Below are 65,354 nucleotides of genomic sequence, written 5' to 3'. Positions count from 1 at the left end.
TGACCTTCTGATGGATGGAACGTCATTGATGAATCATCTGATGAGGGTTGTATCTGGGACACTGCCCTAAGGAACTCCTGCAGTGATGTCCTGGGGCAGGGATTTTGAACCACAGCCATCCTACTTTATGTGGGGAATGAATCCAACCATTGACGTATTCTCTCCTTGACGATCCTTGTGTCAGAATGACCAGGTCCCCTCGATGCTGCACTCAGTCAAATGCCACCTTGTTTTCAAGGAGCCTCACTCTGGTCTCACCTCCGGAATGCAGCTCTTTGCTCCGTGATTGGATCAAGGCTGTGATGCGGTTCAGAGCCGAGTGATCTTGGTGAAACCCACACTGAGCGTGGGCAAGTTGATTATTGGAGGGGAAGTGACACTTGCCCACACTGTGGACAACACCTGATGATTGGGAGCAGCCTGGTTGTCTGGTCAATGGCTGGACTGGATTTGTCCAGCTTTATTGTGGGGTCCAATTTATGGGCCAATACATGGTGAAGATTTTGGAGAGGAAAGGAAGTTTGGAAACAGGGTGGTTGGAAGGAAGGTCAAGGAATGGCTGTTGATTGGAGGGGTGAAGATGCCAGTCTGAAGATGAAGGGAATGTGTCCTGTGTTTGTCCTCTGGATGTCACCAGTGGTTTTATCAGCACTAAAGACTAAAGCACTCATAATGCTGACCAGAGGAAGGCTTTAACCATGTCCTGGAGTGCTGACGCAGGCGTGAAACCCAAAACATTCACTCTACCTTTGCCCCCACAGATGCTGCCTGACCTGTTGTGTTTTTCCAGCAGCTTTTTATTTGGTCCCGGAGAGTTTGTTTAGAAAATACATGCAAGATTGTTCCTTCACTGGAAGGAAAATATTGCAGACGCTGGAATTACAGAATTAGAAGTTTGGAAATACACAGCAGGCCACACAACATCACAAGGGGGAGATTGTGCATAATGTTGGTTGGAGGGCAGAAAACAGGGAGAGTGACCCATGGAATTGGCAGTGACTGAAATTAGTTTAATGTAAATTTTCCAAGTGTATTTGTTTTAGTACCTTTACAACACTTTTCCATTGCAGAAGTTTTATGATAACAATAGCACTTTTTAGAGCATGAACTGGTTTAATAAAAACAAGATGGATCTCAGATTGTGGAAGGAGAGGTGATTTGCATATCATGTTCAGTGTAACTCAATTTGAGACCTGACGTGTTGTTTTTTGTCTCTAATATCTGAGCTGTGTTCACTTCCATCTTGTGCTATGACATGGCTGATAAAACTGGGTTTTGCTGCCAAATGATAGTGCAACTTTTGAGATTATATTGTGACTTTGTTGATAATGTATGAGGACAGATGATAAAGGGCCAATCATTTAGGTGAGAATTTAGAGTCAGAGCAGCGATGACCAGGAGGTTCCGTCCAAAGGAGCTTCACTGAAGAGTTGGGTTTTTACAATATTCCGACAACTTCATTTACTGAGACACCCCCTGAATATGATAGTGGGCAGCACAGTCCACACACCGCCAGAGACCTGCATTTTATCCTGACCTCAGCTGCAGTCTGTGTGGAGTTTTGACATTCTCCCTGTGATCATGTGGGTTTCCTCTGCCTGCACTAGTTTCCTCGCACATCCCAAACTAACAGTAACATTCTGTGTATTCTAATAATCCACCCCAGTACCAGGCTCTCCAGACAAACAAAACAGCCTCTCATTATCCACCCATCAGTCCCTCTCCGAATCCTGTAAGTCTCACTGAGACCACCTGCAATCTTTTCTAAACACCAGAGGGTCTAATTTTCCTCAATCTCTCTTCAAAGATATACTATTCTTCAATTTTGTATGTGGTCTCACTCAGGCATAGGTGAGGCCAAGGACAGCGAGGTTGGTATGAGAATAGAATGGGGAATTAAAATGGTCAACAACATAGAAACATAGAAATATAGAAAATACGTGTATGTTTAGGCCATTTGGTCCTTCGAGCCAGCACTGCCATTCAATATGATCATGGCTGATCATCCAAAATCAGTACCCCGTTCCGGCTTTTTCCCCATGTCCCTTGATTCCCTGAGTCCTAAGAGCTAAATCTAACTTCTTCTTCTTCTTCTTGTGTATGGCGTTCACAGCCGAAAGTTGTAAGATGACTGGTTCTGTTTGATCTTCTGTTTGTGCACGCCAGGTTGATTGCATTCGTCGATGCAGTGTAGACCACGTGAAGGTTGCAATCTCCCACCCCATCTAACTCTTGAAAACCTGGAGATTCAGCAGTATGTGGCAGCAGAGTGTGGGTTCACTGAAACGCCTAGTCTTTTCAAACTTTCCTCATATGACAGTCCCGCCATCCCAGGGATCAATCTCGAGAACCTACGCTGCACTGCCTCAATCACAAGTATGTCCTTCCTCAAATTAGGAGACCAAAACTGTACACAATACTCCAGATGTGGTCTTACCAGAGCCCTATACAACTGCAGAAGAACCTCTTTACTCGTATACTGAAATCCTCTTGTTATGAAGGTCAACATTCCATTGGCTTTCTTCACTGACTGCTGTACCTGTACGCCAACTTTCAGTGACTGGTGTACAAGGACACCCAGGTCTCGCTGTACCTCCCACTTACCTAACCTAACCCCATTGAGATAATGATCTGCCCCCTTGTTTTTGCCGCCAACGTGGATAACCTCACATTGATCTATATTAAACTGCATCTGCGTCGCATCTGCCCACTCACACAACCTGTCCAGGTCACCCTGCAACCTCCTAACATCCTCTTCACAGTTCACACTGCCACCCAGCTTTGTGTCATCCGCAAACTTGCTAGTGCTGCTCCTAATCGCTCTTCCAAATCATTAATATAAAGGGTAAACAGTTGGGGCCCCAACACCGAGCGTTGCGGCACTCCACTCGCCACTGCCTGCCGTTCTGAAAAGGACCCGTTTATTCCTACTCTTTGCTTCCTTTCTGCTAAACAATTTTCTATCCACGTCAACACCCTACCCCCAATATCATGTAGTGGAAATGTCAGAAAATGATCTGTTGGATGTGGAGGCTGGTCGGGTGAATGTTGAGGACCCGGGGGACTATCCTTGTTCCACCTCGGGGGAGGGGAAAGGGAGCAGAACTGCAGGAAACAGAAGATTGGGACCCATGTGACTGCTCATGTGACTTGGTACTTGGTACCAATCCAAAACGCTTGAAACTTATAAGATTGTTAAGGGCTTGGACACACTAGAGGCAGGAAACATGTTCCCCGATGTTGGGGGAGTCCAGAACCAGGGTTGAGAATAAGGAGTTTAAGGAGAATAAGGAGTAGGCCATTTAGAACGGAGACGAGGAAACTCATTTTCTCACAGAGAGTGGTGAGTTTGTGCAATTTTCTGCCTGAGGGCGGTGGAGGCAGGTTCTCTGGATGCTTTCAAGAGAGAGCTAGATAGGGCTCTTAAAGATAGCGGAGTCAGGGGATATGGGGAGAAGGCATGAACGGGGTACTGATTGGGGATGATCAGCCATTATCACATTAAACCAGCCGTTGAAATAATCGCTGGTAAGTCCAGGCCAATAGCGCTGCTCCCAAATTCAATCTATAACCAATGGCAGGGGACTGCACCCATTTGGCAATGTTTGTGCCAAAGATAATGCCAAATTTAATTGACCTGCCTGTACATGATCGATATGCATGATCCCGCACAACTATATACTACTAAAAGTGTCGACTTGTTTGTTTGTCTGTGATCTCAGGAGCTACGCCAAAACAGTATAAGGCAGCGCAAATTTTTTTGCATAAGCTTACTCTGCTTTTTCCCGTGGTGGTTCCTATCAAGTTTCTTCTCCCTGCAGTCCGTCCTTTCACCCTTTTTTATTTTTATTTTTAGTCCTGTCAAAAAACAAATGTTAGTTGGAGGTCTTTTATGTGGTGGGTGGGGGGAGGGGAAGGGGGAAACTTTATTTCTTAGTCCCCTACCTGGTCGTAGAGGCAGCTTCCCTACGAGCTGTTTCTTCGCCCCTTCCTCGCGGCCTACCATCAAAACTGGAGCAGCGTTTCCTGTCAGGACAGCGCTGGGATACCAACACGGAGCGGGCGATGCCTTACTGGGTCGCCGAGCGGTAAGCTCCGGAGTGCGGTGACCGCCGACTCCAACATGGAGGAGCTGTGGCTGCGGGTGGCGCTGGATTTAAAACATCCGAGATCGCCAGAGTCGGAGCTCCAGCCAACGCAGCCTGAGGACTACGGGTGCCGCAGTCTCTGGGGAGGGAGCGGCCGCTCCAGACATTTTCCAAGCCGCTGAGGAGTGTTTACCCGACGCCGGAGTTCCAGCTTTCCGGCAAAGAGGGCCTGAAAACATCGGACTGGCTGCGAAGGCCATAAATAGGCCCCGACCTCGGGTGTTTCACAGAGGAAGAGGACTTAACTTTTTGTTGCCTTTCCCCACAGTGCAAAATTTTGATTCTGTTGTGGGGGGACGTTCTTGTTGAATTCTATAATGTGTTATGTCATTTTTCCGATTTTTAATTTTTCTATGGATGTACGGAAACTTTATTATTCCTTTTATGTAAAGCACTTTGGTTTCAACACGAGTTGATTTAAACGTGTTATATAAATACAATTTACTTACTTACTGATGTTATTTTTCACATTATTAATATTTCAAGGATTAAAAAAGGCAACTTTAACAAGATTTTTACTATTAAAATCCTTCCTGCCACCTCCCACCAAACCTTGATACCATGTTGCAATACAGGAACACTGTGCTTCCACCAACTGTTCACCTGAATGGGATATCACAGTCCTCCACCTGACATTTGCAACAATGTTGCCATCACACAACACTTACTCCAGCTCCTGGCAGGACAGGAGGGTGAATTGGTATTGCAATTGGGGAAGTGCAATTGCAAATTTTTTTAAGTCCAGTGCTGGGGGGAGGCAGGGAATGCTGGAATTTTACATTTGGCAACGGGTTGAATTGGGGAACTACGCCTCTCGTGGGGGCTACGGGTTACTGGGGAACGGGTTGCATTGAGGGACCAGGCCTCCTCCCATGTGACAGGGACCCAACGGGTGCCAGTTGGTCTACTCTCCAATAAACTTTCCCTTTTCTCCTTATAGCTATATCCCCTAGTGTTGGACATTTCCACCCTGCGGGGAAAAGGTTCTGAATGTCTACCCTGTCTATGCCTCTCATAATGTTATATATCAAGGTAAAACAAATCCTCTGGTAATATAGGAGAGACAGCAGAATCCTTAGAGCTGTTATCTTGTCTCCACACTGAAGAGAAACCCTTAGTTTTGTTGTGTGGCACCACAAACCCACTTAATTCCTGTTTCTGAATTTGAAATCTGGCCTGGATGGCCTGACAGCAGAGTTCCCTGCACATTCTGGGGGATCCTGGGGAAGGACTACACCATGGTCCTGAGGGAGAGCCTGATGACCCGGGAGACTTCTCCACCCCTGTCTTGGTGGAGGGCTGTCATGGTCCTTCTGCCCAAGAAGGATGATCTCCGCCTTCTATAGAACTGGTGCCCGGTCTCCCTTCTCTGTACATAGAAACATAGAAAATAGGTGCACGAGGAGGCCATTCGGCCCTTCGAGCCAGCACCGCCATTCATTGTGATCATGGCTGATCGTCCCCTATCAATACTCCACTAGCCCCTAGAGCTCTATCTAACTCTCTCTTAAATCCATCCAGTGACTTGGCCTCCACTGCCCTCTGTGGCAGGGAATTCCATAAATTCACAACTCTCTGGGTGAAAAAGTTTTTTCTAGCCTCAGTCTTAAATGACCTCCCCTTTATTCTAAGAGTGTGGCCCCTGGTTCTGGACTCGCCCAACATTGGGAACATTTTTCCTGCATCTAGCTTGTCCAGTCCTTTTATAATTTTATATGTTTCTATAAGATATCCCCTCATCCTTCTAAACTTCCAGTGAATACATGCCTAATCTTTTCAATCTTTCCTCATATGACAGTCCCGCCATCCCAGGGATCAATCTCGTGAACCTACGCTGCACTGCCTCAATCACAAGGATGTCCTTCCTCAAATTAGGAGACCTAAAACTGTACACAATACTCCAGATGTGGTCTCACCAGAGCCCTATACAACTGCAGAAGAACCTCTTTACTCCTATATTGAAATCCTCTTGTTATGAAGGCCAACATTCCATTAGCTTTCTTCACTGCCTTCTTCACTTGTACCGACTACAAGGTCTTTGCAAACGCAATGGCCAACCGTCTAGGTCCAGTGCTGGTCCAAGTGATCCACGCTGACCACTTACACACTCTCGGGCCGGTCCATCCAGGACAATATCCATCTGGGCCGGGGCCTGGTCTACCTTGCTCAGGAGACTGGTGTACCAACTGCCTTTCTCTCCCTCGACCAGGAGAAAGCTTTCTACAGGGTGGATCTTGAGTATCTGCTGAGGACTCTGCGGGCGTTTGGGTTCAGACCGCACTTTTTGGCCCGGATCCGGCTTTTATACGCCGCCGCGGAGTGCCTCGTCAAAGTAAAAGGATCCTTGTCGACCCCCATTGTCTCTTGAAATGCTCCTTACATTAACTCTAATGCTCCTTGCATTAAAGTAAATAAAGCTCAACCTACCGGCTCTCTCAAGGTTCCCTTCCTGTCTCTGCTTACTGTCCTTGCTGCACTAGCCTGTTCCATTTTCTACAAATGAGTCATGTTGCACTGTTTTGATTTCATCCCACTGGTTTCATCACTCGTAACAAGCACTAGCAAACCTCCCTGCAAGGATGGTGGTCCCCTTCTAGTACCAAGAGAACCCTGATTTCCTGGTCACTCTTATCAAATCAGTTCTGGTGTTTCTAGGAGAGAATCTTTGGTGCAGAATACTCAACTACACATTAGGGTGATTCAGATCCTATGGATAGTGGCAGTTGTGTAAAGAGGTATTGTTTAAGAAAATCCTTGAGATCTTCAACATTGTTTTGCTTGCCGCAAAGTTTCTGCTGGTGCCTTTGTTAATAGGCCAGGTTGATAAAGGTGAGCATATTGGTCATGGGAACATGCTTTGATGTGGATATATTTGCGACATACTTTAATAGCTGCAAAGTTTGGTTTGGAGATCGAGTTCTGTCTCAGATACAAAGGGTGTAGATGGGACCATGTTCTAAGCATTTCATCAGGATGGTTCTATTGGAGTTGGTGTTCCTTACTCCCTCCTTGACAATTGCTCTACCAGAGGCTTGTTCCTTTTTATATGCTTGGCATTGATGTCAATTCAATTTACTATGGCCTTCATCTCTGCATGGCAGTTGGAAGTGTGCATCCTTGGTGCATACTGAACCCAGCCATAATTTTGGGTAGTTTATGAAGAAGCTCAAATAATAGTACAATTCATACCAGGGAAAATTAACCTGGCCTAGAATTGTTGTCCATCTTGCAGCTGGATGGCTGGATTTGGCTGTGGACTATCTCTTCAAATTGTGATTATGACTGCTATTAGAGATGAATCTCAGCTGGGTATCTCTTGTCATGCGCTACTTATTATTCGAGGCCATGGCATAATCTGGACCCTTGGTTTCAGATTATTTTTAGAACATCGAAATGATTAACCCTTGCAATGTTGACACTTGTCCACCTTTCCTATTACGAACAAACGCTACACTGGAACAAAATCCTGAATTTGGTTGGCAAATAGTTAATAGTTTTCTTGTCTGCACCCTTTTGTTTCTAGTGGAGGCCTCAGTAACCTCTTGTATCTCTGCACACTGCCAGATCATGTGCTGAGTGTGGGCGATGAACCTCGCCAGGTACTGCTGCGAGTTTATGGCGCCATCTGCAGGTAAGTGGCAAAACCATTTAAACTCTTGGACTATTTGAAAATTGTTTCCCATATCAAATTGGGACCCCTTTAAAGAATTATCGATTCCTTTATCTTCATTTTTGCTCTGCCAACTTTCTCCACTTTTTAACGTGCTTACACTTGTAGCACTTTAATCGACTTGTCAAGTGTCTGCAAAATGTTCACTCGAACTGCATAGCTGAATACTGAAAATTATTTTTCACTCACTAGAGGGCAGAAGAATTTCTTTTAACTGGGATAAGACTCGGGGATTTGATGTATGTTAAGCTTGTTCACACCACAGAAGTGAACATTTGTTTAGCATCAGATAGACACAAAAAGCTGGAGTAGCTCAGCGGGACAGGCAACATCTATGGAGAGAAGGAATTGGTGACATTTCAGGTCGAGACCCTTCTTCAGAAAACGCCTCGATCCGAAACGCCACCCATTCCTTCTCTCCAGAGATGCTGCCTGTCCCTCCTGCATTTTGTGTCTATCTTCGGTTTAAACCAGCATCTGCAGTTCCTTCCTACACATTCGTGTTTAGCCTTGTTTTCTTATTGCTGTCCCAGTTTGTATCTGGATTGTGAAGTGCCCACAGTCTATGTACTTGCGGCAGGATTTTAATTGATAGTACCTAGCTGCAATAAAATTCTCCCTGGTTAGGAACAAGGAGAGTACTGAATTTGGATGAAGGCATATCTTTCCACATGAATTGCACACTACAGCACAGCTTTGTTCATCTAGGAATTGGAGATTGCACAAAATGAGGTCATTTGATCTATCAAGTGTGTGACCTTCTAGTGCTACATCCAGAAGACGCCTGTTTCAAGGTGTTACACCAAAAAAGGAGGTAACTTCTTAAATTGGGATTTGTGCTGTTAAATCGAAAACCATGTTTCTGTTTCCATGTTGCTATGACATACAGTGGCTTGCAAAAGTATTCATACCCCTTGAACTTTTCCACATTTTGTCACGTTACAACCACAAACGTAAATGTATTAAATGGGTATTTATGTGATAGACCGACACAAAGTGGCGCATAATTGTGACGTGGAAGGAAAATGACACATGGTTTTCAAATTTTTTTACAAATAAAAAACTGAAAAGTGTGGCGTGCAAAAGTATTCAGCCCCCTTTACTCTGATACCCCTAAATAAAATCCAGTGCAACCAATTGCCTTCAGAAGTCACCTAATTAGTAAATAGAGTCCACTTGTGTGTAATCTAATCTCAGTATAAATACAGCTGTTCTGTGAAGGCCTCAGAAGTTTGTTAGAGAACATTCGTGAACAAACAGCATCATGAACCCCAAGGAACACACCAGACAGGTCAGGGATAAAGTTGTGGAGAAGTTTAAAGCAGGGTTAGGTTATAAAAAATATCCCAAGCTTTGAACATCTCACGGAGCACTGTTCAATCCATCATCCGAAAATGGAAAATGTATGGCACAACTGCAAACCTACCAAGACATGGCCGTCCACCTAAACTGACAGGCCGGGCAAGGAGAGCATTGATCAGAGAAGCAGCATAGCAGGCCGATGGTAACTCTGGAGGAGCTGCAGAGATCCACAGCTCAGGTGGGAGAATCTGTCCACAGGACAACTATTAGTCGTGCACTCCACAAATCGGGCCTTTATGGAAGAGTGGCAAGAAGAAAGCCATTGTTGAAAAAAAGCCATAAGAAGTCCCGTTTGCAGTTTGTCACAAGCCATGTGGGGGACACAGCAAACATGTGGAGGAAGGTGCTCTGGTCAGATGAGACCAAAATTGAAGTTTTTGGCATAAATGCAAAATGCTATGTGTGGCGGAAAACTAACACTGCATATCACCCTGAACACATGGTGGTGGCAGCATCATGCTGTGGGGATCCTTTTCTTCAGCAGGGACAGGGAAGCTGGTCAGGGAGGAGGAGCCATCTTGGTGAACAGCTGCTAGCCAGCAGCCGTCCGTTTTAATTCGTTTTTTTTAATAGTTTTTAGTGAGTCCTGTTTTTTGTTTGTAGGGGATATGGACTTTTTAATGTGGGGGGTAGGTGTAAACTTTATTTCTAGGTCCCTACCTGGTCGGTGTGGCAGCCTTTTCTCCTGGCTGCCCGTCGACCCGTCCTCGTGACCTACCAGCGGGCTTGGAGCGCCGTTTCCTGGCGGGGACCGCCCAGCACCTCGGCCTCGGTGGCGGCACAGCGCTGGAGCGCTATCGCGGAGCGGAGTGGAGCGGGCGATGCCTTGCCTGGGTCGCCGCGCTGGAGCGACGCGCTGGAGCTCTGGTGAGCTGGACCGCCGAGAGCAACATCTCCGGGCTGCGGGTCTACGGAGCGGAGAGGCGGCAGTGCGGAGAGGCGGCGTGCGGAGAGGCGGCAGTGCGGAGAGGCGGCAGTGCGCAGAGGCGGCGCCAACTTTATCATCGGGAGCCTGGGAGCTTCAAACCGGCGCGGCCTTGTCGGCTTCGGCAGCCGCGGTCTCCAACCAGGAAGCGGCCGTTCCAGGTGGCCCAGCCGCCGAGAGGACTCCCCCGACGCCGGGGCAAGACCACCCGGTGAGAACGGCCAGGGACATCGGGCCTCCGTAGAGGCAATTGCGGTGGCCTCACTAGGCCTGACTTTGGGGTGAACTTGGGGTGGGGACAGGACATTGTGCCTTCCCCCACAGTGCTATCCACTGTGGGGGGATGATTTTTTTGTCTAATTGTAATCCTGTAAGTCTGTGTCCTAGATGGCTGCCGTGAAGAGAGAGTGGACGCTGGCGCGCTTTGGCTGCCGCTGCTCTCTCTTCACATTGTGTTTTTGATTTTCTGTTTTTGGATTGAACTATGTTTTTAATTTGTGTCTCTGTGATGTCTTTATTACTTATTTTATTCCGATTATATGTTTTTATTCCGATTATCTATGTAAGGTGTCCTTGAGATGTCTGAAAGGCGCCCATTAAATAAAATTTATTATTATTATTATTATGGAGTTGATGGGAAGATGGATGGAGCCAAATACAGGGCTATCTTGGAAGAAAACCTGTTAGAGTCTGCAAAAGACTTGAGACTGGGGCGGAGGTTCACCTACCAGCAGGACAACGACCCTAAACATACAGCCAGAGCTACAATGGAATGGTTTAGATCAAAGCATATTAATGTGTTAGAATTGCCCAGTCAAAGTCCAGACCTAAATCCAATTGAGAATCTCTGGCAAGACTTGAAAATTGTTGTTCACAGACGCTCTCCATCCAATCTGACTGAGCTTGAGCTATTTTGCAAAGAAGAATGGGCAAATATTTCAGTCTCTAGATGTGCAAAGCTGATAGAGACATACCCCAAAAGACTTGCAGCTGTAATTGCAGCGAAAGGTGGTTCTACAAAGTATTGACTCAGGGGGGCTGAATACTTTTGCACGCCACACTTTTCAGTTTTTTATTTGTAAAAAAATTTGAAAACCATGTATCATTTTCCTTCCACTTCACAATTATGCACCACTTTGTGTTGGTCTATCACATAAAATCCCATTAAAATACATTTACATTTGTGGTTGTAACGTGACAAAATGTGGAAAAGTTCAAGGGGTATGAAAACTTTGCAAGCCACAGTATGCTGAAGTATTTTTATGGTCCTGAGTTATCAGCTTTCATTTTACTACTTGGTTTCTCATTAAGCAATATTAGAGTTTGGGAATTGCAACATAATTTTGTGTGCTTGTGATTTCAAGTCATGTGAAAACACTCTTGTGAATAGCACCAAACAATGGACCCACTTAATACCTTTTAGTCATGTATATTTTATTCTACTTTTAGTTCTAAGATGGACAATTCTTTGCTCTGCCTATATTCCTGGCCTAAAACTCCCATCTCTTTCTTGCTTCTCTAGTGTGAAAAGCCTGTGGATATGTTTATCACACCAGAGGCCCAATACACACCTGGTCCTACTTCCCTCATTTTACTTTCAAGCCATATCCCATGTTACCCAGTCCCCAACTAAAAATAATGGCTCCTCTTGATGCATGTTCTAATGGTCCTGCAGCTAACTGATCCTGCTTTATCAATGCAGGCATCCTGCATTAATTGCTCACTACTGTGATAAGAATATGATTGGAGTTTTGTTTACTAGCTAATGATATCTCTAGTTTCCAAATTAAACTTGGGTCATTTTCTGATGTACATTTCCCATTTTTAAATTTGGCCATTCATGTAGCCACATACATTAAGCAAAATGTGCAGAAAGGGAATATATTTAGATTTGTATCTAACCTATGACATCCTGGCCATGTTTGATGTCTGGAGAGTTTTACTTTGTATCTAATTAGGGATCTTGGCAAGAGTAGTGCCCATTAGAGATGTTATACATGTCCTGGGAATGTACACTAGGATGGTGAAGTAAAACACTTTTATTGCCCATCTTGAGCTACATATTGTTCAAATGAAGAAATCTATAGACAAGGGGCAAAGGACATTTATTGTCACATGCACCAATTGGTGCAGTGAAATGTGAGTTACCAAAGTACCACTGGTGCAAATCAAAAAGGAAAATCCAAAAGCATTTGAGATGTATGAAGGGTTGGGGGTAACAAGTAAGTGCCATTTGGATCCAAAAATGCAATATGTGCTCACAGATGATGAAAGTGTAGTTTTAAAATAATATTTATTTCTATTCCCTAAAGAGAAGGATATTGTATTTGGAGAGATTTTGGGAGGATAATATTGGAATTCTGGAGCATTTTATGCATGAAGATGCTATTTGCATGCCTTTTGCAAGCTTAAAATGGGCAAAGTTACTATGAAAGGGAGGAGATGGCTGGGACCCTGATGTGTTTAATTTTGCTGCCCATGGGTGAAATAACATGATTAGAAGAAAGTTGACGTGGTGCCCTTATTCAAGCAAAGGAATGGGGATAAACCAAATAATTCATGGACTATTTATTGAGTCCGAATGAAATGACTGAAAAACATTGTAATTACTGTATTTGGAAAGGCAGGAATGCAGTGTCATTTTAGTGCGACATCCCGTTTAACCACTTGTTTTCTTTTGTTTGAAGAGGCAACAATGTATTGATGAGAGCAGTGCAGTTTATATACTTCAGTTAGGTCTTTGACAAAGGTCCATGTAGGAAACTCATCCAATGTTTGCAGCACATGGGATTCAGGGGAAGTTGGCAAATTGGATCCAAAGCCAGCTTGATGATAGAGGGTGAAATGGAAGCCTGTGGGAAGTAATGTACCACAGGCCCTAGTATTGGGACCTTTATTTATTGTCTATATCATTTCAATTATTATGAAAGTAGAATCGTGAAAATTGATTTGACATGACACAGGTGTTGGTGAGGATTGTAATTGTGGGCTTTAGGATGATATTGATCAGCTGGTAATGTGTAGGAAAGAACTGCAGATGCTGGTTTAAGTCAAAGGTAGAGTAATGGCAGATGGAATTTAATCTTGCAGTGTGGTGTCGTTTGGGAGGACTAAAGGGTCGGGCAAACATCTTGACTGATGGACAGTTCTGAGGAACAGAGGGTCCTTGGTGTATAAGGGCAGCATGGTGGTGCAGAAAGTTGCTGCCTTTCTGTGTCACAGACTTGGGTTCAATCCTGACTTTGGGTGCTCTCTGTATGGAGTTTGTTTGTTCTCCCTGTGACCATGTGGGTTTTCTCCAGGTGCTCTGGTTTCTTCTCTCATTCCAGAGACGTGCAGGTTTGTAGGTTAATTGGCTTCTGTAAATGTTTAGGATAGAACTAGTCAGAGATCACCCTAGTTTAGGATAGAACTAGGGTGATCTCTGGTCGATGTGGACTCGGTGAGCTGAAGGGCCTATTTCCAAGCTGTATCTCTAAACTAAATCTGATTCCTGAAGGTGGCAGCCTGGATTCATAATATGGTAGAAGATGCCATATGGATACATGACTGGATTAGCCAGTGAGGTTGCATAAATTAGGTTCCCATGAATTAGGCCACATCTGGAATATGGCACAGTTTTAGTCACTACAATGTAGGAGCAAGGAGAAACTGGAAATACTAGGTTTGTTTTCTATGTAGAAGAAGCTGAAGGGGTTGGGGGAGGGGGGGGGGGGGGGGGGGGGGGGGAGGCGCAGGCTTGAGGGAGGTATACAAAATTATGAAGGTCCCAAGTCGGAAAACATTAGAAATTTCAACCGACATCAGAGGTATCTAATACCAGATGACATAACTTTTGGATAAGGAGGATCTGAGAAAAATGTCTACCCCCCCCCCCCCACTCCCCATCATCCCAAGAGCATGAATGCAATCTGGAATTTATTATCTGAGAAGGTTGTGGAGGCAGGTATATCCATATTTGTTTCTAGGCGAGCACTAGAATCAGTGCATAAACCTTAGACCAAGTAAATGGGATTAATGTATAGGTAAGCACTTGATGGCATGTACATCCAAAGGACCTATTTCTATGCTGCATAATTTCTAACCTGATGCTGTTTAAATTGCTAATCTATTATCTAATGTAAACTGCCTGTTTTCAAAAGCCATTTCCAGAAAGTAGTGGTCATCCTAATGGATGTGAATTTTGCTGTTTTGACAGTAGGCATTTTTGTTGTCCCTCGCAGGGTGTGGATTCTCTGGTACTGGAGAGCGTGATGTTTGCTGTATTGGCAGAACGTGCCTTGGGACCAAGATTATATGGAGTGTTTCCGCGGGGACGTTTGGAGCAATACATTCCAGTATGAAGTTATTTCTCTCCTGTGTTACTTTTAAAATTTGAAAATTGTTCCTGCACCATTTGCAGCATCCATGTACAGTCATTCATCCTCTATGGGGATACCCTACTCATCAGAGGCCTTGCTGAACTGGTTGCAAATGGTTTACTGCATTGGGCTTGTTGACTAGAATTGGCAGTTGGAGGTGGTATTGAACCTGCTGGCATAGTAAGTGGCCAAAAATGAAATTAACTTGTGCATTCTCTTTGTAGCATGTCCTCTTATTTCTCATCTCCTTCACACAATTATTTTAAGATCTTGTTATTGTCAGTCCAGACCATGCTTCAGTATGGGTGGACCTGGTTTGTTTCCTTTGCTAACCTCTATGTTGTGCAGCTGGTGGGAGATTAGATCTGTGCAGCATTTATAGACCAGATGTGATAAAGAACTCCATGGTATATTTAAGCAATAGTGAAGCAATGTCTAAAATATTCTTTAGCATGTGGACAAGTGTCATTCCTGTATCATCTCATTGTGCATTCTTGCAAAAAGACATATTTGTTCATATTCTTCCCAATTTAATGTAAATGTTTACAACACTATGAATGGAAGCAAAACCAATTAATTTTAGTGTTCTTACTCCATTGATTGGAAGTTCTTCAGATTCTTTATGCAGACAGAACCTTTATCCTTAAAATGGCACGACATGCTGGAGTAACTCAGCCGGTCAGACAGCATTGCTGGAGAACATGGATAGGTGACGGTTTGGGTCGAGACCCTTCTTCAGACATAAAACGTCACTGTTGCACGTTCTCCAGAGATACTGTCTGACATGTACCAGATCAAAACCACCTTAAATTTGCTCATCTGAATGCTTGGAGTATATAGTATATAGCTGCTGTTTTAAAGTGTCGTTGCTATAAGATTGTCACTTTAGTGATGTCCTTGTACAACTGGGTTACACAGCATTCTATAGCATTTAGGAGTGTGCTGAATATAGCATAATGCCCAAAAGGCTGAGCAGCAGACCTTAATTCTATTATAGATATTTTAGATGGGATGGTACTGAATAATTCCTGATCCTTCACCTGTTTCAGTCACAGTGCCCTCCATAATATTTGGGACAAAGACTCATCATTTATTTATTTGCCTCTGAACTCCACAATTTGAGATTTGTACTAGAAAAAAATCAAGTGGTTAAAGTACACGTTGTCAGATTTTAACAAAGGCCATTTTTATCCATTTTGGTTTCACCACGTATAAATTACAGCAGTGTTTATACATAGTCCCCCTCCCCCATTGCAGGGCACCATAATGTTTGGGACACAGGTGTCATGTAAATGAAAGTAGCGATGTTTAGTATTTTATTGCATATCCTTTGCATGCAATGACTGCTTGAAGTCTGCGATGCATGGACATCACAAGTTGCTGGGTGTCTTCACTGGTGATGCTCTGCCAGGACAGTATTGCAGCCATCTTTAGCTTATGCTTGTTTTGGGGGATAGTCCCCTTCAGTTTTCTCTTCAGCATATAAAAGGCATGCTCAATTAGGTTCAGATCTGGTGATTGACGGCCACTCAAAAATTGACCATTTTTTAGCTTTGAAAAACTCCTCTGTTGCTTTAGCAATATGGTTGGGATGATTGTCTTGATGTAGAATGAACTGCCGGCCAATGAGTTTTGAGGCAATTGTTTGAACTTGAGCAGATAGGATGTGTCTACACACTTCAGAATTCATTTGGCTACTGCTGATGGTAGTTGGTGCCAAACTAGGAACATGTGAAACCAAAATTTTCCTGCACCTTTTAGCCCCCCATTTCTCAAGTTTCTTCTTGTAGTTGAGTGATGCCTATATTAGTGAGGTTGTGCACTTATTATGAAGGATGGGCTGGAAAGTTGCATATATTTAATGTGGCATCCTCAATCTGTCTGACTAGAGCCGTCGACTGCTGACTGAAGAGTTGGGACTTCCAGATATTTCAGCAGAGATAGCAGTAAAAATGTCTCGATTCCACGGAATGGTCATGCCCTTCAACAAAGAACCAAAGTGGCTGTTTGAGACTATGGACAGGTATGACTGACCAGAATCTGCATCAGTTTGAGTGGAGTGAATAACAGGGAAAGAGTACAGTGACCAATGCAACAGCAATTACAAAATGGGCATTCTCTTAGCTGCCTCTTTTCTAATTTACCTCTTCACAATTCTGTTGTGCTTCTAAACCTTGGATTGTCCTTTTCCAACTAATCTGGGTGGATTAGACCAGGGTTCTATTTGTAAATATACTCCTACAAATGTTGTCTTTGAATAGTCTTGCTTTGTCTTGTTGCTACTAAACATGGATATGAGCTGGTCTCTTACCACCATCACCATCCAAACCTTTTGTTCAAATAAACATACCCTCCAAACCTTTTGTTCAAATAAAAATGAGCCGATCTGAAACCAGAAAGATTGAACTGCCAATGTAAGTACCCCAACAGGGCTACTGTTGCCGTGAAGCCAAATGGATTTGATAAATTGTTAAGCGCAATGCAAGGAAAAATAGTAGAACTCGTTTGCTGTGCATTTTATATGACCGGATCTAGACCTGGAAATGTGTAAATTCCTTATCCTTTACAGAACCCAAATTGGAGCATTGATTGAAAGATGCTTGTATGTGGCAGGTCATGTCTTATTAACTTGATAGAGTGTTTTATTGAGGAGGTGATGAAGGAGATTGAAAGTGATGAAGGAGATTGTTGGCAGTGGATTTTAGTTAGGATTTGATAAGGCCCCTCCGGGTAGGCTGATCCAGCAGTTAAGATGTAGGGGTTTCATGATGACTTGGTCATATACATTCAGAGCTGGTGTACTGATAGGAGGGTTGTGATGGATGGTAGATATGCTGGCTCTAGCTCTGTGACCAATGGAGTTATGCAGGGATCTATGCTGAGACCCTTGCTGTTTGTGATATGGAGATGCAGGTGGTGAGGAATGCTGTCGGAAGATACAGCGGGATATAGACCAACTGCAGAAATGGATGGGGAAATATCAGATCGAGTTTAACCGGAGCACTTGTGATGTGTTGCAATGTGGGAGGATGAATGTAAGGAGAGAGTATACAGTTAATGGCAAGATCCTTAACAGCATAGATATGCAATGGGATCCTGGAGTTCAAGTTCATAGCTCTTAGAGGTTGGCAGCATAAGAAGATAGTGTGGTTAAGAAGGCGCATGGTATGCTTGCCTTCATTGCTAGGGGCATTGAATATAAGAGTCAGGAAGTCATGATGTAGCTCTATAGAACTTTGGTTAGACTGCATTTGGAGTATTACATACAGCTCTGGTCATTCCATTACAGGAAAGATGTGGAGGCTTTGTTGAGGGTTTACCAGAATGCTGCCTGGATTAGAGGGTTTCGGCTGCCGAAAGAGGTTAGATATACTTGGATTGTTTTCTCTGGAACAACAACGATTGAGGGGAGACTTGATAGAGGAATATAAAATTGAGATGCATAGGTAGGGTAGACAGTCAGAACCTTTTTCTCCCAGAGTGGTAATAGAGGGAATAGGTATAAGATGATAGGAGGAAAGTTTAATGGAGACGTGAGGGTCTTTTTTTTGAGTGGTGGGGTCCTGAAACACACTATGAGGAGTGATAGTGGAAGCAGATGTGATAGTGGCATTTAGGAGGCTTTTGGATAGGCGCATGGAAGTGCAGAATATAGAGAGATATGGATCATGCACAGGCAGATGAGATCAGTTTAACTTGGTATCATGTTCAGCACAAACACTAAGAATGCCTTGCTGCTATCATGCAGAACCCAGGTGAGACTGCATCTGGAGTATTGAAGTGAAAATGTGTCACTTGGATCCATAGAGGAGTGAAATCAAGAGTCACCAAAATGATTAAGAAGGAACTGCAGATGCTGGAAAATCGAAGGTAGACAAAAGTGCTGGAGAAACTCAGCGGGGGGGGGGGGGTCTGGGAAGAAGAAAGGAAGAGGAGGAGCCAGAGGACTGAGGGAGAGCTGAGAAGGGGAGTTCATCCACTCTAAACCCACTGACTCCCATGGCTATCTAGACTACACTTCTTCCCACCCTGCTTCCTGTAAGGACTCCATCCCCTACTCCCAATTCCTCCGTCTACGCCGCATCTGCCCCCAGGATGAGGTGTTCCACACCAGGGCATCGGAGATGTCCTCATTCTTCAGGGAACGGGGGTTCTCCTCCCCTACTATAGATGAGGCTCTCACCATGGTTTCTTCCATACCCCGTGACACTGCTCTCTCTCCCCATCCCCCCCCCCCACTCATAACAAGGCCTCACCTTCCACCCTACTAGCCGTCACATACAACAAATAATCCTCCATCATTTTCGCCACCTCCAACATGACCCCACCACTCGCCACATCTTCCCATCTCCTGCTTTCTGCAAAGACCGTTCCCTCCGTAACCTTGACTTCTCCAATTTCTGGTAGCCCTTACTGTCTCCTCCCCTTCTCAGCTCTCCCTCAGCCCTCTGGCTCCTCCTCTTCCTTTTTTCTTCCCCCCCCCCATGTCGGTCATGAAGTTGTATTTGAGGCGGGGGCTGTGGGGTGAACGGGCCGAGCGGCCTGGAGCCGGGGGAGGGAGAGGCCTAGTCCTTGCACCGGGTCCTGCATGGTGAATAGAAAATAAGGTAATGAAATGAAGGGTGAGCCTTTCGAATGATCATTTTGAATGGCGGAGGTTTGAAGGGATAAATGTCCATCTTTATTTTTGCTTCAAAAGATTGTCTGATGCAGGCTTAATCGGGGGCGAGCCAGTGGTCTTGTGTTCATCATTTAAGTAGTTTTATTAAAGACCATCTCTCTCCTCTTGTTAAGGTATCTCAAGCAGATAATGGGATTGACATTCGTCAGAGAGGCACATGTGAAAAAGTTTAATAAACTGAAGACTTTCAACCTGCCAGGAGAGTTGGCGAGTTTAAAGTAAGAATTTAACTTTACTTTAATCATTGCTTTATTATTTGACCAGACAATAATCGGAGGATGTTGGTCATTGTAGGTGTAAATGGTAGGGAATTGAAGAATGTAGGTGTACAGAGGGATCTGGGAATAACTGTGCACAGTTCCCTGAAAGTGGAATCTCATGTAGATAGGGTGGTAAAGAAAGCTTTTGGTGTGCTGGCCTTTATAAATCAGAGCATTGAGTATAGAAGTTGGGATGTAATGTTAAAATTGTACAAGGCATTGGTGAGGCCAATTCTGGAGTATGGTGTACAATTTTGGTCGCCTAATTATAGGAAGGATGTCAACAAAATAGAGAGAGTACAGAGGAGATTTACTAGAATGTTGCCTGGGTTTCAGCAACTAAGTTACAGAGAAAGGTTGAACAAGTTAGGGCTTTATTCTTTGGAGCGCAGAAGGTTAAGGGGGGACTTGATAGAGGTTTTTAAAATGATGAGAGGGATAGACAGAGTTGACGTGGAAAAGCTTTTCCCACTGAGAGTAGGGAAGATTCAAACAAGGGGACATGACTTGAGAATTAAGGGACTGAAGTTAAGGGGTAACATGAGGGGGAACTTCTTTACTCAGAGAGTGGTAGCTGTGTGGAATGAGCTTCCAGTGAAGGTGGTGGAGGCAGGTTCGTTTTTATCATTTAAAAATAAATTGGATAGTTATATGGATGGGAAAGGAATGGAGGGTTATGGTCTGAGCGCAGGTATATGGGACTAGGGGAGATTATGTGTTCGGCACGGACTAGAAGGGTCGAGATGGCCTGTTTCCGTGCTGTAAATTGTTATATGATTATATGGTTATTGGCAGAAACTTGAGGTTAATACTTTTTCATCTTTTCCTGTTCTTTCTCACTCTCAGAAATCAATGTCATATGCTAATTTAGTGATTTTTTTAAAATCCCTCTCTTTCAGGTCGCTTCTTGAAGCCACATGGTCACCTGTGGTTTTTTGTCATAATGATGTACAGGAAGGTAAAGGTGTAGAATAAATAAGTATTCTATCGGGGGGGCTTTTAATTGACAGAATGAGCAGCTGAGCTGTGACAGGCTGCAGTATCAACCAAATGTTTTGCAATTAGTTCTGGTCAATTATTGTTCAGAGCTATATTGTTCCCTTAGTAGTGTGTCTGAACACATTACTGTTCTGTAGTAATGCAAGGCAAATGACTGAGGTCTTTTGGGACCAACGACCATGGTTCTGTTGGCTTTATAATAGTTAAAGTCAGGGGAGGTCCAGAAGTTAACATTTTGAATTGGGACAGTGCCAACCTTGATGGTATTAGACAGGAACTTGGAGTAGGATGTTTGCAAGTAAAGGGATGTCCTGAAAGTGGGTTGCTTTTAAAAGTGTGGTGAGGCTTCTGGACACACCCTAAGGCTAACATGAAATTTTGAGCTGTTTGAATTTGGAAGAATCCAGACAAAGAATCGAAGCGCAGATCTAAGGCTGCTTGATAGCCCTCTCAATTCCTCCTTCCATTTGTCATAGTTATACAGCACAGAACTAGGCCCTTCAGCCAAACCAACCAAGATGTTCATCCCACCTGTCTGTGTTTGGCCTATAGCCCTCAACCTTTCCTATCCATGTACCTGTTCAAATGTCTTTTAAATATTGTACTAGTACTGGTCTCAACTACCTCCCCTGGCAGTTCGTTCCAGATACCCACCACCCTCTGTGTGGAAAAAGCTGATCCTCGGGGTCCTATTAAATCTTTCCTCTCTCACCTTGAATCTATATTCTCTGGTCTTGATTTCCCCTCTGCCAGGTAAAAGACTGTGCATTCACCCTATTTATTCCCCTCATGGTATTATATTTTTAAAAGATCACCCTTTAGTCTCCAGCCCTCCATGGAATAAAGTCTTAGCCTGCTCGACCTTCAGCTCGGGCCCCCAGTCCTGGTAACCTTCTCATAAATCTGCTCCTCACTCTTTCCAGCTATGACGTCCTTCCTGTAGTAGGGTGACCAAAACTGAACCCAAAGGTAACATAATGTTCCAACTTCTATACTCAATACCCTGACTAACCTGGATGGATCCCTGGTTGCACCTCCTGCGGTTCCAAGGAAAAATACCTGGAAAGAGGTGGTTTGGGTTGGGTTGGAAGGGATGAGTGAACCAAGGAATTAAGGGAGTGGTCCCTATGGAAAGGGGTAGAGACATGGTACATTGATGAGAAAAAAATGAAACCCCTCAAAATCCATGTACCTATTCTAAATCAGTATGGAGAAGATTCTTGAAATGTTGCTGAATGCTTTCTCTGATTTACCTTGTTTCCCCTTTTCAAGGTAATATTCTCTATTTGGCGGACAAAGACGCAACATCCACAGATAAATTGATGCTGATTGATTTTGAGTACAGCAGCTACAACTACAGGTAATGACCTCTGAGCTATTAGGCTAAGATCCGAAGTCTCCAACACGAGCATGGGTACCAAAGATTTACACAAAGGGCTGGAGTAACTCAGCGAGTCAGGCAGCATCCCTGGAGAATATGGATAGGTGTCAGGCTGGATACTTCAGACAAGTGACCAAGAAACACTCCTCCCTCCTTCCCCAATTTCCTCCACCCCCTCCCCAAAAACCACAGATAAGTACGAACTGGAAACCACCAGTACATTCTGGTTTTGGCGATATTAGCTAGAGCCAAGCCATATTTGCAGGTGACATAATCTTGTTCTGGACAGGCTATTTATCGTTTTGGTCATGCAACTAGGTTGGATCTGACCACTGCCCTCAATGGCAATCACTCTTTGGGGGCTTAACTATTAGCTTTCCCTGGTTGGGGAGGAGTGATGGGGCTATGGGTTGCAATGGGAATCTGGGTTCCTGTTGGAGGGCGAGCGCGGGGGAAAGGGAGGACTGCTGCTTAACGTGTACCTTCTGCCTTGTCTTTGTTCGCAGGGGCTTTGACATTGGAATCACTTCTGTGAATGGATGTATGACTACACTTATGATCAGTGGCCTTTCTTCAAAGCTAATATGGAGAATTATCCCAACCGACAGCAGCAGGTATTGACAACAGCAAGCTGGTCTTTGGGTATCTACACAAGGTGAAAAAGGAAGGGAAATTCTTCCTCTTACCACAACATCTGGCATTGGTCACACAAGTCAATGTTAGGCCTCTAAAGAAACGCTTTCAGAAGCTGTTTCTTGATTCTGAGAATCTTGCCATCAGGAATTCTTCATGTCTCAAAAACATTCATGGCCAACTTCCATTAACAGCAAATGTGATTTGTCTACTTCATTAAATAACTTTAAACTCTTATTTCTCCTCAGCTTCACTTCATCAGACATTACCTTTCTGAATATTCAGGGAATAAAGGGGACTCGGTGCATGATGATCAGTTGAAAATTGAAGAAGAGATGATCATTGAGATCAACACGTTGGGCACTTGTATGGAATAATCAGGGGGTTAAGTTAGTGAGAGGTTTTATAACAGTGGGGATATAAGGATGGTGAGGCTGGCAGCTAAACTGTGCTTTTCTGCACAAGTAACTGCTAGAATCTAAAGATTGGTGGACTTGGCAGATGCTGTTTAATCTACTCTCCATGTGAAACCTGAAGACCTCTTACTCTTCTTATGAGGTAGATGTTCATGCTAAATGGAGTCATGAGCCATGGTAGCAAGATTGAAAGCCCCAGAGGGCACTGACCTTTTAATACAGAAAATGCTAAAGCACATCTTGGGTAGTAAGAGTTATAGCCTCTGTTTTGTATTTCATGTTGAACAAAGTAGAGTGAGGCCTTTCCTGGAATATATTTCTTATCTGCCTCGGTGATTTTTGCCTCCCATGAATACTTACAGTGCAGCTCCAACCTCTTGCCACACTCTCACCTTTACGTTTACAGTCTCACTGCCTCACTGCTTCCCCTCCCTCCCAACCACTTTCAGCTCCAAAGTACCTCTCCAACCCGTTTAAGGAGACTGGAGAACACTGACCTAAAGCTGTGTATTACTCGTAGTAAAACTCCTCTAGTGCTGTTTTACAGTGACCTGTGCATGATGTTTGGGATGGATTGTTGACAATATTGCTGGAGAAACTGAGCGAGTGAGGCAGCATCTATGGAGTGAAGGAAATAGGCAATGTTTTGGGTCGAGACCCTTCTTCAGACAGGATTGATTAGTTGTTTGTCAGTAATAACGCCAGATTTAGAATGAAATTGTGGGAAGTTGGGCCAATGAAGGTTTTTTTTTCTGTTTTAACTAACTGATGCTATGTATTACTTTCTTAAGGTATGCCCTAGCCTCTCACTACCTGTGGGCACTCTGGGCTATTATACAAGCAAAGCTTTCCACAATTGAGTTCGGTTACATGGTGAGTTATGTGTGTCTGTGTGTCTTTCTGCCTCTCATTACACACTACCTCATCTTTTTTGTCTTCCCATTCTTGTGCATAAGTTAAGAGAGGACAGGAATGGGGTTATACATTGGCAAGGGATGTGAAATGGCTAACCGACATGAGTAAATGGTTCTTTTCTGGATTGGCAATCGGTAGCTAGTGCAACTATATATAATCTACAGTTTTGATCGGGATGAAATGACGGGCATTTGCTGATGAGACAAAGTGGGTTAGCAAGTTGAAGAGTGCACAGCTCACAAAGGATGTAGTGAGTGGGAGATGAAGTGGGAGATGAAGACTGCTGTGGGAAAATGGGGTTATCTATTTTGGATGAAAGTTTGGAAAAAACACAATATAACAACGTGAAAACTGTTGTAAATGGTTTGGGGAGTGGAATACGTGAAAAAGTTAATATGCAAGCAGTTGGGAAGGTTGGTGGGATCCTGGTCCCTTATGTGAGAGGTATGGGGTGTGGAGATGGTACAGAGAAAGTTCATTCAGAATATCCCCAGATGAAATAGTTGACAAATGTTGAAAGAGGCCATCTTCCCTTGTGGGGGTATCTGTAACATGAGCATATTTTGAATAACGGCCGCTCATTTTGGACAGAAAATAGATTTCCTTCTCTCATAGGGTGGAGACGATGTCTATGTCACCTAAAATATATTCCGACATTTGCACTGAAGATGAGGTGGAATGGGGGAAAATTGATGTTGATGCCAAGAGTTTGTCAGCCATGATAGTACTGAATCGTGGAGGATGAACAATTGACCAATTTAGCCTGCTCCTGCACCTTGTTTTCCCATCCTTGCCTGCCCTCCTGCCTTGCACTGTCCCTCCCCTCCACCACAGCATCCTCCCTTGACTGGCTCACCCACTCACTTGCTTCCCACTTTATAAATTGGAGATGATTCTGCTTTGTGCTCTCTGAAGAACTAAGGTGATGTCTCTTTTGTTTCAGGATTATGCCCTGTATAGACTGGAAGCCTACTTTGATCAGAAGAGAATACTTGGTTGACTTGCTGTACAGTGCTAGCACTGCTTGGAATTTAGCACGTTTCTGTTATTAATTATTTTTTAAAATTGCATTTTGCTTCAAATTAGTCCAGGACCATTTTAAACCTGATCAGTGACTGCACTTTGAAATCACACAAATGTAGTTCGATGAACTCGAATCACAGACTAAAAATGGTGATCATGGACTTCTTGGAAGGGCTGTGGTTGAGAAAGTTAATCTCCAGTCCTGTGAAACCCTGGGTCACAGATGATCGTGCAGGAGCTTGTAGCAATATGTTTCTTGTGTGTGTTCTTGTACTGTGTATCTCCGTCCTCATGCTCCAGCTGTCTCCCAACACATGAACTACAAGGCTGGTTTTCCTTGTCACGACATGTGCTTTTAAGTAGCCGTTTGTGCTGGATATTTTGATTAAGATGGTCTGATTGGACTGATTAAGACCTTGGGGTTTACTTTGATGATTTAAGTTAATGGTGTCTCTGGCAAAGCCAGCACTTGTCATCCCTAAGTGCTATCAAACAGGTGACAAAAGATTATCTTGAATGCTGCAAGGTATTTCAAAGTTGTTGGGTAGGGTGTTCTAAGATTTAAACATGATGGTAAAGAAGAAATGACTCCACATTAGCCATTTATTAGAAACATAACCTGTGGGTGGTGTTCCAGTGCACCTGTTACCCTCTTTGTTTTTGATGGAAGAGTTCACATAACCACAGAAGTAATTGGGTGTCGGTTTGAATATGCTTCCACACCATTTGATGAAAATAAAATGAGTACAGTTAAACAATGCAAACTAGTTTGATATGTGGCATAATATGTGGTATAGAATACTGTGCTGAGGTTGGTACAGTTGCAAGGAAGATCTGCCCAGGTTCCTACTCAGGAAAGATAAACAAATAGTGGAAACTTGATGAGAAAAAATTCTCAACATTATAATTTCTCGGTAATATCAATGGATGGAGAAAGAATTGTGTGTCAGTTCAATGACTTACATTTCTAATTTTTATCTCTCGGTTGCATGACCTGCTTCCATTCTTTTGTCCCTGCTTCTGATCATGGTTTAGAAATGAAGAACAGTTGTTCACCTCAATAATTAAAGCTTGTATTAGCTCATTCTAAGGACATATTTTGGTGTCACTCATGCTACTAACCGTGTGTGTGTGTGTGTGTATGTATATGTGTATAGACAGACTCGTGTTAAGCACTGAATTCTCGCTCATTAACTCAAATAAACAAGTACGAGTTGTTCTTTCACTCTTAATATCAGGTTAAGGAATTATGCATACGAGGCATTGTGCAAGTCTACAATCATTCCAGACCCTGTTCAATATGTTGGGAGTTTCACTCTTGTGAAACTTGTGTTTACAGATTGAGTCTCTTCCTCTGGCTGTTCACCCTTCAATCAATGGAAGCAATAGTAACACACCATAATCTGCTGCCCCAATCGTTTGGCACCTGGTTCACACCGGCCTCAGTCCATGCACTCTTCTTAAAGGGACCTGAGCCCACTGGAAAGCTTGTTATACCACTGTATTGTGTAATGTTTTTGTAAGTGAGTTGAGAGTTAACTGGAATAACATCCAATTGTATGAAAAAATCTGCCACCCAGCTCTACCAAAGTCCCAAGTGTTCCAGAACCATTTTACTGTTTTATCAGTTACTATGATTTTTTTTTCATACCACCAGATATGAGGTGGGGGTGGGAGATGGGAAGCAGCACATTAAAACTGCAATGAACATCAGCTTGACTCTTGCAGTCTACTCCTTAACCCCCCCCCCCCACCCCCCCCACCCCCATGCCCCAGCCTTTGTCATTCCCAAGGTGTGGCAACTGAACAAAGGTTTTGCCAGAGTTTTTATCATAGCTTGTAGGGAAGAAAACAACAAGATTTGGTGTCACCAAGCAAATCATTCCACCTGTCTTGGGAAGCAAAGATCTGTTAGTTAATCTAATTTGATCATCCTTTCTATGTCTGGGCCCATTCATTTTACATCATTATTGACATTAAATAAAGTGGTGTGGTGTACAATCATTCAGTGTATGTGTCATAACTGTGACCTTCAGTGAAGCTTTAGTGGATTATTGATTCATATTCATCTTTGAGCTGGTATTCCATTCAGGTAACCAGCATATGTAAACCATCTGAGCTAAACTTATCCCATCTCAATTTCATGGACTTGACAGAATTGAAGCAAATTCTGCGAGGAAGAATTTTGTGACCACATATTTTAAAGTTGGAATTGTACCATTATGTTTATTCAATCATTAGTATAGATTTTCTCTGCTCCACATTCTCTGGAACACTGGCCATTCAGCCCAAGAGATGTGTACAATGTTTTTCCTTCACATCCACTGCTTCCATCTTCTAATTCCAACAAATCCTGCAATTTCTTTAACTTTTCTCAATTCTCTACTATCTGTTGCAGTTATTTGTAGGGGTGAGTTACGCATAGACAGGTTGAGTGAAGAAGTGTCCCCCATGTTGTTCAATGGGTTTGTGTTTGATCATATTTGTGGTACTGGTTCTGATTTCACTACATTAATTGGTACATGTGACAATAAACTGACCTTTGAACCTTTGATTTCACCCCATTGGAAAACAATGTCTCCATTTATACTGTCAAACCCTTGCGTGGTAAAGTTCAAATGATCTCTGTTATAGAGAACAAAGCATTGGCCAGTTGCATCTTTGCTGATTGCAAATCTGAGAAGTATTTTGCTAATCTTTGAAAATTAACAATTGTACACGACATTTGTAGTTTAATTTGATCTTAACATTTTCTATACCTTCAGAAACTAATCTTAATACACTGAACACAGTAAAAGTTAAGTTGTAATTACTGTTCCCCTAACTCTAATATCACATCTATTTTATTTTTCATCTGTTATGTTATGTCTGGTATCTTCACTTTTTTATTCTTCCTTCATGTTTACCTACTTCTACAATGCACAGGACTGACAGTTGGCTCGGGTCTGAGAAAAACTCCTGTTTGATTTGTTTAAAAATGATTTGCAAGAAAATAAATTATCTACCACTTAACATCACATGCTCTTCTTTGGTTTGATCATTGAGTTGATTCTGGGATCTTTGTGAATTGGTGAACATCAATCCACTAAAGTCGTTACCAATATGCCATAATTCCAAATAAATGGTGTATTTAATGGAATCCTGAGCAGCTTAACCACAAGGAAGTATTTCACAAGAATGTGATGGGAATACTAAACAGCAAGAATGGACAGCTGTATATTCATGTACCTATCAAGCCTGTTAATTGGCGATATTATATGTGGTTCCACTGTCATTTCTGACAGCACGTTCTGGGTAACCACTGTTATCTGTGTCAAGTAAAACTTGCCCTACACATCTCCTTTAAACTTTACCCTTCCCATCTTAAAGTTATGCCCTCTAGTATTTGACATTTCCACCATGTCTACCCCCATCTAGGATTCACATAATTTAAAATACTTCTATCTTCCCTCAACCTCTGACATTCAAGAGAAAACAATCCAAAGTTGTCCAATTTCTCCTTATAGTGAATATCCTCCAACCCACACAGCATTCTGGTAAACCTCTTCTGCACTCCCACATAAATCTTCACATCCTTCATGTAATGGGTCGACCAGAACTGCGCACCATACTCCAAATGTGGCCTAAACAAAATCCTATTGTGTTGCAACATGACTTCCTGATTCTTATATTAATGCCCCAATCTTTGAAGGAAAGCATGCCATATGCTTCCTTTACCACTCTATCTACTTATGTTGTCATTTTCAGAGATCTATATACTTGGATCCCAAGATCCCTTTCTACATCAATGCGGTTAAAGGCTCCATGAACTAGATACATTCCCCTGGCATTTGATCTCCCAGAGTGCAACACCTTAAACTTGCTCATCTGCCATTTCTCCACCTATTTCTGTAGCTGATCTATATCCCAATGTACACTTTGAAAGCCTTCCTCTCTTTCTGCAACTTCACCAATTTTAGTGTCACCCACAATCTGACTTTCCAACCAATCGGCATTTACACACATCATTTATATATATCTCAAATAAGAATTCTCAGCGCAGATCCCCGCAGAATGCCATTGGTCGCAGATCTGCATCAAAGCTCTGTTTTCTATGATGAAGCTACTTCTGAATCAAAATGACCAAGTCACCATAATTAGCCCATTCTCGTACAAATGCGAGTAAATTCTATCCAGAATAATCCTAATGTTCACTGACACCTACACTTGCTCTGGACGGCTTCCTCTACATTTTCCATCAAAGTGGAAGGTCCTATCTCTCAATGATTCTGAAATGTTTGTAATCCATTTGTAAGGAACTGGTTCAATTTAGCCTCAAGGCCAATAAGGAGCTGGAGTGAAGTCTGGTCAGAAGGAGCGTGGAATATTTGGGTGATAGTCATACAACGTAGAAACAAACCTATCCTATCCATGTACCTGTCTAGATGTTTCTTAAAAGTAGTACCTGTCTCAACTACCTCCAGCAACTTGTTCCATTGGCCTCCCACCCTTTGTGTAAAAAAAAAAGTTGCCCCTCCAGTTTCCTATTAAATCTTTCCCATCAAATTTTAAACCTACATCCTCTGGTCCTTGATTCCCCTACCCTGGCTAAAAGACTCTGTGCCTTTACCCTATCCATTCTACTCATGATCTTTCTCACCTCTATAAAATCACCTGTCATCCTCCTGCGCTATAAAGAATAAATGCTCAAATTTTCCCTTCGAGTCCTAGTGACATCCTCGTAAATCTCAGCTTTTCCAGCTTAACGATGTTCGTTCTTTATAACAGGATTACCAAAGCTGAACACAATACTCCAAATGTGGCCTCACCCATGTCTTGCACCACAGTAACATGGCCTTCTATCTCCTATACTCAATAGTCTGACTGATGAAAGCCAATGTGCCAAAAGCCTTCTTGACCACCTTATCTACCTGAGATGCCCCTTACAAGGAACTATATACCTGCCCTCCTGGATCACTTTGCATGACAACATTCCGCAGAACCCTGCCATTCACTGTGTAGGTCCTGCCTTGGTTAGACTTCCCAAAATGCACCATCTCACACTTCTCTGTATTAAGTTCTATCTACCATTCCTCAGCCCAACTGCCCAACTGATCTAGATATTGGAGCAATGTTTGACAGCCATCTTCACTATCTACAATTCCACACACTTTAGTGTCATCTGTCACACACTTTAGTGTCATTTACTAATGCCGATTATGTTCTCATTCAAATTATTGAAATAGAAGACAAATGGGCCCAGCACCAAACACTAAGGCAAACCACTAGTCACAGGCCTCCAGTCCGAAAAGGAGCCTTCAACCATCGCCCTCTGCTTCCTTCCATGAAGCCAATTTTCTATCCAGCCTGCCAGCTGTCCTTGTATCCTATGAAATCTAACTTTCCAGAGCAGCATACCATGTGGAACATTGTCAAATGCCTTGCTGGAATCCAATTTTACAACATCTACAGCTCTACCCTCATTAACCTTTTTTGTCCTATCTTCAAAAAACTTAGAATTGTGAGACACGATCTCCCACATATCCTGAGGGATGCTGTGTATCCCTAATCAGCCCCTGTCCATCTAAATGCATGTATATCCTGTGTTCGGCTGGCGACCGGAAGGTAGCCGGTTCGAATCCCGCTTGGAGTGCATACTGTCGTTGTGTCCTTGGGCAAGACACTTCACCCACCTTTGCCTGTGTGTGAATGTGTGTGAGTGATTGGTGGTGGTCGGAGGGGCCGTAGGCGCAGATTGGCAGCCACGCTTCCGTCAGTCTGCCCCAGGGCAGCTGTGGCTACAGAAGTAGCTTACCACCACCGAGTGTGACTGAGGAGTGAATGAATAATGCGATGTAAAGCGCCTTGAGTATTAGAAAGGCGCTATATAAATCCCATCCATTATTATTATTATTATCCTATAATCTTTAGTAACTTTCCAATCACATGTTACACTCATTGGCCGATAGTTCCAGATGTTTCCCTATAGCCCTTCTTAAATAGAAGCACAACATTTGACACCCTCCAGTCTTCCGGCACCTCACCCGTACCTAATGATGACTCATAAATCTCACCTGGGGCACCTGTAATTTCCTCACTATCCTCCCACAATGTCCTCAGTTATATCTGACCAGGCCCTGAAGATTTATCTACCTTCAAGGGCATTAGGACCTTCAGCACCTCCTCAATCGTAATACTGCCCTCAAGACACTTCTATTTACTGCTGCAAATTCCCCAGTCTTCATGTCTCTCAATGGTAAAAACTGAGGATAAAAACCTCATTAAGGACCTTGGTCATCTCCTGTGGCTCCACACATTTACAAGGTCATTAGGAATAGCAGTAGTATTAGGCCATTTGGCCCATCAAGTCAATTCCACCACTCAATCATGGCTGATCTATCTCCTAACCCCATTCTCCTGCCTTTTCCTCATAACCTCTGACGCATGTACTAATCAAGAATCTATCTCTGCCTTAAAAATATCTACTGACTTGGCCTCCGCAGCCTTCAGTGGCAAAGAATTCCACAGATTCACCACCCTCAGATTAAAGAAATTTATCCTCATCTTTCACTATTTGTATGTTTCTATTAGATCCCTGCACATTCTCCTAAACTCCAGCGAGTACAGGCCCAGTGCCGACAAGCGCTTATCGTAGGTTAACCTACTCATTTGTGGGATAATTCTTGTAAACCTCCTCTGGATCCGCTCCAGAGCCAGCACATCCATCCTCAGATATGGCGCCCAAAATTGCTCACAATATTCCAAATGCGGCCTTACCGGCAGAGAGACTCAACATTACATCCCTGGTTTTGTATACAAGCCCTCTTGAAATAAATGCTAGCATTGAGTTTGCTTTCTTTACTTCTGATTCGACTTGCAGATTAACTTATTGGGAATCCTGCACCAGCACTCCCAAGTCCCTTTGCTCCTCTGATTTCTGGATTCTCACCCCATTTAGAAAATAGTCTACGCCTTTATTCCAACAAAATGCATAACTCCACACTTTGCTACACTATATTCCGTCTGCCACTTCTCTGCCCACTCTTCCAACCTGTCCAAATCTTTCTGCAGAGTCCCTGCTTTCTCTGCACTTTCCGCCCCTCCACCTATTTTCGTATCATCCGCAAAACTTGCCACAAAGCCCTCAATCCACTCATCCAAAGCATTAACAAACAAAGTTGACCGCTTTGTTTCCTGAGGGGCCCCATTCTTTCACTGGTTACACTTTTAAACTCCTCCAGGGATACACTTGATCCCAGCTGCCTATTCCTGCCCCATGCCTCCTTCCCATTCTTGACCAGAGCTTCAATTTATCTTGTCATCCAAGCTCACTTACACCCACCTGCTCTGCTCTTCACTCTAACAGGAACATGCAGGTGCTGGACTCTTGTCAGCACACTCTTTAAAACATCCCACTTTCCCAACATTCCTATTCCTTCAAACAACCTGCTCCAATCAACTTGAGTGAGTTCCTGTATAATATCTTAAGTTACCCCTGTTCCATTTAGAATTTTAACTCGTGGGACCAACAGTTTTTGGTATTAAATCTTTATTTTATTTTTTAAATGTTTGCAATTCGCTGCAGATCAGTCCAGTCCCATTTCATAACTAATCAACGGGCTGCATGTGACTGACAGATTGGTGTGCAAATCATAATTAAATCATGTGCTAGAAATGATGATCATTGATTTTTAGGGGGAACAATTGAGGAAGGCAACGTCCAGGACCAAACCCGTGAATCTTTGGGCCCACAGGAGCTTGTAGCAGTGTTTGTTCAGTGTGTGTTCATGTACTTTGTATCTCTGACCTTCCTCTACCCAGTAGTCTCCCAATCCGTGAGGTACAGTTCCACAAAGCTAGTTTTCCTTGAAAAGCAGTTGAGAATTGGGCCTGTTACAGTGGTTTAAAGTGGTGGATTGTGTTGGGTGGTCCAAGGGTGAGCATGACTGTTCCAATTCAGACTTTGTAGTGGTTTACTTTTCATTCTTGTGTCTCCAGCAAAGACAGCAATTGTCCATCCCTTGTTTCCCTGAACCAGGTGGTGGGAAGAGATTGCCTTGAACGCTACATTCATCTTGTGAAGATATTTCCATGTTGTTGGGAAGGGTGTTCCAGGATTTAAACCTGGTGATGTTGAAGAAATGTGTCCACATCAGTCTGACTTGGAAACATAACCATATAACCATATAACCATATAACAATTACAGCACGGAAACAGGCCATCTCGGCCCTACAAGTCCGTGCCGAACAACTTTTTACCCTTAGTCCCACCTGCCTGCACTCATACCATAACCCTCCATTCCCTTCTCATCCATATGCCTATCCAATTTATTTTTAAATGATACCAACGAACCTGCCTCCACCACTTCCACTGGAAGCTCATTCCACACCGCTACCACTCTCTGAGTAAAGAAGTTCCCCCTCATGTTACCCCCAAACTTCTGTCCCTTAATTCTGAAGTCATGTCCTCTTGTTTGAATCTTCCCTATTCCCAAAGGGAAAAGCTTGTCCACATCAACTCTGTCTATCCCTCTCATCATTTTAAAGACCTCTATCAAGTCCCCCCTTAACCTTCTGCGCTCCAGAGAATAAAGACCTAACTTATTCAACCTTTCTCTGTAACTTAGTTGTTGAAACCCAGGCAACATTCTAGTAAATCTCCTCTGTACTCTCTCTATTTTGTTGACATCCTTCCTATAATTGGGCGACCAAAATTGTACACCATACTCCAGATTTGGTCTCTTGGAGAACCGGTGACTGGTGTTGCCGTGCACCTGCTCCATTCCTTCTTGATGGAAGAGTCACTTTGCTTAGATATGCGGAGACATGGGTGACTGCAGATGTGGTCATCTACAGCAAAATAACATTTCTTGATGATCACAGTGATCAGGGAGCATCTGTGGAACATTTTGTATTCCACTGGGGTAATCTATAACCCAATGGTATTAACACTAAATTTTTCAATTTCACGTATCCCGCCCTCCCCGTGTACCTGTCTCTCTCATTCTGATTCACCCAGATTTTCTCACTGTCGTTTTGTCAACCCTCTCCCCTTCAGTCCACCATCACCCAGTGTAGTTTCCTTCCCCCACTGGGTTCCATCTATCACACCCACCCACTTAGCCTACTGTATCTCCTATTCCCTCCCCCAACTAGTTCCACCTGTCCATCTTACATCACTTAACTGGTTCCCCTTTTCATCTTCTTTACTTCTCAGATTCAAGCGCCTGCAGTCTCTTGTGCCTCCACATGACCATCCAGTCTCTCTCCCCCACCTGGCTTAATCCGCTCATTTCATCTCACTGCTTATCTGTCTCCACCGAAAATCCATCGGCCCCTGTCTCCCAACTCCATCTCTCAGCTCCATTTGGCCATCACCCCACCTCATCTCATTCACCTATCACCTCAACCGTCCACACCTCATCACACTGCCTATCTCCCCTCTCTACTTTTAGTCTAAATGAGAGTCTCGCCCCCCCCCAAGTGCCTATCATCACAGCTACCCTCCTGAGTTTTCCCAGTACTAAGATACAATTTTGAATGCAATTTTACCCATTTCAGGCGAGTAGCCAGTTAGTGTGCTGCTGAGCAATGCACACTAGGTTGGTCTATTACATAAACCAAATTGCTGTGCTGAGGTCTGCGCAGAGATGCTTCCTAACCCTTTGGGTTCCTCCCGCACTTTGTGTCTATCTTTAGTTCATTTTGCAAATTCTGTGCCGCCTTCTCCTCAGCGCAGCACTGAGTGCAGAGATGGGGAGGAAGCAACAGTGGGACAGGAAGGCTGCGAGAACCTGGACTCACACAACACCAAACACACAGCTCATGATGCAGTTCTCTTTATTATTGGCTAAGAAGTTAAGTGAATACAGTCACCACAGACAGTGAGAGCGGCTACAAAGAAATCAAAGCACTGGATCCACTGCTGGAAAGGATGAGTGGATGATTCTGGAGTCCTCTAATCGCAGAACAGTTTGTAGGAACAAACAAAAGGAAGACTTGTGTCGCATTTGACATCATTCCAAGTACCGTCACCTAGAAGCAGGGAATGCACTTACATGTTAGTTCATAATCAAAATGCTGCAATAGAGATAATCTGGAGAAAAAAAACTGGAAATACTCAGTATGTCAGGTAGCATTTTTGCAGAGGAAACGGGAAGGTTACTGATGGAAATATTATCTCTGTTCCTCTCTCCACAGATGCTGCCTGACCTGCTGAGTGTTCCCAGCATTTTCTGTTGCCATTTGGTCTAAATGTTTCATCTGTTTGAGCCAGAGCCTATGAGCTTGACTTGGTCAGTGAGTTTGACTTGTAAATATAGGGAGTCACTTCTTGTGGAGGTGTCAGGTGCAGTCAGAGTGTGTGTTGATGAAACCTTCTTCTAACTCCAGTGTTACCCCCTTGTACATTCCACCTGCACAGTTACACTCTGTCTTTGTCCCCTGGCTCCTGTATTACATCCCATACATCCTCCTCTCACTGCTTGTAAGTAACTCCAGTTCTGTGTAACACCAGGTCTGTTGAAGTAACCTGTTCAATACTGTTTCTGAGATTAACGTCGATCAAAAAACATTTATTTTACTGTTAAACTTACCAAAATGATAAACGGTCACACAGTCTTCGTCACCTTCATGATTATTAGGTTCCCCACTTGACCAGTTTTTGTAAATGTATGAAGATCCATCGGCCCATCTGAAATGACCTTCCTGTGGGTATAAATCACTGGTCATTGCTGTTGGAATGCTGAGTAAGCTGCCACATAACAGTACAGGGAGGAGCTGTACCTGAGCTGGAGTGAGAACAGAATACCAGCAGCTGGGACAAGTAGAGCAGTGGATGGGAGTTTAACCTATGGACTGGCAGGGTGGGGGAATATCATATAAGTACAGGCACAAGTAACCAGTAACTGTTCCTTCATTCTGTGGCTCTTTGGTGAAGTTTACATTTCCTTGCCCTTCAGGGACCAGCCCAGATCAGTATATCTGGAATATTCACTTCCCAATCCAAGGACTCGAGGCGCTTTGAATGTGTCTGAACATTTAGCATATCCTTTCCTCGGGGAATACCAAGTTCTAGACATGTTTTGCAGAATTTAAATATAAGATAAACGGTAAAATGGTCAACTATTTTCTTGGGTTTAGTTTGGCCAATGTTATATCTATCGGCATGAGCACTTTGCTCAAGTGAATCTGTTTCATGTTATCTGGGCTAAGTCAACAACAGGGCCAAGGGAAATAAAATGATTCAATGTCAGGAAAGGATTAACTGGAACCCGACTGCAGAAGCGATCGGGCAGAATGAAGGGAGAAATGGGAGATGCTGATGGAGACAAGACCACAGCAGTAAAGAACAGGACGCAAATAGCAGAGCAGACACATCAGTGAGATCAGGTTCTCGCCTGGTTCCCAACACAGCGGCAGGAATTGTGGCCAGCACTGATCAGCATGATCATAGTGAAGGGTGGGACAAGCTCGAGGGGCTGAGTGGCCTACTAAAGGTATTTTATTAGTCACATTCACATACACCCAGGTGTAGTGAAGTGAAATGCTTTTTGCCATTTTGCAGCACACAAAAAAAGAATGCAGACATAACACCAATGAGAGTCTTAAACACATAGAACATCCCCTCACAATGGCTCCCACCATGAGTGAAGGCACAAAGTACAGTCCCCAACCCCAGTTCACCCTACTCCTGCTCCCATTTTGTTGTGTATGTGTATTTTATATTGATATTGTTTTTACCCCTTTATAATGCTGATTCCATCAGTACTCTGATCCCGAGGAACACATCCTGACTGTAAAGCCAGTTACTCATGTACAAATCTGTGGAGATCACTTCTCGAGATAAAGAATTGAAAAACAGAGAAGTTGTGTGAAAATGGTATAGAACCTTGGTGAGACTGCACTCGGATACTGAACACAGTTCTTGTCACCATGACATGGGAGGGGCACAGATATACCAGTGAAGGTGAAAACATATTTCCAGGGAAGGCTGCAGAACAGAGAGATGGTATTTACCAACAAAAGTTGAACCAACCAGAGCCCTTTCATCCACCAGTGCTGAGGGTGACCTATATCTTCGTTACTAAATTACCTTGTGTTTTAGTTTTTTAGAGATACAGTGTGAAAATGGGCTCTTTGGCCCACTGAGCATGCACGGACCAGGAATCAGCCATACATGTCCTATCCAATGCACCAGGGACAATTTACAGAAGCCAATTAACCTACAAATCTGCATGTCTTAGGCATATGGGAGGTAACCAGGTAACTGCAGAAAGCCCATGCAGTCACAAGGAGAACGTACAAACTCCGTACAGACAACACCCACAGGCAGGATCGAATAAGGGTATCTCGCGCTGTAAGGCAGCAACTCTATTGTTGTGCCACAGTACCGCCACTGGCCAGAATTTTAATATAATTTCTTAGAATAATGCATCCAATTATAATTGGCTGGAAATTGTCTACGTTCTTGAGTAAAGACTGGTTATCTGATCTAAATATTAAAACTACATTTTGAAATTCAAACTACTTAACAACAATGTGACTTCAGAGTTCCATCAATGTGTTGACTGTAATCTGCTCTCTGCAAAGATCAATGCATGATCTGGGAAGGACAACAACTGCAGATCTGGCCATTAACCTGCAGGCCAATGTGCCATTTTTAACAGTACCTGACATCTTTCATTGAGACCAATCCAAGTTTCTGGTTTATTTATGTTCACTGCTGCAATCAGGTCAGCAATTAATGTGTTGTGTTCGATTGAGGCCACAGTAGCCAGATGTCCAGAACATGGTTGGCGTTTGCAAAACTCCTTTAAAGAAAAGAATAGTTTATTGCTGTGAAGCAGGGTCTCTCATCCTCCTGCTAATCCCTCAGTAATTGGTCTAAATTGATGTTGGAAATTCAGCACGTTGATTTCTTTAAATCAAAGTTCTTGTTCTTTAATCTCTTTGGTGTCAATCCCAGGTCTGTGTTAACTCCTGGATGTGGAGTTTCCCCCAAATCCCCAATATTTCACCCACTGGTCCGATCGTTAGAAACCGGAGCCCACGGCCGCAGTGAAGCGCACCCTGGAACACAGGGACTCATCACAGGCAATTCAACGAGAGGCTGTGCTGTGAGTTCATGGGAATGAACCAGCAGAGAGCAATGTTCCCCAGGCCTCCCAGAGCAACCACTGGTTTCAGGGACTTACCTCAGCATCTGACCATGTCTTTAAGTCTGAGAAAAAACGGTAACAGGAATTTAAGGTGGAAAAATGAAACCAGTTTTCAGCACACGGTCCTTGGTCTACAACACGTTTTTCCAGGTCTAGTTGGGTCTTCTCTGGTCCCAAGGAATCAGTCGTCTCTGTAAGTTAAAGAGAACTTGGATTTCAACCAACTTGCTGACCAGAGGGCCTTCCTGAGTAAGTCCCATTTGTTGGCATTAAGCCCATATCCTCTCAACCTTTCCTATCTGTGTCCCTGTCCAAGTGTCTTTGAAGCATTGTAATTGTTCCCCCATGCACCACTTCCTCTGGCACTTTCATTGTGAATAACATGCCCTCCAGTTTTTTGACTCCTCCAACACAGTGACCTTCTATCGATGCCCCTCATGAATTTATAAACCTATTTTTTATAACACAAGCCCACCAGACCTGGTAACATCATTGTGAATCGTTACTGCATCATCTCTAGATTAACTTTCCTGAAGTCTGGCGACCAGAACTGCGCACAGTTTCATGGTGAGGTTTCACTACCATCTTGTACAGCTGTTGCATGAATACCAACTCCTTAATCTTCACTGAGGGCTAGAATGCCAAACATCTTCTTCACCACCTTGTCCACCTGTATTACCACTTTCAGGGAGCGATGTCATCTTACCCTAGGGTCACTGGTCTACACTGACCCTACGGCTCTATTTCTCAATAAAATTATTTTCTCTCCTCGAGACCACACCGCTGTTCACAGGCCACATGCACACACCTGCACGTCACATAGCATTAAAATTACTTTGACCATCCACTGACACACTCACTGCGATCACGGACATAATTTCTTGAACACTCTTCTTTCCTCATCTCCCCTCCCCCACCTCTCCTCCCCATGATGCCCTCCCGCAGTCCACCTTCATTGGACAAATTTGTGACACAAATGCAAGTAAATAGTTGTCATTTTCTTGTTGTTGCAACATGACCAAGTTTAGGAATTAAATATTAGTATTAGATAGATTTGGGGATAGGCAAAATGTAAAAAGAGGGGCCCTGACAACAAATGATGGGATCAAGGCAGTGAAGAGAAAGGATCTTAGTTCAGAAAATGAAGACACAACATCAGTTTGGGTGGAGCTGAGAAAAGGCAATGGGCTAAAGAAATGTATAGGAAGGAACTGCAGATGCTGGTTTAAACCGAAGATAGGACACAAAAAGCTGGAGTAACTCAGCAGGTCAGACAGCATCTCTGAAGAAATGTAATTGTTGACTTATCGGGATAAGACCCTTATTCAGACTGACCTGTCTGAAGATGTTTCTTGACCCGAAAATCAGCTATTGCTTTTCTCCAGAGATGCTGTCGAAACCCGCTGATTTACTCCAGCTTTTTGTGTCTCTCAGTGGGCGGAAGACATTGGTTGGATTTGTCCATAGTTACCCACCAGTGGAGTAGGGTACATATCAGGAACACATCAGACCGAATATAGATTACACCTGGAATATTGTTCACAGACATAATGTGTAGGAAGAAATTGCAGATTGACACAAAATGCTGGAGTAACTCAGCTGGCCAGGCAGCATCTCTGGAGAGAAGGAATGGGTGACATTTCAGTTTGAAGAAGGGTCTCAACCTGAAACGACACTTTCTCTCCAGAGATGCTGCCGGTTGAGTTACTCCAGCATTTTGTGTCGACCTTCGATTTAAACCGGCATCTGCAGTTCTTTCCTACACAAGGAATTGCAGATTGGAGGGCTAGGGTTTACATCGAAGATAGACACAAAAAGCTGGAGTATTTCAGCACTTCTGAGGAAGGGTCTCAACCTGAAATGTCACCTATTCCTTTTCTCCTGAGATACTCCCTGACCCGCTGAGTTAGTCCTGCTTTTTGTGGCTATATCGTTTACAGATAGGGATTCCTAACCTCAAGAAGAATATCCGTGCTATTGAGGGAGTGCAATGAAGGTTTACAGATTTATTCCTGAAATTGGGTATTGTCATTTGAGGACAGATTAAGTAGATGGCAGTTATTACTTCATCAGAATGAGGAGGCTACCTCATTGAAACAAACAAAATTATATCTTGTAATCAGATTGCCAGCATCTGCAGTTAATTGCATTGGAACTGGTGTTTTGTATGTCAGTTAAACGATCAAATCACTCGTAACTCCAACCTTTCTCTGTCTCTTTCACTCCCCACCCCCAGGACTCACTCCCCCTGTATAATTGCCAGCTCTCTGACCATCCTCCCTCAAGCCTCCATCCTCACCCTCACAGTGGGCAAGTACACTGCACCCATTGCATTGGACCAGTGCCTGCAGAACCTTCTCCTCTCCATCCCCTGGGTTCCTGACAGAGTCACATATCCCTCTTCCTGCAACTCTGTTTTCCTGTGAAGCATCACTGTGGAGAAATCTCTATCTCCTGATGCGGTGGAGAGTCTCCAACTCACCTTCCAACTCAGCAGCTCTGAGATGAATATTCCAGACAATAGACATTTCCTACCACATCCAGTCCCAATGTCCACAAATTCCCATGTTCCACAATCCCAACACAATGCCAGTGCATTCATTCCACACACCAATATATTTCTAAAGCTCCTGGAATCAATGGACCTTACCTGCCACATCACTGGCAAGCAGTGCGGTCAGCATCAAAACCCACACCAGCATCATGTTTCCTTCCTCGAACCTGAAACACAAGAAAACAATTCATCATTAGTGTCAAGTTTCACAGTGAAGGTGGGCATATCCTGCTGCCATTCCCACCTCTCTCTCTCCCAGCTCTCTGTGTCGATGAGGTTTCCAATGCTGTTGCATCCTTATATACGTGTAGTTCTGGCATCTTGGAGGCTTTTGGAACCATTGGAATCAAACTCAATTGGCTGCAGCAATCTATGTAAAACTCCTGCTAATCACTGACTGACAGATTAGAACAAGATGAACAGGAAGTCACAGAAATGTCTTGTGAGCTCCAAGTGTGACTGTAGAATGTGGCACTGTATCTGAACACTGAGGAATGGAAACTGTAGATAGTATTTATGGCCCCATTATGTGTTTATGGTATTAGGATCTAATGAATATTATCAACAGGAACAATTAAGATGTAACGTTTAGACAAATTCTTCAAAAACTACATTATTGACCCAGAACACCTCACTAATTCCTTTACTCACTCTGGTCTGTTTCCTCTCCTTTTCCCATCACGGTGGAAGGTCCCCCTCCGTCACTGACTCAGGAAAGTTTGTAATCCATTTGTAAGGAACTGGTTCAATTTTGCATCTTGGCCACTTTTTAACAAGGTGCTGGAGTGAAGTCTGATCAGAAGGAACATGGAAGGATGGGGAGATAATGGACTGCTTGATGCGTGTTGTATTTCCAGGCACAGCTGAGGGAGATGCCTGCAGGAACATGATGTGGGAAGGAATCCACAGGATCTCCAGTGGGGTGGGATTGATGGGCCAAATGGTCCTTTCTTTCTCTGGATTTTCTCTTGTTCCCAAAACATTTTGTGACCACTTCCTGAACAAAACTGATTCCTCCTGTCCCGTCTGCCCCATTTGCCAATGATCTCAGATCTCCATCCTCTAGTCTGTGCTGCTGCTGCCTGGCAGAGAGCTCAGTAACTGGAATTCACGGAGCGATGCGCAGCAGCATTTGTTACCTCATCACCTCAGCCAGCTGGGAGACACTCGCTGAGGGATAGCAGTTCATCACTTCACCTCTGATTCATTAGATGATTATTTCCGCACATTAAGAAGTTTGTGAAGGTCCCAAATTTCCACAACTTCGTTCTCCTGTATGCTCCTGCCCGGTGCCTCAGGTCAGCTGATCAGCTGCTCCTGGAGGTACCGAGGTCTGATGCGGAAGCTCAGAGGGGATAGAGCCTTCTCTGTTGCTGCTCCGGCACTATGGAACACTCTGCCGTTGCACATCAGACAGGCCCCCTCACTGTCCATCTTCAAAACCAGTATTAAAACACATTTATATTCCTTGGCGTTTGACCATGCATGAGACTTTGCTCCTGTTTTAGTGTTTTTAATGTTTTTATTTTTATTGTTTTAACTCTCTCTTTTAATGTTTTTATTGTCGTGTAATAATTTTTTGTCCATGATTAGTCATGTACAGCACTTTGTTGCAACAGTGGTTGTTTTTAAAGTGCTCTATAAATAAAGTTATTATTATTATTATTATTTCAGAAGGAACTGCAGATGCTGGAAAATCGAAGGTAAACAACAATGCTGGAGGAACTCAGCAGTGGTCTGGCTTGTTTTCACTGAGAGTGAACCAGATTCAGGTGAAACCCAAAACATTGTTGTTACAACTGAGGAAACAACTCAGATGCTGGTTTTAATCGAAAGTAGACACAAAATGCTGGAGTAACTCAGTGGGACAGGCAGCATCTCTGGAGAGAAGGAATGGGAGATGTTTCGGGTCGGGAACCTTCTTCAGACATTTTCTATACCTTTCCCCCCACAGAGGCTGTCTGACCTCCTGGGTTCTCCAGCAGCTTGTCTTTGCTCCTGGAGAGGTTGTTCAGAAAATCAAGCAATGTTGGTGCTGTGCTGGAAGGAAAATATTGCAGATGCTGGAAATACAGAATTAATATTTTGGAAATACAGAGCAGGGCACACAGCATCACCAGGGGGGAAGACAGAGTTCACACTGGAGTAAATATTAATTAGAACTGGAAAGCTGTAGTGACTTAACAAGTTTTTGATTATAGAGAATGTTGGGTGGAGGGCAGGAGAGAGGGAGAGAGACCCATGGAAGTGACTGATATTAGTTAACAGTATTTTTTTCCAAGCTGTATTTGCTTTAGCTATCTTTACAACACTGTTCAATTTTAGAAATTACATGAGAATTGTAGCACTCTTCAGAAGCTGAATTGGTTTAACAAAACCAAGATAGATCTCAGATTGTTGAAGTCCAGGGAATTTGCATATCCTGTTTCAGTGTAACTCATATCTGAGCAAATGTGATGTTTTTCTCTCTATCACCTGAGCTGTGGTCATTTCCATATAGTGATATGAGTATGGATGATAAAACTGGGATTTGTTGCCAAAACCTGTTGCTGGGAGATGTGCAGGTGCAAAGTTTTGAGATATTCCTGTACGTTTCCTGGTGACTTCTGAGGACATTTGATAAAGGGAGATATTAGTGAAAGTTTAGAGTCACACAGTTGTCAGAGCAGCGATGACCAGCAAGTTCCATCCAAAGGAACATAATAATAATAATAATAATAATAATAATATATCTTTTATTGTCATTGCACGTCAGTGCAACGAGATTTAGTGTGCAGCTCCACTGATGTACAAGAAAGGTAAATAAATACAATACATAAATAAGCAAGCTGAATTGATTGACGTGACCATCTGAGGGAGACTGTCCAAAGGGAGTGGGTGGGGGGGCACTCATTAGGGCCGGTTCAGAGCCGCTATAGCTCTTGGGATAAAACTGTTCCGAGTCTAGAGGTTCGGGCGTAGAAGGCCTTGTAACGTCTGCTGGAGGGAAGTAGTTGAAACAGACCGTGGCAGGGGGGTGATGAGTCCTTATGGATGCTGAGGGCCTTCTTGAGTTTTTACAACATTCCGACAGCTTCATTTACTTGTTTCAAGGGCATCCTTCATTAGTGGTTGCTGATCGATTTAATACAGTTGTTCTGACCCAGGCTGTCCGTCAACTTCCAACACAACACCACTGTCTCAGTTAGTGCTCTGCCTTTCACACCTTGCCAGAGGTAAACACAACTCTGTTCCAGCACATTCTTCACCATCAGCATTGCTTTTGACTTCACAGACCGGTACTTTGCTGCTTGAGCCGACAATATTTAAATATAAAATGTACCCACGGTGTGTTTTTACCAGTTTGCATAAAGTGTTTGAAAACAATAACAGTCCAGAAATATTTGAACTTTGACATGTACATTAACAACATTTCACCACAAGAATAACATTACCTTTAACAACACCTGCCACCATCTTGCCCACTTGCTTCACCTTTCTCTACCACTTGCATTCTCTTTGCATCTCTTCACATCTCACCCTCTCTCCCACCCTTGCACCATAAGTAAACAATATACACTCTGTCTTTAAATCCAAGGCTTCAATATATTTTGTAAAAAGCTGAAGGCCACTGCTGATTCTTATGGCTTCCCACGTAACGTTCTGCCATCCTAGGACAGTTTATTCTTAACTTTGGTTTCTGTCCTTTAGCCAACTCTCTGTCAATGTCACCTCCACCAGCCCCATGAGCCCATGTGCCACAGTAAACATTGATGTGGCATCGTCAACTCCTGCTTCCTCTCTCCACAGATACTGTCTGACATGCTCGGTATTTAACACGAGCAGCAAACGCAGTGAATTGTATTCCACAGCTATGATGATGTTTCGTTCTCTGTCTCCCCTATCACAAGTCACCCCCTTCTACTTACACACCTTCCAGACAGAACCTGTTGTGATTAACCCTCACCGCTTCCTCTCAGCTTCACCAGCGTCATTCAGATTCACCCGCTCATCTCTAATTTGAAAACCTATTCCTCCAGATTCAGGGAGTGTCTTCCCAGCTGTTTTCAGGCAACTGAACCATCCTCACACCAGCTGGAGAGCAGTCCTGCCCCATCCAATCTGTGCCATCTCTTTGATCGTGTGATCCATTTAGCACTATTCTCCTGCTCTTTCCCCCAAACTACTGGAAATTGTTCCTTCACACATTCGGCCAAATCCGTTGAAAGTTATTTTTTACTCTGCTTCCACCAGCCTTTCAGTCCGTGATTTTCAGATCATGTCAACTTCCTGAACAAAACTGATTCCTCCTGTCCCCTCTGCCCCATTTGCCAATGATCTCAGATGTCCATCCTCTAGTCCGTGCTCCTGCTCCCTGGCAGAGAGCTCAGTATCTGGAATTCACGAAGCGATGTGCTGCAGCATTTGCTACCTCATCACCTCAGCCAGCTGGGAGACACCCGCTGAGGGAAATCACTTCATCACCGCACCTCTGATTCATTAAACAATAATTTCCACGCATTGAGAAGTTCGTGAAGGTCCCAGATTTCCACATTGTTCTCCTGTAGTCTCTGTGATCAGTCTCTGTGAACAGCTTCTCATCATTTACTCCATTGAATCCATTTTGCGGATGGCACACACAATAGCTATGGGTTGCCTGTGGTGGAGAGAGGGATTCTTCAGGGTGGGGAGTGGGCTGCAACTGAACTGGGCTGCAATATCCTGAATGCATTTCAGAGTGTTGGACCTGCACTCATCCAGGAAAGCAGAGGGATTCTACAATGCTCCTGGTCTCACAACTTGTAGATGATCGGAAGAGTTTACCATGTGATAGGTTAATCACTTGCTGAGTTATAACCAGCCTCGGATCTGACCTCACAACTGCAGGATTAATTAACATAAAACAGAGACCAGTTGAGCACCAGAAAAGTCCTTTCAACCCACAACATCCATGGACAACATGATGCCAAGATATACAAAACTCCTCCATCTCCACAAGGTATATATCCTTCCTTTCACTGTATATCGATCTGCCTATCTAATAGCCTCTGATATCCCACTATTGTATCTGCCTCCACCACCCCTGGTAGAGCATTTCAGGCACCCACCACTCTACATAAATGACTGCCTCACAAATCTGATTGAAATTATGCCTTGCTCACTTTAATGCTATGCCCTCCAGTCTTTGACATTCCACCCTGGGAAAATAGTCTGGATGAACTGCTTCATTTGTGAAGAGTTGTGAATGGAACTGAACATTGTGCAATCATCAGGGAACATCCCCACTTCTGCCCTTCTGATGGATGGAACGTCATTGATGAATCATCTGATGAGGGTTGTATCTGGGACACTGCCCTAAGGAACTCCTGCAACTTCTTCTGGGGCGAGAGGAACCACTGGGTCTCTGCTGGGGTTCTGAGTCTCCCATTGGAGGAGGGTGGTCAGGCGCTGGTCTGTATTCGTACCCAGGTGGCGGCTCTCCGACTCAGGACCCTGCGGAGGTACATCTACTCGGACTACCCTCCTAAATGGCACGTGCTGGTGACGTATTTTTTACGCCGGGGCGCTGCCTTCAGGAGGGCTCACGGCTCCCATTAGCGGGCATGAGTCGACGCGCTAGGCGGGATAGGCGGGAGTTGCCTGGCTTTTACCGTGACCTCTTGAAGGCCAGGAATTTGGTCACCTTCACCCAGGGCCCTACTCCTCAGGGGGAGGGGGGTGTCGTGGCTGTGATGGTGGGTGTTGAGGAGAGACTTGTGCATGGAACGATTCCGGACGAGCTTGCCCCGCTCAGTCGGAATTGTTCATAGGGCCCAAGGCCCGGGTCCCTCCCCGAGAGCCGGCCCCATGTAACATGAGCCGCCTTTCCGAGATGCCCAGCGTACCATTCTGTGACGCGGAGAGGCGCGTACTGTACAGGCTGCTCCAGACACACCCTGGCGGTCTGTGTTACCACCTGACGAGGGGTGCGGTCCCCAGTGGAGGTCTCTCTACAAGGGAGTCCTCCCCCTTTACATCGGGGACCTGGGGTGGAGAGTGTTGCACAAAGCCGTGGCCTGTAATAGGTATTTGAGCTGGTTCACGGACTCTTCCCCTGCTTGTCATTTCTGCGGTGAGGAAGAGACCGTGTTCCATGTGTACATAGAGTGTGAGAGGTTGCAGCCACTGTTCGAATATCTGAAAGGACTGCTCCTCAAGTTTTGGCTACATTTTAGTCCAACACTATTAATTTATGGGCACCCAGTGCAGAGGGGGGAAGGATGGGAGGGAGGAGGGGGTCTCCCTGTCGGTCTGCTACTGGGCCTGGCCAAGATGGCCATTCGCGGGTCCAGGCAGCGGGCAGTCGATGGCCGCACACCGGTTGCCTGCCTGCCCCTTTTCCGGGGTTACGTCCGAGCTCGCGTGTCCCTAGAAAAGGAACACGCGGTGTCCATGGGGACTGTGGAGGCCTTCTGTGCACGCTGGTCACCACAGGAGGTTGAATACATTATCGATAAGAATGTTAATATTTTAATTTGATAATTTTGTTTAAGTGTTAAGAGGGAACACGTGGTGTCCATGGGGACTTTGGAGGCTTTCCATGAATACTGGTCGCCGTTGAAGGTCGAGTGTTTTGTTGATAAACGGAACACTCGACTTTCAACGGCCATTTCGTAGATCCAGTTGACGTTGACGTTATTAATTTGACGATCATTTGTTTGTAAACTGTCAGCATAGGCAGTCTTTGATTGTGTTAATACTCTGTGTTTATTTTTATTTTTTGAATAAAAGTAGTTTCATAATTAAAAAAAAAAAAAAAGTAAAAAAAAAAAATAAAAAAAAGGAACGCCTGCAGTGATGTCCTGGGGCTGGGATGTTGAACCACAGCCATGCTACTTTATGTGGGAAATGAATCCAACCATTGACGTATTCTCTCCTTGATGATCCTTGTGTCAGAATGACCAGGTCCCCTCGATGCTGCACTCAGTCAAATGCTGCCTTGTTTTCAAGGAGCCTCACTCTGGCCTCACCTCCAGAATGCAGCTCTTTGCTCCGTGATTGGATCAAGGCTGTGATGTGGTTCAGAGCCGAGTGATCTTGGTGAAACCCACACTGAGCGTGGGCAAGTCGAGTATTGGAGGGGAAGTGACACTTGCCCACACTGTGGACAACTCCTGATGATTGGGAGCAGCCTGGTTGTCTGGTCAATGGCTGGACTGGATTTGTCCAGCTTTAATGTGGGGTCCAATTTATGGGTCAACACATGGTGAAGACTTTGGAGCAGAAGGGACATTTGGAAACAAAATGGTTGGAAGGAAGGTCAAGGAATGGCTGTTGATTGGCGGGGTGACGATGCCAGTCTGAAGATGAAGGGAATGTGTCCTGTGTTTGTCCTCTGGATGTCACCAGTGGTTTTATCAGCACTAAAGACTAAAGCACTCATAATGTTGACCAGAGGAAGGCTTTAACCATGTCCTGGAGTGCTGATGCAGGCGTGAAACCCAAAACATTCACTCTACCTTTGCCCCCACAGATGCTGCCTGACCTGTTGCGTTTTTCCAGCAGCTTTTTATTTGATCCCGGAGGGTTTGTTTAGAAAAAACGTGCAAGATTGTTCCTTCACTGGAAGGAAAATATTGCAGACGCTGGAATTACAGAATTAGAAGTTTGGAAATACACAGCAGGCCACACAACATCACAAGGGGGAGATTGTGCATAATGTTGGTTGGAGGGCAGAAAAGAGGGAGAGTGACCCATGGAATTGGCAGTGACTGAAATTAGTTTAATGTAAATTTTCCAAATGTATTTGTTTTAGTACCTTTCCAACACTTTTCCATTGCAGAAGTTTTATGATAACAATAGCACTTTTTAGAGCATGAACTGGTTTAATAAAAACAAGATGGATCTCAGATTGTGGAAGGAGAGGTGATTTGCATATCATGTTCAGTGTAACTCAATTTGAGACCTGACGTGTTGTTTTTTGTCTCTAATATCTGAGCTGTGTTCACTTCCATCTTGTGCTATGACATGGCTGATAAAACTGGGTTTTGCTGCCAAATGATAGTGCAACTTTTGAGATTATATTGTGACTTTGTTGATAATGTATGAGGACAGATGATAAAGCGCCAATCAGTATCAGTATCAGTATCAGTATATCTTTATTGTCATTTTCCTGAGTTCTCACATACCCAGAGGAAACAAAAAAACGTTGCTCAACCAGTGTCCATTCAGTGTGCAGTACAAATAACAACAAATAACTAGAAATAAAAAACATATATCATGAACAAATTAAATTAAACACTCTACTCTCTACTAAACATCAACAGGCGTTCCGATCGACAGCTGCTGCAGTGTGTCCAGGTTGATGGTTGGTGCGCGATACTTTGGCAGGGGGCTAAGTCCGTTTATCAGTCTTATAGCCTGCGGGAAGAAGCTGAGGAGCATCCTGCTGGTTTTGCAGCTAATGATCCTGTACCTCTTCCCAGATGGCAGGATGGAGAATATGTGATGCGATGGGTGGTAGGGGTCATTTAGGTGAGAGTTTAGAGTCAGAGCAGCGATGACCAGGAGGTTCCGTCCAAAGGAGCTTCACTGAAGAGTTGGGTTTTTACAATATTCCGACAACTTCATTTACTGAGACACCCCCTGAATATGATAGTGGGCAGCACAGTCCACACACCGCCAGAGACCTGCATTGTATCCTGACCTCAGCTGCAGTCTGTGTGGAGTTTTGACATTCTCCCTGTGATCATGTGGGTTTCCTCTGCCTGCACTAGTTTCCTCGCACATCCCAAACTAACAGTGACATTCTGTGTATTCTAATAATCCACCCCAGTACCAGGCTCTCCAGACAAACAAAACAGCCTCTCATTATCCACCCATCAGACCCTCTCCGAATCCTGTAAGTCACACTGAGACCACCTGCAATCTTTTCTAAACACCAGAGAGTCTAATTTTCCTCAATCTCTCTTCAAAGATATACTATTCTTCAATTTTGTATGTGGTCTCACTCAGGCATAGGTGAGGCCAAGGACAGCGAGGTTGGTATGAGAATAGAATGGGGAATTAAAATGGTCAACAACATAGAAATATAGAAAATACATGTAGGTATAGGCTATTTGGTCCTTCGAGCCAGCACTGCCATTCCATATGATGATGGCTGATCATCCAAAATCAGTACCCCGTTCCGGCTTTTTCCCCATGCCCCTTGATTCCCTGAGTCCTAAGAGCTAAATCTAACTTCTTCTTCTTCTTGTGTATGGCGTTCACAGCCGAAAGTTGTAAGATGACTGGTTCTGTTTGATCTTCTGTTTGTGCACGCCAGGTTGATTGCATTCGTCGATGCTGTGTAGACCACGTGAAGGTTGCAATCTCCCACCCCATCTAACTCTTGAAAACCTGGAGATTCAGCAGTATGTGGCAGCAGAGTGTGGGTTCACTGAAACGCCTAGTCTTTTCAAACTTTCCTCATATGACAGTCCCACCATCCCAGGGTTCAATCTCGAGAACCTACGCTGCACTGCCTCAATCACAAGTATGTCCTTCCTCAAATTAGGAGACCAAAACTGTACACAATACTCCAGATGTGGTCTTACCAGAGCCCTATACAACTGCAGAAGAACCTCTTTACTCGTATACTGAAATCCTCTTGTTATGAAGGCCAACATTCCATTGGCTTTCTTCACTGACTGCTGTAACTGCACGCCAACTTTCAGTGACTGGTGTACAAGGACACCCAGGTCTCGCTGTACCTCCCACTTACCTAACCTAACCCCATTGAGATTATTATCTCAATGGGGTTAGGTTAGGTAAGCCCCCTTGAATCTGCCCCCTTGTTTTTGCCACCAAAGTGTATAACCTCACATTGATCTATATTAAACTGCATCTGCCTCTCATCTGCCCACTCACACAACCTGCCCAGGTCACCCTGCAACCTCCTAACATCCTCTTCACAGTTCACACTGCCACCCAGCTTTGTGTCATCCGCAAACTTGCTAGTGCTGCTCCTAATTCGCTCTTCCAAATCATTAATATAAAAGGGTAAACAGTTGCGGCCACAACACCGAGCGTTGCGGCACTCCACTCGCCACTGCCTGCCATTCTGATAAGGACCCGTTTATTCCTACTCTTTGCTTCCTTTCTGCCAAACAATTTTCTATCCACGTCAACACCCTACCAATATCATGTAGCGGAAATGTCAGAAAATGATCTGTTGGATGTGGAGGCTGGTCGGGTGAATGTTGAGGACCCGGGGGACTATCCTTGTTCCACCTCGGGGGAGGGGAAAGGGAGCAGAACTGCAGGAAACAGAAGAATTGGGACCCATGTGACTGCTCATGTGACTTGGTACTTGGTACCAATCCAAAACGCTTGAAACTTATAAGATTGTTAAGGGCTTGGACACACTAGAGGCAGGAAACATGTTCCCCGATGTTGGGGGAGTCCAGAACCAGGGTTGAGAATAAGGAGTATAAGGAGAATAAGGAGTAGGCCATTTAACGAGTCACAGCAGGGGGAACGATGTTCCCTTAGCGGCAACATTTGAAAGCCAGGAACAGCAGGTAAGGAGACTCTGCGTTCCAGAATTTGAAAGTCGGGAACAGCAGGTAAGGAGACACTGCGTTCCTTCCACTTACCTTTTAGGTGGAGACATGGACCGGATCCACGAGGGCTGCGGGAAAGCTGGCGGGGGAGAACCGCGGAGTTGCGGGCAGCCGGCAGCTGCAGCCAAAGGCACGCTAATCTCCCGTAATGGGAACAGCTGTGCCTGACTTCGCTCCTACGCCGGCCCCGGCCGGTCGGGAGAGGTAAGCGACTAACAGAGTCGTTGACTCCGAGGAGTCCGACTCTGAATAGCCGCGAGCGACCAGTGCCCGTGTGCATGGGGGTCGGTTTGAGCGGCTTTAGGGGCAGCCGCGAGCGGCCGGTGCCCGTGTGCATGGGGGTCGGTTTGAGCAGCTGCAGGAGAAACAAAGCAGCCGTGAGCGGTCAGTGCCCGTTAGCACGGGAGCCGGTTGGAACGGCTGCAGGATGGGTCAACAGCAGCCGGGAGTGGCCTATGCCCGAGAGCATAAGAGCCAGTTGGAACGGCTGCTGGAGGAAATACCCCAAAGTGGCAGGAGATGGAGGCTAGCCACAGTGGGCAGGTAGTAAGCCCCACAGCAGTACCTCTTGTAGGGCTGCACAGTGTTTCTCCCTCATTAAAGGGGAACACAAAGATCCTGGGCTGACTGCAGGAGCTGGAGCAGGAGAGGCTTCAGGAGCAGCCGTGACGGCAAGTGCCCGTGCGCATTGGAGCCGGATGGAGTGGCTGCAGGAACTGGAGCAGAAGCAGCCTCAGGAGTAGCGGCTTCAGGAGCAGCCGCGATGGCCAGCAACCATGTGCATTGGAGCCGGTTGGGTGCCCGAGAGCATCGGAGCCAGCTGGAGCGGCTGTTGGAGCAGGTAAGTGGCAGGCTCCATGACATGGAGACTAGTTACAGAGGGACAGCTAGTAAGCCCTACAGCAGTACCTCTTGTAGGGCTGCACAGTGTTCTCCCTCATCAGAGGGGAGTATAGGGGGTCAATTCTGCGCTGCACTTGAACAGGGGAACAGAAACATAGAAACATAGACATAGAAAGTAGGTGCGAGAGTAGACCACCAGGTCCGTCGAGCCCGCACCGCCATTCGCTCATGGCTGAACACTAAACAGACACACTTACCCACAAACAGTAGACACAGAACACAAGACACTACCCTCCCCTTTATACCGCTATCACCCCTCTCCACCCCAAGAACCTCGTGATCTCCTGGGGGAGGCAAAAAACCGGATAAAAACCCAGGTCCAATTCGGGAAAAAAATCCGGGAAATTCCTCTCCGACCCCAATCCAGGCGATCGACACTTGTCCAGGAGATCACTCAGGTCTTACTATACTAACCATACCTAGGTCCATATCCCTGCCCTCTCCCCGTAGCCCCTTATCCCCTTGGCAGCTAAAAAACCATCTATTTTAGTCTTAAATATATTTAAAGTTTCTGCTTCCACTGCTCCCTGGGGCAGTGAATTCCATAAATTAACCACCCTCTGGGTGAAGAAGTTCTTCCTCATCTCAGTTTTAAAAGAGCCCCCCCTTATTCTGCAACTATGCCCCCTAGTTCTAGTTTCCCCGATCATTGGGAACATCCTCGGTGCATCCACCCGATCAAGGCCCCTCACGATCTTATATGTTTCAATGAGATCGCCTCTCATTCTTCTAAACTCCAAAGAGTAGAGTTCCAGCCTACTTAACCTTTCCTCATATGTCAATCCCCTCATTGCAGGAATTAATCTTGTAAACCTTCGCTGCACTGCCTCCAGGGCTAGTACATCCTTTCTTAAGTATGGACCCCAGAACTGTACACAGTATTCCAAATGTGGTCTCACTAATACTGTGTACAGCTGCAGCAAGACCTCCGTGTTTTTATACTCAATCCCCCTAGCAATAAAGGCCAAAACTCCATTGGCCTTCCTGATTGCTTGCTGCACCTGCATACTAACTTTTAGTGATTCATGTACTAATACCCCTAGATCCCTTTGCGTTGCATTACAACGCAGCTCCTCCTCATTTAGAAAATAACTTGCCCTATCATTTTTTTTCCCAAAGTGAATGACTTCACATTTATTAGTATTAAATTTCATCTGCCAAGTTGTTGCCCACTCACCTAGCTTATCTATATCCTTTTGCAGACTCTTCCTATCCTCCTCATCCCCTACTTTTCCTCCCATTTTTGTATCGTCCGCAAATTTTGATATATTACACTTGGTTCCCTCCTCCAAATCATTTATATAAATTGTGAACAACTGGGGTCCCAGCACCGACCCTTGCGGAACCCCGCTAGTTACCGGTTGCCATCCCGAGTATGAACCATTTATCCCCACTCTCTGCTTCCTATTTGTTAGCCAATCCTCTACCCATGCTAATATATTACCCCCAATCCCATAATTTTTTATTTTTAGCAATAGTCTCTTATGTGGCACCTTGTCAAAAGCCTTTTGGAAGTCCAAGTATACCACATCCACCGGTTCCCCTTTATCCACCCGGGTTGTTACTTCCTCAAAGAATTCGAGCAGATTCGTTAAACAGGACTTCCCCTTCACAAAACCATGCTGGTTCTGTCCGATGAAGTCATGTTTATCCAAGTGCCCCGTTAGTGTTTCTTTAATAATTGTCTCTAACATTTTACCCACCACCGATGTTAGACTAACCGGTCTATAGTTACCCGCCTTCTGTTTACTTCCTTTTTTAAATATAGGTGTTACATTGGCCATTTTCCAATCCACTGGGACCGTTCCTGCCTCCAGGGAGTTTTGGAAAATTATCACCAATGCATCCACAATCCCCACCGCTATCTCCCTCAAGACCCTTGGATGTAATCCATCAGGCCCAGGGGATTTATCCTCCTTCAGTCTCATTAATTTCCCTAATACCACCTCCTTGGTGATCTTAATAGTATTTAGCGCCTCCATTCCTACCGCCCCCTGTTTATCCAGTGTTGGAATATTTTTTGTGTCTTCTATGGTGAAGACTGATACAAAATACTCATTTAATGCCTTTGCCATTTCCATGTTCCCCACCAACAACTCTCCAGTCTCACCCTCCAATGGACCAACGTTCACCTTAGCCACCCTTTTTCTTTTTATATAGCTATAAAAACTCTTACTATCAGTTTTTATGTTGTTCGCTAAATTCCTTTCATAGTCTATTTTCCCCGTCTTAATTAATCTCTTAGTTATTTTTTGCTGACCTTTAAATGCTTCCCAATCCTCTACCCTCCCACTATCTCTGGCTACCTTATATGCCCTTGCCTTCAGCCGAATACTATCCTTTATAGTTTTACTGAGCCATGGCTGACTGTTCTTACCCTTACCCCTTTTTTTCTTCATAGGAATAAATTTATCTTGAAGGTTATACAGTATACCCTTAAACGTACACCACTGCTCATGTACCGTCTTATTCTTGAGTCTGCTATCCCAGTCAACTTTGATCAGCTCAGTCCTCATACCTTCATAATCCCCCTTATTTAGACTAAGCACCCTAGCCTGAGTTTCAACCTGCTCCCCTTCTATTTGAATATGGTATTCGACCATATTGTGGTCACTTGTTCCCAACGAGTCCCTAACTATGACATTTTTAATTAATCCTGCTTCATTACACAGGACCAGATCCAAGATTGCCTCCCCCCTTGTCGGTTCGGTGACATACTGTTCTAGGAACCCGTCTCTAATACATTCTATAAACTCTTCCTCTAGTCTACCCTGCCCAGTTTGGTTTGCCCAATTAATATGAAAATTGAAGTCCCCCATGATTACAGCAGTTCCCTTTTTACATGCGTCAACTATTTGCAGATTTATGTTCTGACTAACAGCGTCACAGCTATTTGGAGGTCTATAAATTACACCCACTAGTGTTTTTTTCCCCTTATTATTCTCTATCTGTACCCAAGCTGTTTCACTATCCTGATCCTTCAACGCAATATCCTTCCTCTCTATTGCCGTTATTCCCTCCCTTATTAAAAGGGCCACCCCTCCTCCCTTTCTTTCCTGTCTATCTTTCCTAATTGTCGAGTACCCCTCTATATTTAACTCCCAGTCCTGATCTCCTTGCAGCCATGTCTCCGTAATGGCCACGATATCATAACTATATATATTTAATTGCACCGTTAATTCATTTATCTTATTACGAATACTCCGTGCATTTAGATAAAGCACTTTCAGATGATTTTTACTACCCTTCCTTTCCGTTTTTGCCCCTTTTACATCTAGAGCTTTATCTTCACACATTCTGTCTCCTGTCACATTTTGACTTTCCGCTTCCCCACTGATACCCTGCTCTATTTCCTCTACCCCTGCCGTTATTACCCCCCTTGATACCTCCCCCCCGCTACTTAGTTTAAAGACCTCTCTACTGCCCTAGTTATATGATTTGCCAGGACCCCAGTCCCAGCACCGTTCAGGTGAAGTCCGTCCTTACAGAACAGATCCCCCCTGTCCCAGTACTGGTGCCAGTGGCCCAAGAAACCAAACCCATTATTCCCACACCAGTCTTTGAGCCACGCATTTAGCTTTTTAATTTTACGTACCCTCGCCGATTTGGCCCGTGGCTCAGGTAGCAATCCGGAGATCAGTACCCTCGAGGTTCTGCTTTTTAATTTATTCCCTAACTGCTCAAACTCCTTCAGCAGATCCTCCTTCCTCGTCCTTCCTATGTCATTGGTCCCCACATGGACCACGACCACTGGATCCTCCCCCTCCCTCTGCAAATTTCTCTCCAGCATCGCAGAGATATCCTTAACCCTAGCACCGGGTAGGCAACACAGCCTTCAGGACATGTTCTGCTGGCCGCAGAGAACCTTATCTACCCCCCGAATAATACTATCCCCTATCACTACGGCATTTCTTCTAACTCCCCCCTCTTGAATGGCCTCCTGATCCACGGTGCTGCAGCCAGGTTGCTCATCCCTCCCACAGCCCCTGATCCCGTCCTTACATTGAGTAAGAGCCTCGGTCATGCTCGTCAGGGACAAGGGCTGTGGCTCCTGCCGCATCTCCTCCTGGTTCCCCCTACCTGCCTCGCTTATGGCCACACCTTCCTTTCCTTGCTCACTGCCTACTGAATTAGTTAAACTGGTCGGTGTGACCATCCCCTGGCACAAAACATCCAGGTAATACTCCCCCTCCCTGATGTACCGCAGCGTATGAAGTTGGGTCTCCAGCTCATCAATGCGGAGCTGGAGTTCCTCTAGCCTCAAACACTTACTGCAGCTGTAGGGATCTTCTACATCAATGGTGTCGACAAATTCCCACATCTCGCAGTATTGGCACATCTCCTGACCGCCCATCTTATATAGGTAATTAACTGGTCCTGTTTAAGAATCCCCTACTGTATTGATACACCCCTTATTTATATAATCCTACCTCCTATAAATGGGAAAGTACTCACCCCAGCCGTAAATTACCTACTGGTTTGGCTGTCTAGTGGTAATTCCGTCCGCTCTTCCTGTCTGGTCCACTGCTCCCTTGCAGTGCGTGGCAAACCTCTTTGCCTCTGTTAGTCTCTGTTAGTCTCTCGAGCCGCGGCTCCGTCCGTCCTCCCTCGGCGACAGCACCTGTGGCACCGCGGTCGTGACGTCCCTTCCGTTCCTGCAGAGCCTTCCTGTCCTGGGCGGAGTCTGCAGCTAACTGTGTGCTCACGTCCGTTAAATCAAACGAACCTTGCTACTGCACACCCCAGGCGAATGGTGAGAAAGGCCTCAATCAGGAAGTGGTGTGCCTCAATCAGTCTCTGCAAGTGGTGTGCCTCAATCAGTCTCTGCAAGTGGTGTGCCTCAATCAGTCTCTGCAAGTCTCAATGTCATACCCCTAGTACACATAGGGTGCAGATAACCTATTGGAAGACACTTACCATCAGGGAACTGCAAAGCACAGAATGTTCCCAGTATCAACCAGTGTAGTTGAAAACATGGTAGGGCAGGGAATTGAAACGAAAGAAAGTTCTAAAGTCCTAAACAGCGGGACGGGGTCGGCCGCACTATAAACAAAAATACATGACACTAGGTCACCAGGATGCACTGGCCTTATATGCAACCTGGAACCTCCTAACCTCCAATATAAAAATTGGAGGCATCTTATCTTAACAGGTAAGAACTTCACATAGAGGGAAACTCTGGGGCACATTAAGCAACGTCTAAAAACTACTTCCTGGGAAATGCACTAACCCTCATCACAGACACCGGCACCTCAACGACCACGGAGGATGCCGAAATAGTAACAAACCTACTAATAGTAACCATGGAGGAAGGTGGGTTTGGCTCCTTACGAGGTTGGTGGGAGATAACAGTTCTATCTGGATGCATAGAATTATTACTACCAACACATTAAATTTAAGATGTATAGGGGTATACCTTAGAATTATTCATAACATTATCCTCCAGTTCAGCATGTACTGAACTGAATGTTCATGCTTACAGGGAAAGAAACAAAAGCGCATGCTGAACTACAGTGCCCAAATAATTTTTTTTTTTTTTAAAAGGAGTGATGGAGGACATCCAACACGAATCACAGGAATTCGTGTCCTAAAAATACTTATCATAATAAAGAGGTGGTTGCCACTTCATCATAGATTTGACTAATTTGAATACATTCGTACTTTATATTCATTACTAGATGGGAACCTTTGTTGCAGCAAAGGTATTGATCCTAGGGTACTACATGGCAAGCATCGTATTAATATATGCTTGCTATATTGTACTCATTGGAGGTGCCCACGGATGTATTTAACACAACAGATCATCTGTGGTTCACACTTAACACAGTTCACATGGCAGTGACTTTGCCGTAAGAAGGGAACAGCCTTAATGGAGGCTTGCAGGAAACTAAACCATCCATCAGACTGGTAGTAGAATAATTGGCATTAGTGGCTGTGTGCCAGCCACATAAATCGGACCTTTACATAATCAAATTACTGAGCGCAAACATGCGTCACTCAAAAATTTATGGGGGGGGGGGTCATTCTGACAGACCAATGAAGCTACCAACAGAGGCCACTATGGTACAAAAATGGTGGAAACATAACATTAGGCATTATTCCAATCCAAACATTAACAGTTACCCATCTATGGAACCACATACTGATGGGCCTTAGATTGGGATGCTACTATTCCATCTCCAGCTGTGGGGGAGATGGAATGCACAGGAGGCATCATTGCTAACGTTGGGCATAAAAACCTGGGGAAGTGAGTGCATGCCATGGCTTAAGTCATATTGTTCTGGGTTATATCACCAGTATGTTAGACTACTAATTGACTACACCACCGGGGTAGCATATGTCAACCTTATGGGTAGAAACATATCGACATCATGTGACTATCTGGCCAACACTATTTGGCAATAGTGTATCCAGATAGATATTTGGATATCAGCTACCAACTTACCAGGGAACTGAATTTAGTGGCAGACAACAGGTCATGCTAAGACTAGAAACACTGTATGGATGTTGGACAAAATATGTATTGCTGGAACAGCACGGTATGGAACACCAGATAACGACCTATTCACATCCATACTCTTACCAGTTATCAAATTATGTTCTTGGGAACCAGAACCTGGGGTAGTGGTTCAGATGTATCTTCGCTGCTTGGGGGATCATTTATGCATCCCTCCCTCTGCCTCATCAGTCGGGTATTTAGGAAGAAACTATAGACTCCGCGTCTGGTATTTTGATAATACCTGATTGGCCTACTCAACCATGGGTCCTGGTGATATCAACATGGTTTTAGAACCATACATCACCATCCATCATAGACCTAACTTACTGGTTCTTCCCGCTACAAGGGGAGTTACCCATGTCACAATTATATATAAACCTATTAATTTTTAGAGTTGAAAGCACCTCTTCTACACCTGGGACTGACGGACCGAATGCGGTATTATTTCAGCGGGCCACAGACAGCCCACCTAAAAATCAGTACTTGGTGTCATTAAGAATGGGAAGTACTGTCACAACAATAATCATCACCCACAGATCTATGAACATCCCGTCTGTTCTGGAATTCCTGGCAAGTCTCCATTACGATGAGAGGCTCAGTCATAGTACCATCAACTGCGCCAGAAGTGCTCTGTCAACATACCTGTCGCAAGGAACAGAGCGGCATTCTGTTGGGACACACCCTGGTAACCAAACTCATGAGGGGCATTTTAATATTAATCCCCAAGAACCAGGTACTCCCAAATATGGGATGTGAGCATTGTACTGACCATGTTAAGAAACTGGTCTTCAGCTACAGCTCTGTCACTACAGAAACTGACTATGAAAACAGTCATGCTGATGGCCTTGGTCACGGCACAAAGGGTCCAGTCACTACTGAAAATAAGGTTGGACAACATGATTATTTCATCTGCAAATTTAACTTTTCACATCAATGTAATAGTCATACAGAACAGACAGGGGTCAGCAGGCCTAAAAAACAGAATTCAGGGCCTACCATACAGATGGTCGTCTCTGTATTGTAACACACTTACTATCATATATGAAGAATACTAAGATAATCAGAGGGAAGAAATGTCACTTTAATACATTTTTTATTTTTTATTTTTATTTATTTTTTTTTTTTTAATCAGCTACTAACAGCCACTCAAAACAGTGACAGACCAGACCATCTCTAGATGGCTAAAACAGGTCCTAACAAAGGCTGGAGTGGACACTAGCATTTTAAATCTCACTCCACCAGGGCTGCAGCTACATCGGCAGCTTGAAGTTGGACGTACCTATGGACCAAATCCTCAAGACAGCAGGATGGTCAACGGACAAAACTTTCCAACGATTTTATAACAAACCAGTCATTGAACCTGGAACATTTGCAGAAACAACTTTAAGTTCTGTAAAATAATTTACCCCATAAATAGGGGCAATAATTGGTGTTAATATTTTTACCGTTGGGTTTCAATATTGTATTGATGTCTAATGATGTTAACTCTATTCTCCCCATAATCAAGGCAGATGTGATGCAAGGACTCGTTCCACGGCATGAAATCACAGAGCTTTAAAATCTTCACGTAGTCACTCACGTGACTCCGAAGTAAAATAGTAAGATTAAACGAGAACTTACCAGTTTGAAGTTTGATCTTTATTTTATGAGGAGTAACGTTGAGGGAATACGTGCCCTCCGCTCCCACCCTTGATCATATCCTGAACTGGTTTCTCTTCTCTAATCTTACTATGTTTAGTCATTACAGTTATCTGTGATTTCACACCACTGCTTTGAAGAATGACACACATGCGTCCTGGCGGGGTTCTTCACGTATTCCCTCAACGTTACTCCTCATAAAATACAGATCAAACTTCAAACTGGTAAGTTCTCGTTTAATCTTACTATTTTTAGTTGAGAGATAAAGCGCAGAAACAGGCCCTTTGTCCCACCAGGTCCACGTCGAACAGCAATTCCCACACATTAACATTATCCTACACACACTAGGGACAATTTTTACATTTACACCAAGCCAATTAACCTAAATACCTGCACGTCTTTGGCATGTGGGAGGAAACCGAAGATCTTGAAGAAGTCCCACGCAGGTCATGGGGACGATGTACAAACTCCGTACAGACAGTACCCTTAGTCGGAATCGAACTCTGAACTCCGACGCTGCATTCGCTATGAGGCAGTAACTCTACCGCTGCGCCTACCGTGCCATTCATTTCCATCTGGTGACATGAGTTTTGCTGAGAGATGTGCACTTGCAAAGTTTTGAGATATTATTGTGTCTTTTTTTATATCCTCTGAGGACATTTGTTAAATGACATGCATTTGTTGAAAGTTTAGTGTCACACAGAGTTTGGAGATTCACTATAATCATAGAGTGATACAGCGTGGAAACAGGCCCTTTGGGCCAACTTGCCCACATCGGCCAACATGTCCCAGCTACACTAGTCCAACCTGCTCGCATTTGGCCTATATCCCAACAAAACTGTCCTATCCATGTACCTGTCTAACTCTTTCTTAAAGGTAAATAGTCCATGCCTCAACTGCCTCCTCTGACAGCTTGTTCCATCCCTGCTGCTGTTACACCAATCTTAAAGAAACCTGGTCTTGATCCCTCTTCTCTCATTAACTACTGCCCAATCTCAAACCTCCCCTTTCTTTCAAAAACCCTGGAGCGTATCGTTGCGTCGCAACTTCATTCCCACCTCCTTGCGTATAACCTACTTGAACCCATCCAATCTGGCTTTCGCCCCCTCCATAGCACAGAAACTGCTCTACTCAAAGTCCTCAACGACCTCCTCACCTCTGCTGACACTGGTTCCCTCAACATCCTCATCCTCCTCGACATGAGCGCAGCCTTCGATACAGTGAACCATAACATCCTGCTCACCAGACTCAAAGACCTCGGCATTGAAGGCTCTGCACTCAGTTGGCTCCGTTCCTACCTTTCCAACAGATCCCACGAATCTCTCTCCACAACCACACCTCTGCTACAGCCACAGTCACCCAAGGCGTTCCCCAAGGCTCCGTACTCGGCCCCCCCCTCTTCATCATCTACATCCTCCCCCTTGGTCAGATACTCCGCCAATTCAACCTGGACTTCCACTGTTACGCTGATGACACCCAGATCTACCTTGGCACCAAATCCCCCCACAACCCCCCCTCTCCCATATCAACTCCTGTTTGGCAGCTATAAAAACCTGGATGCAACATAATTTCCTCAAACTCAACAGCGATAAGACAGAATTCCTCCTCATAGGCTCCAAAGCCACACACAGCAAAATCAATAACCCCACTCTCACCATCGACGGCACCACTGTCTCCTCATCTCCCCAGGCCCGCAACCTTGGCGTGATCTTTGATTCCACCCTCTCCCTTGAGCCTCACATCCGCCATGTCATTAAAACCTCCTTCTTTCATCTCCGCAACATCGCCAAACTCAGACCCTCTCTCACACCGCCCGCTGCTGAAAGACTCATCCATGCCTTCATCTCCTCCCGACTGGACTATTGCAACTCACTTCTCCTTGGCATCAGCTCCACCTACATCAATCGACTCCAACTGGTCCAGAACGCAGCCGCCCGACTCATCACCCACACCAAATCCTGGCATCACATCACTCCAGTCCTCAAACAACTTCACTGGCTTCCCATCTCCCACCGGATCACCTACAAAATCCTGATCCTCACCTACAAAGCCCTCCACCATCTGGCCCCCCCCATATCTCACTGACCTCCTCTCCCCCTACCAACCCTCACGGTCCCTCAGATCCACATCAGCCGGTCTCCTCTCCATCCACAAGTCCAACCTCCGCAGTTTTGGGGACAGAGCCTTCTCCAGGGCAGCTCCCAGGCTCTGGAATTCCCTCCCCCAACTGATCCGCAATTCCGTGTCCCTCACCATCTTCCAGTCCCGCCTCAAGACCCATCTCTTCACCTCTGCCTATCCGTAGCCCCACGTCCCCCTCCCTTTTCATCTGTGCATTAATTGCCTTATACTGCGTTTTGTATTGAATTCTGTCTTTACTTTGTGTACTAGTCATGTCTCTACTATTTATTTAATTCCCCTTACATGTTTTTCCTCTACCTGCGATATTTTTGTAAGGTGTCCTTGAGACTCTTGAAAGGTGCCCATAAATAAAATGTATTATTATTATTATTATTATTATTATTATTATTATTATCCCCCCACCAGCTTTGTGCGAACATTTTTCCCCTCAGATTCCTATTAAATATTTCCACCTTAAAAATATGTCCTCTTGTCCTCGATTCATCTACTCTGGGCAAGAGACTGCGCATCTCCCCAAACTATTCCTCTCATGATTTATACACCTCTAGAAGATCACCCCTCATCCTCCTGTGCTCCAAAGAATAAAGTCCCAGCCTGCTCAACCTCTCCCCTTAGCTCAGACCCCCTGGTGATGGCAACATTCGCGTAAATATTCTCCGTGCCCTTTCCAGCTTGACAACATATTTTCTATAGCATGGTGCTGAGAACTGAACACAATATTCTAAATGCGACCTCAGTGTGATTCAGCAGCTCAGTGAGACACACTGAGAGTGAAGTGGAAACACACAGGAGGGTTTGAACCCTGCATCACTGTCTTCATAAGAAGAGAAAGAAAATGGCGGATCAAACACAACAGGCTAATGGAGCAGAGCTTTCTAATGTCTACTCCAATCAGACTGAAGAACAGTCCCAACCAAAAATATCATCTGTCCATTTCCCTCCAAAAATGCAGCCTGAACCCTTGAGTTCCTCCAGCATTTGTGTTTTACTCAAGAGACATTTTGTACTGCTGCATTTATCCCCTGTTCCCACAGACCGAACTATGCTCCTGACATATTTTATAAATCCAGGATTTAGCAGCAGAATGCATTTGGATTGAATCTGTTTAAATGGTCAACTTGTATCAACAGCTTCATCTGAAACAACAACGAAATGTCCTCTTTCTCCTCAGTTACATTTTACCCCACATGTCCATTCTGAATACTCGGGCAGTAAAGGGGGCTCGGGGCATGAATTGAAGGAGAGAAGATCATTGAGAAGGACAGGTTTAACACTTGTGTGGGATGATCAAGGGGGTAAGTTGTGGGAGGTGGGTTGCAAGGCCCATTGTCCTGGCGGCAGCACTATTTGGAGTTGCAGGGGTCAGACTGGCCAGGGGATGTTGACAATGTCCACCACCGCTGTTCCGCTGGCCTGTTCCTCCTGCAGGTTGTGTCTGATTCATGGGCTTGGCCAGGCAACTATGAGGATGCAGGAGGTGGGACCCCAACGCAAATTTGTACTCCAGCCAGAATTGTGGGGAAATTGCCCACCACCCGGTTGAGCTGATTTATAAACAGACATCAGTGGTTTTCTTACAGATGTGCTGAGGAATTTCTGGTCCCAGTTCATCTTCTGCAGCTGAAATGTCTGGGCTCACTCTGGGCTGGAACTCCCTGTGTGTGCTGGACAACACGCCTGTGCAATCAGAGATAAACCCAGCCCTCCCCATTCCATGGACCTCACACAATGGGAGCAGAGTCTGGAATTTCTGGAGCTGGAACTTCTGCAACCGATGTCATGTCTAAATCTGGGGATATTACACCAGTGCACATTCCAATATCTGTAACGTTACACCCAGTGTTTGTAGAATTAGGGTGTTCCCTTATACGTCAAGTCAAGTCAAGTCAAGTTTATTTGTCACATACACATACGAGATGTGCAGTGAAATGAAAGTGGCAATGCTCGCGGACTTTTGTGCAAAAGACAAACAACCAAACAACCAAACAAATTATAAACACAATCATAACACACATATTCTTTTACATAATAAATAATGGAAGGAAAAACGTTCAGCAGAGTTAGTGGAGCACAGAAACAGTCCACTCGGCCCATGGATCCGTGCTGCTGTTGCTGCTCCACACCAGCCTCCCCCCTCCCTTCATCCGACCCCATCAACACATCCGTCTGTTCCTTTCTCCATCTAATCTGTGCTCTCTGCCACGATTACATTCTCCTGATCTCTACCTGCTCGCCACGCCCGTCTTGAAGATTTTCCCTCTTCTCTCTTTGATTTATCGGTGGCTATTTTACATCTATGACCAGTAAATCTGGTTTCACACTCGAGAAAACATCTCTCGACATCCCCCTATAAATCCTTCACAGTGAGATCGGCCCCAGGTTGGTCACCCCTCAATCTTTCCTCTTGTGGAGAACAAGCCTCAGTGTGTTTGATCTTCTCTGCTGCTCGGTTTTGTGATCAGTTCACTGCTCCACTGCCTGTCAGTCTTTTATCGAACAGGGTCATGGAACGGTGCACAGTACAGCATTTCCACTCTAACCAGAATATATAGAGGTTGAGCAAAATGTTTCTGTGTTTGAATCATTTTGAAATGAATCTTTGGACATTCCTTTCACTTTCCTGTCTGTTCAGTTATTTCTTTATGTGCCCTGTCACACTGTACCTTCCTCTAACTCCAGTACTTTAGTTTAGTTTAGTTTAGAGATACAGTGCAGAAACAGGCCCTTCGGCCCACTGGGTCTGTGCCGACCAGCGATCCCTGCACATTACACTATCCTACACCCACTAGGGACAATTTCTTTACATTTACCAAGCAAATTAACCTACAAACCTGTACATCCTTGGAATGTGGGAGTAAACCGAAGATCTCGGAGAAAACCCACGCAGGTCACGGGGAGAACGTACAAACTCTGTACAGTCAGCACCAGTAATCGGGATCGATTGCATGTTTCCGGTGCTACATTTGCTGTACTACAGTGTTACCCCTTTGTACATTCCTCCTGCACAGTTACACTCGCTGTCTGTTCCCCTGAGTCCTGCATTACATCCCATATATCCTCCTCTCACTGTTGGGCAGTCAGTCCAGTTCTGCAGAGCACAGGACCCATGGGGTTGGTTCACTCCCTCTGTGTAACAGCAGGTC

General features: G+C 44.5%; 1 pseudogene; it reads left to right on the top strand.

Annotated features, from left to right (window-relative positions):
* Positions 1 to 7,669: 7,669 nt before the first annotated feature.
* On the top strand, positions 7,670 to 24,809 carry LOC116985280 (annotated as a pseudogene).
* The last annotated feature ends 40,545 nt before the right edge of the window (positions 24,810 to 65,354 follow it).

Source organism: Amblyraja radiata, chromosome 21 (assembly GCF_010909765.2).
Source record: "Amblyraja radiata isolate CabotCenter1 chromosome 21, sAmbRad1.1.pri, whole genome shotgun sequence".
Lineage (NCBI taxonomy): Eukaryota > Metazoa > Chordata > Chondrichthyes > Rajiformes > Rajidae > Amblyraja > Amblyraja radiata.
This window is presented reverse-complemented; position numbering and strand designations above follow the sequence as displayed.